The 72,089-nt window shown below is 40.5% G+C and overlaps 3 protein-coding genes across 4 annotated transcripts in view; all 3 read right to left on the bottom strand.

Moving 5' to 3' along the window:
* Nucleotides 1–9,302, bottom strand: part of ZGLP1 (zinc finger GATA like protein 1) — a 13,288-nt gene extending 3,986 nt beyond the window's left edge. Inside the window, exons 1-2 of the mRNA XM_039328347.1 lie at nucleotides 9,014–9,302; nucleotides 6,621–7,226 (exon numbers count right to left, since the gene is read on the bottom strand). Of these exons, the coding sequence (XP_039184281.1) occupies nucleotides 6,621–7,226; nucleotides 9,014–9,168 (761 nt within the window). The 5' untranslated portion in view covers nucleotides 9,169–9,302. The remainder of the gene's footprint in view (nucleotides 1–6,620; nucleotides 7,227–9,013) is intronic.
* A 14,578-nt stretch (nucleotides 9,303–23,880) lies between these two features.
* On the bottom strand, nucleotides 23,881–29,839 carry FDX2 (ferredoxin 2). The gene is made up of 5 exons (XM_039328344.1): nucleotides 29,684–29,839; nucleotides 29,025–29,064; nucleotides 27,767–27,873; nucleotides 26,405–26,492; nucleotides 23,881–24,675 (listed from the first exon to the last, which is right to left on the bottom strand). Exons 1-5 carry the CDS (start codon nucleotides 29,802–29,804, stop codon nucleotides 24,519–24,521), a joined length of 513 nt encoding a protein of 170 aa, XP_039184278.1. The 5' UTR covers nucleotides 29,805–29,839; the 3' UTR covers nucleotides 23,881–24,518.
* A 4,353-nt stretch (nucleotides 29,840–34,192) lies between these two features.
* On the bottom strand, nucleotides 34,193–69,703 carry RAVER1 (ribonucleoprotein, PTB binding 1). Of its 2 annotated transcripts, XM_039328294.1 has the most exons (15): nucleotides 69,450–69,703; nucleotides 49,816–49,882; nucleotides 47,497–47,966; nucleotides 45,606–45,797; nucleotides 44,989–45,118; nucleotides 43,609–43,709; nucleotides 43,028–43,114; nucleotides 41,393–41,507; nucleotides 40,355–40,584; nucleotides 39,771–39,864; nucleotides 37,353–37,495; nucleotides 37,089–37,166; nucleotides 36,508–36,633; nucleotides 35,865–35,948; nucleotides 34,193–35,748 (listed from the first exon to the last, which is right to left on the bottom strand). In XM_039328294.1, the coding sequence occupies exons 1-15, from the start codon at nucleotides 69,666–69,668 to the stop codon at nucleotides 35,602–35,604; spliced, it is 2,283 nt and encodes a 760-aa protein (XP_039184228.1). In that variant the 5' UTR covers nucleotides 69,669–69,703; the 3' UTR covers nucleotides 34,193–35,601. The 2 variants fall into 2 exon arrangements, with proteins under 2 accessions (XP_039184228.1, XP_039184229.1); XM_039328295.1 differs by lacking the exon at nucleotides 43,028–43,114 and having other exon boundaries at nucleotides 69,450–69,702.
* Nucleotides 69,704–72,089: the final 2,386 nt, after the last annotated feature.

Raw genomic sequence — 72,089 nt, 5'->3', positions numbered from 1 at the left:
CAACAAAAAAAAAGATTCTATGATTTGGAGTAATTGTTCCTGGATCAGTAAGAGTCAGGTTGAGCAGCTCAGCAAGTCTATATTTATCAAATTTCTATACCACCTATTACACTTGCATGCCTCTGGGTGGTTTACAAATAAAAATATTAATAACCTCTAACAAATAGTTCATAGGTACTGTAGTTTATGAATACAGTTCTGCAGGCATACCAAAAGAAAGTTGGGGCTTTAACAAGGTAGGAAAAGAATAAATGACAAAGTAAAAAAGTACAATTCCTCATATCTTATGTTCCTTGGGATTATCCTACTTCATCTAAATCACAGTGTGTTGCAAAACAAAAAGTATTAAAAAGTTGACAAAGGGAGAAAAGATTGCATTAGGAATAAAGAGTATAAGAGGGTTTTTCTTCTATAGAATTTACTCCCAAAATAAAATGTTCAATTGTGCTTCCCTTTATATATCAGGAACTACAGTATCTAAATTTCTAAAAGACACAAAGTCCTTTATCACTGAGACAAGTGTTCTGTTTCAGGAAAAGAGGCATTGAGACAAAGCAATGAGTTCCAACAGTCTCCTTTATTGCAACACCAACAGAACAGGTTTTAAAATGGTGCAGCCCCCTTTTATAGCCCCCTGCATAATACCTTGCTGGCCAATCATTGCAAAGGCTGGAAGCAGCCTTTCTTGTCCTGGGCATCCACATGGTCTGCCCGGGCCAATTGCTGCAGCCTGTGCCTGCCAGCCCAGGACATAACACCCCTCCCCCATTGGCTAAAATAATAAGGCGCACTTATTATTTTAAATACTCCAACACTCCATTACATTGCTTATGTTGCATCTATATATACACAACACTACAGTCTTGCTATCGCCATGCTCCCCACTCCCCTTGCGCAGCATTACTTAACCCAGACTACTAGGCCTGCCCATGAACTGACAAGGACCGTACATAGTCTTGTAAGTATTTGGGAGGACCTCTGGCCCGCCCTGATCTTCTCATGGCCGGTGTGTGTGCCTGTCCTGCCAGCTCGCCTGCCAGGCTAGGCAGACCAGGACTTTGTTGCCCCAAAGACCCAGGGGACCCACCCAGCTGCTGACTGGCTGGATCTGCTAAATCCAAGCCAGGGTTCCTGGGGGGGTAGAATTCCCCAAGTCCAGTGGTGGGGTGGAATTCCCCAAGTCCCCAATGGACTCCTTTTGGGAGCACTGTCCCTTCAGCCCCAGACCAGCAGCTGGCATGGCCTGAGTGCCAGAGGCCGGAGCTGCCTCCATAACGAACCCCCTTTCTGCGGACTCCCTGTTTGGAGCAATAGCTGAAGCCTGGGGATGTTGGAGAGACCGTGGTCCACAATCGTAATTGTGGTCCTCCTCCCTACCAAGAGCAGAGCTAGGAGCGGAAGAGTTGCTGGGAAGCCTCCAGCACAGTTGGTCAATGTGATGTCTGATCATACAACCATCATCCAAGGCCACTTTGTATGACAGCGTCCCAGAGACCTTGCATACCACTGCTGTGACCCAGAGATGTCCTGGTCCATAGTTCCTTGCCCAGACCAGATCTCCCACTTGTAGTCTCCTAGGTGCCCGTGGCTGTGACACCTGTGAAGCCACCCGGTCTGGGTGCAATCTGTCCAGTTTCGTGATGAGGCGGCAACCCCAGCAGAGTTCAGCTGGGCTCTTTCCAGTAGCTGTGCAAGGTGTGGTGTGGTGGCAAAGAAAAAAGTCCGCTAACCTGTGATGCCAGGTCCTGTGAGTGATCCTCTTTAAGGCATCCTTGGTTGTGCACACTATTCGTTCAGCCTGGCCGTTGGAAGCTGGATGGAATGGTGCAGATGTGGCATGCCGGATCATGTTGGCCTGGAGGAACGCTTTGAACTCAAAGCGTTGTGAATTGGGGCCTGTTGTCGGAGACAAGGACATCTGGAAGTCCATGTGCGGCGAAGATCCCTTTCAGCACCTGGATGGTCCTAGCAGTGGTAATGGAGGAGACTGGCATGACCTCTAGCCACTTGGAATGGCTGTCCACGAGAATTAAGAATTGCCCCTGAAAGGGCTCAGCGTAGCCGATATGGACCCTCGACCATGGGGTATGAGTCTCCTCCCACCTATGAACTGGGGCCTGGGGCATCTCCGGCCTTGACTGTTGATAAACAGTGCACCCGTGGACCTGGGCCTCGACATCTTTGTCGAGCCCAGGCCACCAAAGATGGCTGCACACTAACACCGTCATCCAGACTATTCCCGGATGTCCCTCATGCAGAGACTGCAGGACTCTAGTCCTCAATGAGGTTGGGATTACTACCCGGCTATCCCATAGGACACAGCCCTTGAAGATGGAAATCTTGTGCTTCCTCTGCCAGAAGCTCTGGAATTCTGAGCCTGGAGATGTGTCAGGCCATCCAGACAATGCCCAAGTCAGCACGCATGTTAGTGTGTGATCGGTGGCTGTTTCTGCAGCCACATCCCTAGCACTGAGGGGAGATTCAGGCAAGTCCTGAATAGACAGGATGAGATTGGCAGGTGCTGGATCTGCCTCTATCTGCTGTAATGGCAACCTGCTGAGACCATCTGCATTCTTTGCCTGGCTTGTGAACCAGTGTATGGTCATATGCAGACAGGAAGATAGACCACCTCAGCATTCATGGGGATATTATGTATGGGGTTTGTTTGTTTGTTGTGAACCCCTCAGCAGTGGCTTATGGTCTGTAAAGACCGTGAAGTGGCGGCCATATACGAAGTCATGGAACTTCTTTATGCCAGCCACTATGGCTAAGGCTTCCCTATCTATCTGTGCATAATTGCATTCAGCTGATGATAGGGTTCTACAGTAGTATGCTATTGGGACTTGTGTTCCATCAGCCTTCAAGTGACTTAATACAGCCCCAATCCCATAAGGGGACACATCACAGACGATGCACACTAGCAAGTTCTCACTGAAGTGCGCGAGGACTGCATTTGAAGAGAGCAAGGCCTTGACCTCTTTAAAGCTCTTTTCATGTGCTTGTGTCCACTGCCACGGGGACTGTTTGTCCAAGAGCCGATGTAACGGCTCAGCCATTGCAGCCTTGTGAGGAAGGAATGAGTGGTAAAAATTTAGCAGTCCCAGAAAGGCCTGAAGTTCGCCCTTGGATTTGGGACTTGGGGCCTGCTGAATTGCTTGCAGCTTGGATTCAGCAGGGTGGATGCCCTGAGCATCAATGCGGAATCCTAGAAACTCCATGGAGGTCACCCCAATCTTGCATTTGTCTTGCTTAAGCTTCAGCCACGCTTGGCGGAAACGTAGCAAAACAGCTCTCAGCCTTTTGGCTAAATTGTCAGCTGAGTCCCCAGCGATGAGGATATCGTCAAAGTACAGGCAAACGCAGGGATATTTCGGAGCGTTCGCTCCATTACACTCTGGAAGATGCCAGGGGTCACGTTTACTCCAAATTGCAATCTTTTTACCTTTAATGCCCCCCTGTGAGTCACTATAGTTTGGGCCTTGGCCATTTCCTCATCAACTGGCAATTGTTGATAGGCCTGAGCCAGGTCAAGCTTAGCAAAGATCTGGGCCCCCCTTGAGGGAGGCTAGAATGTGACTGACCACTGGTACTGGGTACGAATGCTGCTGCAGCGCTTTGTTAAGCATGCACTTGTAATCCGCACAGATTCGGACTTCACCATTGGCCTTCAGTGGCATAACTATGGGTGTTTCCCATGGACTACTGCCCACAGGCTCTAAGATACCCTGCTGAACCAGTTTATCCAGCTCTGCATCTATTTTACCCTTTAAGGCAAAGGGCACCCTGCATGGCTTGATTCTAATGGGGCTATGGCTGGGTCTAGCCTCAGAGAAATAGGAGGGCCTTTGTAGGAGCCAAGTTCTGAACTAAACACATCTGCAAACTCCTTGCAGACCCCAGCCAGGCCTGTTGTTTGCACTCTGTGTATTCCAATCACCTGAATTCCCAGGGCCTCAAACCAGTCGAGTCCAATGAGACTCGTACAGTCTCCCCCAACCACAACTATATCCAGTAGCCCCTCAAAATTCCTATGCTGCACCTTGAGTGTGGCCTCCCCCCTCAAGTTGACTCTGGAATTTTGGAAATCTGTGAGGATGAGGTTTGACGGCCTGAGTTTTACCCGTAGGCCGCTTCTGCTGCAGACCTTGTTAAATGTGTCTAAGGAGATGATCAATAAAGCATACCCAGTGTCCAGCTCCATTGACAAGGGGACCCCTTGCAACTTCACATTGATGTGAAGCTTCTTCCTAAGTGGCCTGTGGACCCCCATTCTAAAAACGCTCCTATGTGACACGCAGAAGCCCACCCTGTTCTGGCTGGGGACCTTGGTACCTTTCTGAGGCAATTCTTCTGGGTAACGTTCCTTCTGGCGACCCAAACAGATGAAGGCAATGTGGCCTTGCCTCCCACAGGACCTGCAGATGGCAGAACGAAAATGGCAGTCTGCGTGGCGATGGCAGCCTCCACACCTGATGCACTGGGGGATGATGCTGGCTGGGCCTTCCCTCCATGAGGCCTTCTCCCTGGAGTCTGATGCAGCCGGTCCACTTCCAATTCTGGATCCTGTTCGGATTCTTCGTGAGCAACCTCTTGATGGATGGTGGCTGGAACTTGAGGGGGCTTGGTGAGCCGCAAGGCCTTCACAGCTCTGCCTGCTGCTTCTTTGGCTGAAACTTCCCTCAGGGCATCTTGGAACATGAGGCCTTCCTTTGCGAAGAGCTTCTGCTGCAACTCCCGGCTTCGCAGGCCACAGACCAGCCCATCCCTCAGTCTCTCCTCCAAGTCTTTGAATTTGCAGGGCCTAGCTGCTTGTCACAAGGCCGCAACAAACTCTGCAGCAGACTCACCAGGCCTCTGGTCTCTCTGCTCAAACGCGTGTCACCAGGCAATCACTGAGAGCTTGGGTTCAAAATGCTCTCAAAGCAACCTCTTCAATTCTGTGTAGGTGATTGATTCCAGTGGTGCTGGGGTGACCAGATTCTCTGCAATCTTGAAGGTCTCTTACCCACACACACACAGCAGTGTGGCAGCTTTGAGGTCATCTTCACGAATTTGATTCATGTGGCGGTAGTTCTCTACCCGGGCCACGTACGAACTCCAGCGTTCTGGGTGAGCTGTGTCAATTCTGAAAGCCAGCCTATCTTTGCCATCGTTTCAGCCCAGGAACTTTGTCCATGCCTCTTGCTGCAAGGATTGAGAAGGGGCCCCCTTTTCTGAGCTCACCTCCAGCATCTCAGTGCTGGCAGGCTAAGTCAATCTCCACGAGCCACACTTCTCCGAGCTGCAAGCCCCCTTGTGGTGAGTCAGCTTGGCTTCTTAATCTGTTTGCCTTGCAGGCATCCCATCTTCGTCGCCAATGCTCTGTTTCAGGAAAAGAGGAATTGAGACAAAGCAACGAGTTCCAACAGTCTCCTTTATTGCAACACCAACAGAACAGGTTTTAAAATGGTGCGGCCCCCTTTTATAGCCCCCCTGCACAATACCTTGCTGGCCAATCATTGCAAAGGCTGGAAGCAGCCTTTCTTGTCCCGGGCATCCACATGGTCTGTCCGGGCCAATCGCTGCAGCCTGTGCCTGCTGGCCCAGGACATAACAATAAGAGTGACTACAAGCCAATAAAGCCTTTGGGTGGCTGGGAAGTAACTAACCTGAGTTTACAGCAGCAGTTTTGAGGTAGTTTCTCCACAGCAATACAGTATTAAACTTATATGCCACCCATAAGGCAAGTCTGGTTATAAATCTCTGAAAGTGCCATTCTGTATCTATTTCATAAATCATATGAAATGCTTGTCTAGCTGGAATTCCAGAAAGAAACTGCAGATTTTCATTTCCTGAATAATTTATAAGTGACCAAACTGACCTAACAAAAATAGAAAGGAACAGAAGGCAGACTGGCCAAGAGTTATAACTCTGTGGCAAAATTATCAACATGGTGCCTCACTATGTTAGGAATTGATATTGTCTCTTGTCATCTAGAAAACAAAACGCTATAGCTCATTCTACTGTGGGCAGCGTAGTGGGCACAATTTAATTCTGAAAACATATTAGGGACTCTCATAAAATGACTGCTATGGGAGGTGATAGAGGTAAGAACAAATTATATCCATAAAATGGCTTCCCTGGAAACATTGTCCCTGTAAACTATTTACCAGAATACTTCCATGCAACCCCTCTAGAATCCCCAGTTCTTGCATAATTTTTGATACTGCTGCTGCAGCTTACCTTGGTCCTTTTGTTAGGCAAGAAGTTACAGCCAATTATCATTTTTATTTTCCAAGAAAACTTATGAAATCCATGCATCATTTTTGAAAGTAAAAAATGATGCTGGAGACTGCACTGTGCCAGTGTTCCATTTATATTTATAGGTCTCCCTCTTGTAAGACAAAATGCAGCTTTTAGGAATTGAGACACTACACAAAAGAGGAAGTTTAAATCTTTGTGGAGTCTTTGACATTTTTTTCCAATCAGAACTGTTACTAATGGGACACAACATGCATATTACATGGTAGACAAGTTAATTAAAAGGAGAAATTAGTCCTAGGAACACCATAAAGTATTCCTGTAGCATATCTGGGAATTAGGAGCCACAGATTCACTGATATGTCGTACAGCAACTGTACCTGCTGAATTGGGGGTTAATGATAAGACGACAGCCCTCTGAAGAGCTTTGACACAGATACAATTTCATGTGGAGTGTCACCCCTTGGAAATTTGGGTCCAGAGCATCATAGCTCCTTCTGGGTTTAGGCTGTTTGCGGAAGACTCTCCTCCTGCCTCTTTGTGACTCAGAGAGTTGGGTCAGTCTGGTCTCTTCCACACAAGCTCGCCCCAGCAGGTGACTACTATGGTCTTTAGAGTGGGTAATGGGAGACCTCTTATGAGCAATTTCCCCAGCTTCTGGGGGCTTGACCTGATCTAGAGGTTCTGACTCAAGGCTGGAGCAATGGAGGCTGATGAGATTCAGAGCATCCGTGGGAGCAAAAGGCACTAGGGGAGAGGAGAAACAGTTGCACTGGAGTCCACGGACGCTGTGGAAACAGTTGCATTGGGGTCCACGGATGCTGTGGATGGAATGCATCCCTCGGCTTAGCTGCCATAGAGGCTTTCCTGGGTTACTGCTGATTGGCTCTGCTTGGGACAGCAGCTGGGTACTCTCCTGCAGGAAGCTGAGGGCTTTGCTATCTGGCATCTGAAGGCAACAAGCCATGTTGCTGAAAGGCTCAAACCTGCAGGTAAGAAGAGTAAGTAGAAAAGCATTGAGTGAACCAAGATGGTCATTTATGCTTATAAAAGGGTGGTGCACTTACTCCAAACTCTCCTTCTTCCACATGTATCAACTAAGGATTGCCCTACATAAATACTACCACTTTCACACTTATTTTGAAATTTACAGTTCTTTTTAAAACATTTTATTGAAGTTCCCATGAAAAAGTTATCTTAGGATAGTTTTTTAGAGGATTCTGTCCCAAATATTTCTGTAATAAGTCTCTATCACCACTGCATGCTAGTATAAATTCTATATGAGAGGCTCTCCTAGCATCCATCCAAATTTAGTTAAAAATAACATATCTAATTTCTTAAAGCTTTTTTTTAAAAAAAACCCTAAACCATGAATACATGTGAAAAAATTCACACTTTTTATTTGAAAAAATATCTGGAATTACCATGAGCATTTATCTATTTAATTATTTATTCTTTAGCCAGCATACACAACGAAAGGCCCTATAAATCTGTTGCAGCACTTAAACAATGCATTCAAACAACTGGCCAACAGTTTAATGTCAATGAGTTGAGTAGAAATATAGATGCTCTAAAATTTTATGATTTATGCCACTTATTTTTCAGACAAACATACTGCTCCAATGGATTTCAAAAGAAAAGACAATTAGTGATAATTAAATCTCAAGCATCCAAAAGCATGTTAGTGATCATGGCTTGTTAATAAGTTTGTTCAGCAATAAATTTCACAGACCGATTATAGGACTTTTTAGTCCACACGTTTGTGCCCTCTATCTTCAGAATACCACAGAACTGTTGTCTGCATATGAATTATTACAAAGATGATCCCTTTGGAAACAGCCCAAATAAATAAAGCTTTTTCCAAGTATCCTTTCATAATCCTTACTTTGTATATAATGATCCCATGATCATTCTAACCCTAATCGGTCGGTAGGTGGCGCACCTCCTGGCTCTCTCCTGCCCTGCGAACCCATCACTAGTAGCCTTGAAAATCGATGTACTGGACCAGGGATTGCTCTGCCTCAAGTATTCCGTCCTCTGAACAAGATTCCCCAAGTTTCCCTCGGCTCTCCAATCCCTAATACAGGACTTTTTCGGGACTGCTTTCCTGAAGCCCCTTTGCCATCTCAAGAGAGGCACCAATCATTGCCACGGCCCCTTTCCCCTCCACACGAAACTGAGGGGAGTTCCCCCTTTCCCCAACAGTCTTGCCCAGCAATTCCTCCTCCTGCTGTGGAGGCTGCCCTTTCCCATATCCAGGCCAGTTATTCCGAGGCGGCTGAACAAGAGCCGGGCCCACCTCCCCTCAAAGAAAACCCACCTAAAGTCTCCCGGCCCCTTCAGCTGCCCACACCTGCAAGGCCCCCGCGGGGAGTTCCCGCTTGCAAGTTCTTGACCAATAATAACCAACCCTGCCCGGGCTCGCGCCGCTTGCGGGGCTGGCCACCCAAGAGCTGATCCGGCTGGAGCGCGAAAGACGCAGCCCCTTTCTAGGCGGCACTGCGACCGTTTCGCTCTACAAGCCGAACCTAGACCGCCTCTTAATCGGCAATAAATCCCCACAGCCTTACGCCATAGAGTAAAGCCAATGAGCCGAGACCCTTTGCGCATTTACGCCTGAAGCGAGTCCCACTGCGTGTTAGCGAGGGTTACTCCTAAACTTCTCTTCCGTGGGCTTTAGTCCTAGGTCCAAAAAGCCAGTTCGATCTCGGATCTTCTTTGGGTGCGAACTGTGGCCCGGAGCAGGTTATGGATGTCAGTCAGAATGGCTCACCTGAATTCTCTAGCCGCGGCTGTTGCTGACCCGAAGTCCCCTGAAGCGGAGGCCGGATTGCAACTAGACTCGGACTCCAGGCAAGGTGGGCAGAGCAGTTCCTGCAGGACGGAAAAGTCCGGGGGTTGCCCTTCCAAGAAAAGCTCCCCCTCCATGACAGACAGTCCGGAGGGAGAACTTGACGCGGATCGCCTCCTTCAAAGGCGCAGGAGTCAACTTTTCAACGAAGGTGCTAAATTGGACACACCTGGGAGCACAGGGCCGGCAGCAGTAAAAGGAGATTCGGCTCGCCTCCCAACAACTACTTTTAGGCGACGTCGGTCAGAAGAGAAGAGCTCGAGATTGGAGCTTAGCTCAAAACGTTTACAAGGTCAAGTCTATCCACCAAATGTAGCCTGGACCCAAAATAGGATTTGTTACTGTATCTAAGTGCGGCCATCTTCTGTAGAGTAATAATATATTGGGTGCCTTGCTAGAGTCTGCCATGATTGATTTTCTTTTTTAAAAAACCGAGGAGGATGAATTTGAGAAGCTAATTAGGGTAAGAGGTTTCGTCTGGAGTTAAGTGGAACCTCCCTGTTCAGAGACTGTGTATCTTTGAAAAACAGAGAGACCTTCCTACTTGCTTTGATTTAGAGCTCAGCTTTGAAGAGCCACTCAACTGGTTATTATTGAAAATACTGTTCAACAAAGTGAGTTGGAACCAGTCACTTGAACCCAACTGCTTCTGTATGGCATTGTACATCCAGCCACCTAAAAATTATGAACAATTTGATTGAAATAAATCTCATTAAAAATATTCCTGTAAGCTGACCATAAGTAAATTGGGCAGCCATATAAATTTACTACATAAATAGGTGCATTACTTATTAAGCTTCTGGGGGGTGGTTAATGTGAAATTTTAGTAGGATAGCAGGGCTACAAAAAAGGTTGGGATAACACAGTTCAGATAACACATTTTGACAATCCTCAAACCTTAAACTGCTCATTTCGGGCAGGATTATTTAGCAGCAAAACTTTAGTTAACCTAATAACTATAATTGATAATTAACTAGTTAATTAGCCTAAAGGAAACTTTTCTGATTTTGACCTAACATAAATCCTTCCAAATCTAAGGATTATATGTCAGTTTTGAAAATTTCCAGAGACTGGGGTTATCAGTCATTTAGTCTAGTGTTTTGTTTTGTTTTTATTGAAAATTTTTATTTTTTAAAACATACAATCATTTATAAAAATACAATAAAATTTTAAAATAGAGAACCCTCCCTCCCCCCCACCCCCCCTCCCTTCACTTCCCAGAGCAGAATACAGGGTTAAGAAAAAAAAAGAAAAAGAAAAAAAATATCATAATTAACCTTTAACTCCATAACTTATAAAACAATTCTCTATAATATTTGATATTCATTCATAAAATAAATAAAACTTTTTAATTCCATATTTTTTCTGAATATAATCTATCCACCTTCCCCATACAGTAATATATCTTTCTTGTGTATGATCCTTTAAATAAGCAGAAATTTTTGCCATTTCTGCAAAACTAGATACTTTAAATATCCATTCTTCTAAAGTAGGCAAAGAATCTTTCTTCCAATATAGACCTACTAGTAACCTTGCTGCAGTTAATAAATTCAACATCAAAGTAGTTTCTTTTTCATTTAAGTCAACAAAAATACCAAGTAAAAATAGTTGAGGAGTAAACTTTATCTTCTTTCTAAAAATCTTTTGAATGTTCCACCAAATCATAATCCAAAAAGCCTTTACTTTTTTACAATTCCACCAAATATGAAAGTATGTCGCATCATTATTGCCACATCTCCAACATTTGGGCTGTATGTTGGAATACATACAAGATAATTTTTTAGGATCTAAATGCCATCTATAAAACATTTTATAAAAATTTTCTCTCAAATTTTGAGCTTGTGTAAATTTAACATTTCTTATCCAAATTATCTCCCATAAATCCAATGAGATCGGCTCCTGTATATTCTGAGCCCATTTAATCATACAATCTTTAACCAATTCTGTTTCCGAATCTAACTCTAATAAAACATTATATATTCTTTTTATATGAGCCGGACCTTGGTTTTTAATCTGAATAACCAATTGTCTATCTTCTAGTGTTATTCCCTCTTTCTTGTCTACAGTCCATCTATCCATTATTTGTAAATATTGAAACCATGACTGTAGAATATTTTGCTGCCTTAATACATCTAGGGATTTCAAATGCCAATTCGAACCAGAACAAATTAACAATTCTTTATATGAAATTTTATCAAAATTTGTCCCCTTAGAGGTTCCCTCAATTGCATGTCTGGGAATCCCCCAGATAGGTATTTTATAATTTAATCTATAATAATACTTCTTCCAAACACGAAGTAAGGCATTCCTCAAAATATGTGATTTAAAAGTCCGATCAACTTTCTTATTAAAAATTAAATATGCATGCCAACCATATATTAAATCCCAACCTTCCAAAAAAAGAATATCCATATTTGTTAAATTAAGCCAATCACTTAACCAAGTTAGGGCGGCTGCATCATAATATAATTTCAAATTGGGTGCCTTAAGTCCCCCTCTTTCTCGAGCATCCTGTAATATCTTAAATTTAACCCTTGGTTTCTTCCCGGCCCATATAAAATTATTGATACCCTTTTGCCATTCCTCCAAATTTGCCTCTTTTTTAAGAATAGGTATCATCTGAAACAAAAAAAGAAACTTTGGTAGAACATTCATTTTTACAGCTGAAATTCTCCCCAACAATGACAATTGCAATTTTTTCCAATCTATTAAATCCTTTTGGACTTTTGCCCATAGTGGTTCATAATTGTTCTTGTACAATTTTCCATTTGAAGCAGTTAGATATACTCCCAAGTATTTAACCTTTTTTACCATCTGAAAACCTGTGGCTTTAATCAAACTTTCCCTTTCTTTAACTGACATATTCTTAGATAATATCTTAGTCTTATAATTATTAACTTTAAAACCAGAAACATTCCCATACTGTGTTATAAGTTCTAATAAACCATCAATCGCCTGATTCGGCTGTTCCAAAATTAAAACCAAATCATCCGCAAATGCCCGCAATTTATACTCATTCTTCCTTATCTTTACACCCTTAATTAACTTCGATTCCCGAATCTGAATCAATAAAATTTCCAATGTTAAAACAAATAACAATGGGGATAATGGACATCCTTGTCTTGTCCCTTTTTGAATATTAAAATTCTCAGTCAATCCCCCATTTACAACAATTTGTGCAGATTGCTGCTGATATATAGCTTTAAGTGCATGTAAAAAATTATCCCCAAAATTCATTTTCTCTACCAAAGAAAATAAAAATTGCCAGTCCAATTGATCAAAAGCTTTTTCAGCGTCCAAAAAGATAAAAGCCACAGGAATCTGATTATTCTTATCCAAGTACTCAATTAAGTTAATAATTTGTCTAACATTATGTTTCATATATCTCCCTGTTATAAATCCTGCTTGATCACTATGAATCAAGTCTTTCATAACCTGCATTAATCTATTTGCCAAAATTTTTGTAAAGATCTTATAATCAACATTCAATAATAAAATTGGCCTATAATTCTTAGGCTCTGTAAGATCCTGATCTTCCTTCGGAATCAGTGATATAAAAGCTCTTTTCCAAGAAGGAGGAACTTGCATACCCAACAAAATACTATTAAAGAGTTCCTTTAGTGGCTCTATCATTTCTTCAGATAAAATCTTATAATACCTAGAAGTCAGTCCATCTGTTCCAGGAGACTTTCCAACCTTTAACTGCTTAATAGCTAAGCCAATTTCCTCCACAGTAATTAAACTATTCATCCCATTTTGTTGTTCCTCTGAAAGTCTAGGAAAATGTACTGATTGTAAATATTTATCTATATCCAAACCCCTTATATTATCACTTGAATATAATTTTGTGTAAAAGTCCAAAAAGCTTTTTTAATCAAATCTTGCTGAAAAACCTCAGTACCTTTATATTTTACTTTCTCTATAATTCTAGCTTTCTGTTTCTTTCGTAACTGATAAGCCAACCACCTCCCAGGCTTATTCGCATTGCAAAAAGTATTATGTCTCATATACGACAGATTGGTAGCCACCTGATCTGCCATCAACATGTTAAATTGTTCCTTAAGCATCTTTATAGATACCTTTAAATTATTATCAGTAGGGTTAAGAACCAACTCTTGTTCTTTTGATTTGATCTCTTCTTCTATTTCTCTACGTCTTTGTGACCCTTTTTCCCTAAAAACTTTATTCAATTGAATCAAAATTCCCCTCATATATGCTTTACTAGCGTCCCACACCATAGACATCGATGTTCCCTTATTCATATTTATAGTAAAAAAGTCCTTTAAATGTTCTTTACACTTTTGTACGAACTCCTCCCGATTAAATAAGTTCTCATTCAATCTCCAGGATCTTCTATTCCCGTCTTCCGAATATAACTCCATCCACACCGGACTATGATCTGACAATGTTCTAGGAAAAATTTTCACCTTCCTCACTCTAGGGAGGAAGTCACTAGTAATCAAAAAAAAATCAATCCTTGAAAATGACTGGTGTCTATCAGAATAAAAGGTAAAGTCTCTATCACTTGTATTCCTTTCTCGCCAAATATCAATAAGCTCCAATTCTTCCTTCAAATCAAAGAAAGTCATAGGTAATTTAGTTTGAATAAAAGTTTTAGAGGAACTTCTTTTGTCTATAGTTGGGTCTAAAACCCCATTCCAGTCACCCATCAAAATTACCGATTTATAATCCAACTGAGATATCTTGCCATGCAGCAACTTATAAAATTGTTTCTGTTGTTGATTGGGAGCATATAGTCCAACAATAAGAACCTTTCGGCCTTGTAATAATAATTCCACAAAAAGATATCTTCCTTCAGAATCAGCCTCAATTAGTTTAGCTGAAAAAGTTTTCTTCACATAAATTACCACTCCCCCTTTTTTCCCAGGGGCTGGAGCAGTAAAATGTGTGCCCAGACGGGAATTCATCAAGAATTTAGAATCCTTTAAAGTTATATGAGTCTCCTGCAAACATATCAAATCATTATTATGTTGTTTCAAATAATGGAAAATCTTTCTTCGTTTCTGGGGCACGTTTAAGCCATTAACATTCCAGGTCAGGAACCTGACCATCTCCACCGGCCTGGAGCCTCTGGAGCATGGCCTGCAGATCTGCTGTCGAAGATCTTTTTGGTCTTGCCCCTCCCACAGGCTCTGTAACAACCAAACTTTCACCACTCTTCTGCAACTGCTCTTTTTCTTTACGTTTATGGGCAGCTCGTGTCATCCTTTGCTCTTTTATGTCAGAATTCGGTGCAGCTTGTTCCATAACCATCATTGATGAGGCTCCTGCCATAAGAGACTCTTCCGTCATCCTTATTTGTGGAGGTGGTGACAATCTTGCTTTTAAGATAGACTGATAAAAATCTCTTGCTTTGGAAACAGTAGTTAATCTGTGACGTATCCCTTCATAATTTACTATTATTCCTCTTGGAATCTCCCATCTGAACTGAATTTGACGATGTTTCAACTCATCAGACAAGAAAGTAAAATCTTTTCTGGCTCTTAAAATTTTTGGAGGTATCTCTTTTAAAATTATCACGTCTTGATCAGCAATTTGAAACTTTTGTTTGTAAAAAGCCTGTATAATTTCATTACGGATAGATCTTCTAGAAAAATAAATAACCACATCTCTTGGTAGATTTCTCTGTCTAGCAACCCGTGAATTAACTCTAAAATTTTTTTCTATCTCATTCTCAATTATTTCAGGCCGCCAACCAATATTAGGAGCAATATCTTTCACAATAAGCATCTTTAAGTCTTCCTGAGGGTTCTCCCTCAGGCCTCTGATACGCAATGCGTGTTCCATCTCCCTATATTGTGAAATGATTTGTTCATCCTGTGTAATTTCTATCTTGTTCTCTACCTCCTGCATTCTAAATTCCATCCTTGATGCATTTTCAGTAATCTTTTCCATCTGGTCATCAATCCTTTCTATGTGCAGGGCTAGGCCCTGAAAGGCCAGAAGGATATGGTCTCTTACTTGTTTGTTCTTTTTCTCCAATAATTCTTCTGTATTAGCCCTCTCTGCAATTATAAGATCTTTTACCTCCTCCTTAATATCCAAGGCATGCTGTTTTAAAGCATCTTGTAAATCATTAAGAGAAATTGCAGGAGGAGGAGGAGAAGGTGGAGGTGATTTTGGTTTCTGAGATGCAGGCTGAGGCATTGGAGAAGAAATAGGAACCTTAGGGGCGGGAGGCAGACGTTTTGAAGCCATTTTCTTAAGTTCCAAGAAGAAAGATTCTTATTGAAAAAAAAAAAAGGGCACAGTTCTTTTAAGTGTTCTTAAAAAAAAGAGAAAAAAAAATAGAGAAAAAAAGAGGAAAGAATAAAAGCCAAATTCTTACTTCTGTATTTAAAGAGTTAATCTGTATCCAGGTTTTACTCTGTAATGCAAATCAGGCAAGAAAGACGATCGCCATTTTAGTTTTCACTTTCCCTTTCTTCTAAAGGGAAAGTGAACAAAAGAAAAGGAAGAGGAAACTTGCTGAAGTTAAAGGCACCATCAAACTTAAGCACAGTCTCTCCTGGTCTGCTCCGTCTGCTTTCAAATACTCACAAGCAGCTGGAAAAAAAAGCAGATGTGGAAGCGGCAACTTGCTTCATCCCAAAAACTTCGGAATGAAGTCTCCCTGGAACGCGGAGTTGCTCAGGCTCCGAGGGAGCTCTACCCTCCGATCCCCAAAATAACAGGAATCCAGGGGAGCTCTTACCTCTACCTGAGAGCTCTCCTCCTCCCTTTTTCCCAGGGAGGAGATTCAAGCCGCGGGACAGCTGATTGTCAAAGTCCCGCAGCTTTTACACGCACCAGGAACGGGCGGCTTTGTAAAATGCCACCACTCGTCGTCGCTGGAACCACCGGAAGTCATTTAGTCTAGTGGTTAATGCACCAGGATAGAGGGCAGGGAATCAGGAGTTCAAGTCCCACCTTAGCTATGAAAGCCAGCTGGGTCACACACACTCAGCCTAATCTACCTCACAGGGTTGTTATTGTAGAAAAAATAGGAAGGTGCATTGGATAAGTTCACCACCTTGAGTTATTTGTAAAAATAAAGGTGGGATACAAATTGCCCTGCCCAAAATTCTTTTTAAAGGGGTGGGTGGGAAAGAAAAGGTATTTGTGGTCTCAGATTTTACTTGGTAGTGAATCTCTTTGGATTACTGGATTCTCATAAAAACACCGATGGAAATTGATGATACAATTAACTTCCTTGAGTCCCAAAGAGTTTCCTTTGAAAAATATTTTTAGCATTGGCTTTCTCAAATGATCTTGATCAAAATGTCACTTTTAGATGAATTATAGTTGAACTATTAAATCTACTTATCATGAAGCACTTTCCTTATTCATTGTATTTGATGCCAACTAATTGTAGGGATTATGTATATAATATTTTGTGACTTTTTGGATTTATGGATACAGCTTCCTTTCCTATTTATCATCTGTATTGTTCAGCATCTGAAATAGCTGGAATTGTGTCCTTTTTAGTAAGAAAAAAAATGTCCTCTCACAAGTATAGGTACACCTGTCAATCACAGTTTCTCTGTCAAAAGTTGAAAAGTTTCTCAAATGTAGGGCTGATCCTGCTCTTTTGGAATAGGGCCAGCAACCTGTTTCAGGTGGCATAAGGAAAAGAAGTGGGAGTGAGAGCTGGCATCTGCACGGCGCAACATTTTTAAGCACAGTTCTGAAGGAGACAATAATTGGAAGTTATAACAACCACACAGGTATATTTGTAAAGTGCACAGGTGTGAATACATTCCACTCTTCTTGGGTTTTTGTGGACACACCACACACATTTACAGTGGAGCTTAAGTTTGTGAAGCCTTTTGAATTTTCATTATTTCTACATAAATATGACCCAAGACATAATCTGCTCTTTGATCCAAGTCTTAAAACTAGATACATATTTACAATCAATTGTTTAAGTGACTTTGAAATTACAGCTCCACTGAAAATGACTTATGACTGGTCCTCACACTTACAACTGTCACAGCATCCCCATAGTCACATGATCAAAATTCAGGCATTTGGCAACCAGCATGTATCTGATCTATCAATTAGAATAGAGCTGGAAAGGACTTTAGAGGTCTTCTAGTCCAGCAGTCCCCAACCTCTGGTCTGTGGACTGGTACCGGGCCGCAGCATGGCAGCAACTGGTCCACACAAACAAGCAAAGCCCCATCCATGGGATGCAGGCAGCACACAAAACCACACACCCTCCAGTCCACGGAAAAAATCTCTCCATGGAACCAGTCCCTGTGCCCAAAAGATTGGGGACCTCTGTTCTAGTCCAGCTCCCTGTTCAAGCAGGAGATCCTATATATAGCATCTCAGACAGTCTCTTCTTAAAAGCCTCCCAATGATGAAGCACCCACAACTTCTGAAGGCAAGCTGATATATGATGGCTACAGTGTTGCAAGGTCACCGATCACTATTTGTGACCTCCCCAGCTGCCTTCTGATGAAGTTAATGGGGGAAGCTGGATTTGCTTAATAATCATGCAATTCGCTTAACAATTGTGGCAAAAGTCATAAAATTGGAGGTAATTAACCACCTTGCTTTGCAATCCATATTCTGATCCCAATTGTGGTTGTAATTTAAAAAATATTTTATAAAGGGAACCCAGTTAAATGAATCAAAAACATTATACTTGTTCTTTAATTTATTGAGCAAAATAATTTGAAGTTACGTATGTTTGTGGATTATCAATTCATTTGAAGTGGAAATCAGAGCCAGGTGTTTCAATCAAAGAGATAATTGGGTATGAATGTGAGAAGTCCTACCTTATTTAAAGAAGAGAATTGTGGATCTTCATTAGCAAAGTCTAATCTTCACCACACTGGTATATGGAAATATGTCATAGCTCAAATAAAGATTTCTGAAGATCTCCAAGAAGAGATGCTCACCATTTTGGAAAAGGTTACAAAACAATTTCCAAAGATCTTGGATTCTACCACTCCATTGTCAGACAGATTGGTTACAGATGGAGGCAATTCAGTGCTGCTGTTAACCTCCCTAGGAGTGGTTAACCAATCAAGATCACACAAAAAGCAAGATGTGTAACACTGGGAGGTCTCAACGAATTCAGGAACTCAAAGAATCCTAGGAACTAAAGGCCTATCTTGCATTGGCAAATATCAGTGTTCATGAAACTAACATTAGGAGAACACTGAACAACGATGTATATGCCAGAGTTGCAAGGAAAAAGATTGTTGCCCATTTACAGTTGGTGAAAGACCATGCACATAAGTCAGAAACCTATTGAGATGTGCTCTGTGGGTAGATGAGACCAAAATAAAAATGAAAAAGCATTTTTTGGCAAAAGGTAAAAACTGTTCCAGCATAAGACCTTTGCCCCACTTGTGAAACCAATACCATGGTTTGGGTTTGCTTTGCTACCTCTGGACCAAGACAGCTTGTCATCACTGATGGAACTATGTATTCTGACTTATATCAGCAAATTCTGCAGACACGTGTCAGAATATCTATGAACTGAAGCTCAAGAGAAAGTGAGTCATGCAGCAAGACAATAACCCCAAAACGCAGAGCTCATAGTTTTGCCACGACAAATGTGTGGCTTTGGATAATTTTCCTCAATACATCAATGGCTAAGTATAATGTTTTGATTCATTTGTTTAATTAGGTTCTTTTTATGCATTTTTAGGACTTCTGTAAAGAGATCACATTTTAGGTCACACTTATGCAAAAATACTGAAAAATTCAAAAAGGTTCACAAATTTTCAAGCATCACTGTATACTCTTCATATTGTATACATATTTTCCTTTTTCTAGATATTTACTGTATGAACTTTTTAGCTGCATATCAAAGTGAAACCTAAATATGATCTATGAAGGTTCATAGATGGTGGATAAAATGGAAAAAAATGGTTTTGCTGAAAAAAGGTTCCATTTTATCAGAAAGAGCTACGACCGTCACTGAGCTGCTGAGACATTTGCTAAATGAATTTTGCCTTGTTTTATGACACTTCTTGTCACAGTTGTTAAGTCAATCACTGTAATACTTAAGTTAGTAATTTGGTTGTTAAGTGAATCTGGCTTTGCTTGTCAGAAGATGATCCCATGACCTTGGGACACTGCAGCTGTTATAAATGTGAGTCAGTTCCCAAGCGTTTGAATTCTGATCGTGTGACCATGGGGATGCTGCAATGGTCATGTGAAAAGCAGTCATAAGTCACTTTTCATGCTGTTGTAACTTTGAATGGTCATTAAATGAACTGTTGTAAGTAGAGGACTACCTGTAGTAAGATTGGGAAACATGTATCCTCTACTTGTTTAGTTCCAACCAATCTTAATCAGCATGGATACTGTTCAAAGATTAAAGGTGTTGTAATCAATGTTTGGAAGAGCATAGGTTGCTCAAACCAATTTAACAGTGTAAATCTTATCTGAATTACAGATTAAACTTCTTCCAACTAAATAAACAAAAGCAAACCCATCATTTATACTAATGCTGAGCCAATCTAGTGGTTGTGGGGAGAAAGTATTTTCACTGAAAGTAGTATCTTCTAGACATTATAATTATTATGGATCATCGCACAGTCAGCCAGATGTTCAGACTGGATTTGGCATTTTGTCTACCTATCGAATCCTTACCCAGGACCTGGGATAAGGAGATGTGGATGTTTGATGGTATTACAGATATCGTCACAGGATGGAAGCAGTTCCTAGTAAGGCCGTCTTTTGCAATTGACTAATAGCAAATTGAGTTCAAGTGGTGCTCCAGTTGTTTTGGGATTGCACCCAAGGAGCCTATCACTATTGGTACTACCCTTGCTTGCTTTTGCCACAGTCTTTCTATTTCTATTTGTAGGTCTTTGTATTTTGTTATCTTCTCCAGTTCTTTCTCTTCTATTCTGCTTTCTCCAGGCACTGCCACGTCCACTATCCAGACTTTTTTGTCTTTCTTATCGACAATTGTTAAGTCTGGGGTGTTATGTTGCAGGTGCTTGTCTGTTTGAATTCTGAAGTCCCAGAGCAGTTTAATTTTATCATTTTCTATGACTTTCTCTATTTTATGATCCCACCAGTTTTTGCTTACAGGCAAATGATATTTTTTGCAGATCTTCCAATGCACCATTGTTGCTACTTTGTCTGGCCGCTGCATGTAGTCAGTCTGTGCAATCTTCCTGCAACAGCTTACCAGGTGGTCCACTGTTTCTTCAGCTTCTTTGCATAGGCGGCACTTATTGTCTTTTTCTTGACTTCAGTGTGCTCGATGTTGTCAGCTTGAAGGATACCCAAGTATTTGTAGTAATCTTCCTCATCCAGACTCTTAATGTTATTTTTGTGGGGCATCTTGATTCCTTCCGTTTTCACTATTTTTCCTTGTTTGATAGTAAGTGTGGCACATTTGTCCAAGCCAAACTCCATAACAATATCTTGGCTGTATATACGGACAGTGTTGAGCAGCGATTCTATTTCAGATGATGTTTTTCCATACAGCTTCAGATCATCCATGTAAAGGAGATGGGATAGTCTGGCAGATGTTTTTGATGTTTGATAGCCATGTCCTGAGTTATTCAGTATTGTTGACAGAGGAAACAGTGCAATAACAAATAGTAATGGTGATAATGAATCTCCTTGAAATATTCCTCTCTTGATATTAACCTCTCCCAGTCTCTCACCATTGATCTGCAACTGTGTCTTCCATTGTGCCATCGATCTTTGCACAAATTTTCTGATGTTTCTACTGACTCCTGTTATTTCTAGGCACTTGATTATCCAGTCATGTGGCAGAGAGTCAAATGCCTTTTTGTAGTCAATCCATGCCACATTCAGGTTGGTCTTCCTTTTCTTGCAGTTTTCCAAGATCATTTTGTCTATTAGGAGTTGATCTTTTGTTCCTCTGCTATTGGGGCGGTTTCCTTTCTGCTCAGGTGGAATAATTATAATAATAATAATTATGGATCATCGCAGTCAGCCAGATGTTCAGACTGGATTTGGCATTTTGTCTACCAATCGAGTCCTTACCCAGGACCTGGGATAGGCAGATGTGGATGTTTGATGGTATTACAGGTATCGTCGCAGGATGGAAGCAGTTCCTACCAAGGCCGCCTTTTGCAATTCACTAACAGCAAATTTGTCAATGCCAATAGTGTTCAAGTGGTGCTCCAGCTGTTTGGGGATTGCACCCAAAGAGCCTATTACTATTGGTACTACCCTTGCTTGCTTTTGCCACAGTCTTTCTATTTCTATTTATAGGTCTTTGTATTTTGTTATCTTCTCCAGTTCTTTCTCGTCTATTCTGCTGTCTCCAGGCACTGCCACGTCCACTATCCAGACTTTTTTGTCTTTCTTATCGACAATTGTTAAGTCTGGGGTGTTATGTTGCAGGTGCTTGTCTGTTTGAATTCTGAAGTCCCAGAGCAGTTTAATTTTATCATTTTCTATGACTTTCTCTATTTCATGATCCCACCAGTTTTTGCTTACAGGCAAATGATATTTTTTGCAGATCTTCCAATGCACCATTGTTGCTACTTTGTCATGCCGCTGCATGTAGTCAGTCTGTGCAATCTTCTTGCAACAGCTTACCAGGTGGTCCACTGTTTCTTCAGCTTCTTTGCATAGGCGGCACTTACTGTCTATTGCTGTCTTCTCAATTTTGACTTTATATGCATTTGTCCTTAAAGCTTGGTCTTGTGCAGCCAGAATTAGTCCCTCGGTCTCTTTCTTCAATTATATATATAGCCAAGATATTGTTATGGAGTTTGGCTTGGACAAATGTGCCACACTTACTATCAAACAAGGAAAAATAGTGAAAACTGAAGGAATCAAAATGCCCCACAAAAATAACATTAAGAGTCTGGATGAGGAAGATTACTACAAATACTTGGGTATCCTTCAAGCTGACAACATCAAGCACACTGAAGTCAAGAAAAAGATTAGAGGTGAATACATCAAGAGAGTGAAGAAGATCTTAAAGTCCAAACTCAATGGAGGAAATACCATAAAGGCAATCAACACCTGGGCAATTCCAGTCATTAGGTACACAGCTGAAATAGTGGACTGGACTCAAGCAGAACTAAAAGCAATGGATAGGAAGACCAGAAAAATAATGACAATGAATCGTGCCCTTCATCCACGCAGTGACATTGACAGACTTTATCTACCAAGGGCGTGGATGCTACAAGTACATCAGAAGGTTGAAGAAGAAAAAATGGCTTTGGAAGAATATTTGAAGAACAATGATGAAGATGCACTGAAATTAGTATATCAGGAAGGCTTACTGACTACTGGAGAGACCAAAGTGGCCAAAAGAAAGACCAAATGAAGAACAGAATAGAGGCATGGGAAGACAAAGCACTACATGGCCAATACATTAAAAAAAATAGCTGGGAAAACAGATAATAACAAGACCTGGCAATGGCTAAGAGCAGGAAAATTGAAGAAGGAGACCGAGGGACTAATTCTGGCTGCACAAGACCAAGCCTTAAGGACAAATGCATATAAAGTCAAAATTGAGAAGACAGCAAACGATAAAATTATACTGCTCTGGGACTTCAGAATTCAAACAGACAAGCACCTGCAACATAACACCCCAGACTTAACAATTGTCAATAAGAAAGACAAAAAAGTCTGGATAGTGGACGTGGCAGTGCCTGGAGACAGCAGAATAGACAAGAAAGAACTGGAGAAGATAACAAAATACAAAGACCTACAAATAGAAATAGAAAGACTGTGGCAAAAGCAAGCAAGGGTAGTACCAATAGTAATAGGCTCCTTGGGTGCAATCCCAAAACAACTGGAGCACCACTTGAACACCATTGGCATTGACAAATTCGCTATTAGTCAATTGCAAAAGGCGGCCTTACTAGGAACTGCTTCCATCCTGCAACGATATCTGTAATACCATCAAACATCCACATCTCCCTATCCCAGGTCCTCGGTAAGGACTCGATAGGTAGACAAAATGCCAAATCCAGTCTGAACATCTGGCTGACTGTATGATGATCCTCAATAATAATAATGTTGGAAGGGACCTTGAAGGTCATTGAGTCTAACCCCCTGCTCAGGCAGGAATACAAAGACATTTCTACATACAAAAACTGATTTCTTTTTCTGAAAACATGTTTTTTTTTCCCCTAAATATAGTATGGTATGCTGCATGCCCTGTAATTATGCAAATGACACTACTTTGATAACTGAAAATGCCAAGGATCCACAAGCCCTAATAATAAAAGTCATAGAGCATAGTAAAAAATGGTAGTCAAATTAAAGGTAAAGAGAACCAAACTAATGGCAATAAGTACAACAGACAGCCTTATAACTGACAGTGAAAATACTGAAGTGATAGAAAGCTTTTACCTTTTACAATCAACTCTCAGCAGTAAAGGAACAAGCTGCAGAATAACTTACAGTACCACCATGAAAGCTTTGGAAAAACTATTCAGATCCTGTGATGTGTCTATAGTACCTACAAAGTTCGGAATAGCACAGAAAAGATATTCCCTGTGAAAGTCTATGGAAGCAAAAGTTGAATTTTGAAGAAATAGAAAGAATATTGACTCTTTTGAACTTTGGTACTGGAAAAGCATCCAAAAATCTGCTTCAAAGCTTTGTCTATAACACTTCTAAGTGGCTGTGCAATTCCAAGAAAAAAGATATAACCACTTAAAGGTATTGCAGGCAGATGCTACAGTTGAGCTCCTAAACTCTTCAAAACAGCTTTGAAAGCTGAATCTGAAATGCTGCCCAGCCCCTGCTTCACATACACACATCATTCCAAATATGTTTGTTCATGTGTACAGAGAATAAATTCAAAAACATTAGCAGAAGCCTTTTCTTTACTGGAAGAAGCCATTTTTTTTTGGGTTTTTTGGTTATACAGATAACCAAATATTCAATATAATGCTTGATGGTTAAACGCAGACAAAAGTGCCAATATAGATCCAAACAGTGCTGGAAGAACAAGAGAAAACAAATAAGCTATAAAGTGTATAAAGAATGTGCTTATGGGAATTATATTTTTTTCCTTCTTCAGGCAATTAACAATACATAAATCTTTGTTTTCCTCTGCTAAAACACAGTGGCTACTGCATAGGAACGCCTTGCCTCTCCCTGAAATGTTTTGGTTTTCTCCAGGATGTGAGGGAAGAACTGTCAGGTAAGAAACTATCCTTCTCCCAGCACCCCTCTGTGCTGGGATGAGTCATGGATGAGGCTTATCTTAATCCAGCTTTGGATTTCTGGAGGAAGTACAGACAGATTGAGATAGTTGCCAAATGCTTGAGCCTCACTCATTTCACTCAGTTCCTTCCATTGCCCCATCTTCTTACTCTTTGAGCCACTTCCTCCGTTTCCTTTTCTTTAAATGTTTCCAGCTTTGGCCACAACCCCACTGTGCTCTCTGCAGCCTTTATCAGCTTAACCATGGAGACAGATCCAGCCATGGACTCTGTACTTCTCAATGAGGTTTGGGGACATGCCCATCCACATAAAAGTTCCTGGTGATTTTGGGAAGGGTGAACACTGCTCCTTCCAGTTCTTTGCTAAGGATAATTTGGCAGCCCAGTCGAGAGTTCTCCTGAAGTAGCGGTGCCATATCCAACATATCCTCCTCCCTAGGTGGAGAAGAATGTCAGGAGTTATTTATAATAGCAATTAACATCCTGACTTTGCGCTTACAACATTCATGAGAGATACCTATTTTAAAAACCTGAAAAAGAAAGATGTAAAAGAAAAGTTAAGAAGATCAAAATATTAACAACATAAAAGCATGTCTTGTCAAGATTTCAGAAATGGTTTGCCATTGCCTTTTCCTAGGCTGAGAGAGGCTGGCTTGTGCCTGAGTTGGGACTAGAACTCCATGCTCTCCCAGTTTCTAGTCTGGTATCTTAACCACTACACCAAACTGACTTTCTCTGTATAAATATATACAGGTTTTAAATACTTATTCCAATGCATACATCATTGTAGACTTTTGTAAAAAAAATTTTTTAATTTCCTTATACCACACTTTTTTTTAGTATATTCAGCAACTTTTGGAGATTTTGAGATTCTAACACTCAATTGTTACCTGAAACTCAAATGCCTTTCTAACATTATCTGTGAATTATGTGTTAGCTAATTTATTGATCACTCGGTTGACCCTATCAAAACATCACACTGCATCAACCAAACAAAAGAAAATAAGTATAAATATACCAAAGTACAAAACAAAGTATATTCAAATTAGTGTATCACTGTTGCATGAGACCATTCCATGTAACTGTTCAGGTTTTCAGCTAAACAGCGCGGACTTTAAATTTAGCAGTTCTGCTAGTCAAGTATTTATTAGTGTCCAGAAGGAAATAAGAAAAGCTGTTGTGAGGTCTCAATAGGCTGTTCTGTCAAATCAAGGTTCTATATATCAGACGTATGCTGAGATGTACAGTATATACTTTGCAAACAAGCAACATGTGCTCTCTCCTGTATCTGGAGCACCACATGCTAAATTCCTTTTATATATATATGAGGTTTTCGCGGGTGTTTCTATGTAGGTCTTTGGTTATTCGGGTTTTCTCCGACGTAAAATTGGAAGTGTCTTGGCGACGTTTCGACGAAGTCTCATTTGTCATCTTCAGGCTGGTGCTTTCGGCTTCGTGCTTCTAGGCACGAAGCACGAAGCTGAAAACACTTCGAAGCACGAAGAGGCCTAGGGCACAGGTGTCAAACTCACCGTGTCATGTGACATCGTGACATATCATGACATTTTTCACATTGCTGGAGCTGGGGTGGGCGCAGCCTCCGCATGATGCAACCGGCCCCTGGGCCAGCAGTTTGACACCCCTGATCTAGGGAAATTTCTCTTGGTAAAGTTTCAACACATACTGCAAATTATCAGTGCAACTGATGAGAATTTTTCAATCTTGAATGAGGGTTATGTACTTAAATACTAAAATTGTCCTTCGTTACAGGTAAGAAGCAACCTTAAGAAAAAGAATAAGCCCTTCCTCGCTACGTATACTACATGTGCGTAGTGCTATTAGAATATAAGTACTTCCCCCCACACACTGAGATATTGCTTAGCTTTTAGTGATGGCTTTTACTATTATCCTACTCAGAAGCAGACAGAAAAACTACAGAGCTGTCATGGGGTCTTTCCAAAGTAAAAACAAAGGATGCATCTTTACAGTAGGTTAACTCCTCCCAAATTATTCATCCCAAAAGAGCTGGAACATAGCCAGTCACTTTGCTCCAAAGGGCTTGGAAAAAGCATCAGCATAAAGCCCAAATCAGGAAATGTTAGCCTACTGACAGTCTAAAGGTCAGCCACAGCTTCTATAAGAAGAAAGCTAAAGTAACCCTTACCGTTCATCAGGCATCGGAAGCTTATCCATAAAATCATGGCTTACATAAACATGACAGGTGGAGCAGGCTAAGGAGGCTTCACAAGCACCTGGAAAGGTAAAAGATAGATTTATTCAGTCCAGCTTCCCTGACCTCAAATTGTTCTTCTGCCAAGCAGCAGCACAACAGAAAACTATTGTCTAGGTTTAAATCTTGTCATTCAGAGATTTTTTTTTCCCAGGCATATACAACAGGCAGATCTTCCTAACCTTTTTCTTCCTGGAGAGGAAAAAGTTTTGTTCTGTTTTTTAAATGAAAGCAGATGTTAGTTACCAGAGCTAGATTACATAAAGCAGTATTGTCTCTGGGTCATGATTAAAGGTTAGAATCTATAAAAAAAAAACCTGGATAAATCCTGTTTGGCAACCTGAAGGCACTCAGGAACAGGTAAACAAATCTACCCCAGAAAATTAGGAATGTGGGGAAGGGGTGGTGTTGCTATTTAAGCTTTTACTTTCTCTGTACAAACCAAGCAATTGTAAGCTGAAACCTTTTTACTGAAGTTTAACATATTTTTATATGAGAGATCTTTTAAAGCCACAATCTGTCACTGAACAGCTTTAATTTTTAATCTTCTTTGAAAGATTGCTTCTATGCTGCTATCAGGCTGTAAATAGAACCTTCAATTTGGAGACAGTATATTACATACTAAGTGCTAAAAACCTATGCGGCAGGGCTATTGCAAGGCCCTAAAGACATGGTTTTTTGAGATCGAATTTGGGTCACTGGGATCACAGATTTACTCTTCCGAGCTTTCGGACTTATGCTGGAGCCCATCTTCAGGGAATTTCTCTCTACAGGAATACGCGCTTTGGGCTGTTCTGTGAGTCATGTTTATGTAGTGCCTTCCTATTGGCTGACTGGTGTGTTGATGGCTGGCGATTGGCTGTTGTTTCCTTGGGCTGCCAAGCCCTCAGCTCCTAAGTATTTGAAAAACTGGTGGTAAATCAGCACTCCTGTTAACTGAAAAGGGACCCATTTCCCAGGCTTCAATCATTTCCACATGGCTTTGTGCTTGGTTTAGGATCCCAGAACAGATAGTGCCCATCTCTTCACTTTGTTGATGATTATTTTATGTTGCTCAGCTGCTTTGCATTTTTACTTTATATTATATATTTTATTTGGTTTATTTATATTAATGTAAGCCACCAGAGTCACTTATGAGATGTGCAGATGTGTAAATCAAATAACTAAATTGTATTCATATCCTGCTTGTGGTGTGGGTTTCCCAGAGCATATGACCCAATGTTGGAAACAGGATACTGGCTTAAATTGGTCTCTGCTCTGATCCAGGAGAGCATTATATAGATATTTATGACATACCTTCTAGTTCAATGCCATTTCTCTGAGCCAAGTGCAGCACATCATCCCCAACTTTGCCTTGCACTGGGATTTTTTGCCCACAACGATCTATGAACACTACATTGACTCTGAGACAGAAGAAACAATATGGAAATGCTCTTAGTTCAGGGTTATCCAGTGTATATCATGTGTTCAAATGCTACAAGCACAACTGAATATTTTCTGGCAATTTCTGTTTTTATATAGAATTGCAAATATCTACAATAGTCTTGTCCATCCTCATTCACCCTATGCTGGATGAGAATTTTGAGTGCTACAATCCTAACAAATATGGGGAAGATATGCGGAAGGTTAATCTAATATCTGATACAGATTTTTAAGCTGAAACAAAAGACACAAATAATAAGAGTACTTTGCATGACATGCTAAGATTGATTACTTTTAGCTCTAGCATGAAACACTTACCTTGGATCAATCTATGATTAAAGCAAATATTTTAACCATAATTTTCATCCTAGGTTGATTTAGGTTACTATGAAATTTTATAGGGCCAAGTTAAAGCCCCTAATTCAAATAAATCTTCCTAGAGAAAACAAAGCACATAAAGGGTGATCCTTAGCTATATAGGGTCAAATTGGGAAACTACTTCATTCCAAAATGTCATTTAAGGAAAACTGCACTATCAGCTTAACCTTAGAACATTCAAAGGACATTAATCTGTGAAGATATTGGGAGGCGAGCAGAGCTCTGGGGAAGCAATAAAAAGTAACTCCCTAGAAAGAAACTATGTTCATAGAATGCCTTTGTTCATTCAAAACCCAAAATGTAGTCTTGGCCCATTACCTCAGTGTAAAGCTACACTTTAGTGGTCCCACTGATTTCACTAGGTACATAATGTGTTATACCAATGTATTAAACCTAAATATTATACAATGTGATACCTAATTGCAATCACATGTATATTTCATTTTCATAAGTCAAGGGGACTGTAACCCCACTGCTCAAGCCTATTTTTACTGCCACTGTTGTCATTAATCCAACTGATGCTTCAATGTAATGTGTTCTGATCTCTCCTTCAAATAAACTCCTAAAATATGCTACTACAGGTTAACTTTTCTGAACTTAGCTTCCACATCAGACTCAGAAGAGGGAGCTATTTGAAGTTATTTGTGCCTTCTAATACCAAGCAAAATGTCAAGACACTGGAGTAGCAACAAAATGTGCCTATTTCAGTTGAACCGCTTCTTCTAGTTTCATGCATCTACATCCTAATACTCACACTTCTGCCTCGCAGCTCTTATCTTCAGTTTGAAAAGTCACTGGAAAAGCAATAATAAAATGTCATTACTAATTAGGAAAGTACAAATCCTTTCAGGTATTTTGCCCTCTTTAATGATCTTCACCCGTTGCTTCTTGTCCCACCATGAGATGCTTTGGAGAGTGTATTGGACAAGGAGACTCAAAATCTCAAAAAGGGTTACGGGGACTTATTAATGACCTTGAATTATTGTCATTTTTGATGCTAAACTATCCCACAGAATCACAGAAACGAGCAAAGAGGGAGAATAATACCGGTGCAGGTTATCTCGGAAGCAATAAAGGGAATCGCGGGGGGGAGGAGGAGTGGGGAGAGTAGAAATGATACAAATTAACAGTTATCTACATTTTCGAACGGTAGAGAAGGTAAAGGTAAAGTAAAATAGAGACAACAAACATTTGGAAGGGAAGGCTGGAGCGGGGAAAAGTTTGGAAGGGAAGGCTGGAGCGGGGAAAAGGAAAAGATTATCGCGCTTCTCCTTCTTGATTCGCTGGGAGTCCGAATCTTCTCAAAACACAAAACAAGGAGAAAATGAACACCTGGCGGACAAAACCTCATCCTTCCCTCCTCTATTCTTTAAGGCCAGAGAAAAATGCTTCCAGCTGCAGACGCCACCCCACCTGTAGTACGAAAGCCCCGAAATGGAAATCGCCCAGCAGTTCCGAGAAGCAACTGGAGGCGACGCCACCCCCAGCCCAGGGTCACACTCACGCCGCCACCACCAGCCCAGGAGGCCGCCATTGTACGTTCCACGTGACTGCAAGGCGGGGTCAGAGGTCGGTTGCTAGGGCGACAAAACGCAGAGGGAGGAGCAAAGACGTCTTATTGGATTGCCTTGGAAGGGAATATGGTTTGTGAAGATCTGTTCCCACAACTGGTTTAATGGAGTCACCGAATTAATTTTCTGAGATTATATACCATAAACTCATCACAATAGGGGCTTAAACACTACACAATACACCGAACTTCTCATCCGCCCTCCAAATCAGGAAGAACGCCATCCTCCAAAATTAGCTATATACATATTGCATTCTTGTTGTATGCTGATGATATTGTACTTTTATCACAAATGCAAATTGAACTTAGACAAGCCCTGGACGCTCTGGCTAGTTACTGTTCTGAAGAAACTTTGAAATCAACTATGGTAAAAAAACCTAAGATATTTGAAAAAAGACCTAAATTGCATGCCTGTAAGATGAAGGACCAGAACATTGAGCTTGGTCAATCCTTTAAATATTTGGTCATGGTTTTTCACAGCTCTACTAAACGTAGTGCATATCAAAACTGTATCATTCAAAATGCTCAAAACAACAACAACAGCAAAACAAAACCAGTGGCAGCAATTCTTTTTATTTGTCCAGAGGAGCATAGTATATTCCAGCAGCACTGAAGTTAACATTCAGCTAAGGCTTGTGAACAGCTACTCTTTCTTGTGCAGTTGGGGTTTATATTCCTCTTTAACTCCTCTGGAAAGGATGCAGCCCAAATTCCTAAAAGCTATGTTTCAGGTAGCTCATTGTGTCTCAAATGTAGTACTAAGGAGAAAGATAATTTATCTAAAGTCAAAACAGGTGCCTGGATTTACATTGTAGCATATTTGTTAAAAATTACAGGTTTGAGTTCGTTCCTTACAGAGGACAGTATGGTTCAGGACCATTTCACAAAAATTTCAATATCTCGGCTTTCCAGGGAAGGGCTCTTAATGATGGGGTATGAATGTTCACTTAGTGCATTTAAATAGCATACCAAAGATCTGAAAATCCAACAAGATCAGTGTGCTTTTCTTAAGAATGCTTTTTGTGCAGTCAAATCCCTCTTTTTAAAGCGAGTATAACTGTCTCCCATCTCCAAAGTGCATTATTAGCATGCTGCAATGCACTTCCTACAGCATCTTTGGAGGGCTGATAAAAAAAATCCCATGACCTGACATTGGGATAAGGAGCTAACAAAACTACAACTCATGTCATACTATACTGTATCTTCTATAACAACTCATGGACCCACTTTATAACACTTCACCTGATAAAATAACTAGGGAATACTGATTTTTTAAAAATGTACAATTGATGTTTTCAGATCACTATGATGTACAGTAGTTTCTCTATGGCTACATTTTGTTATATTGCCTGCAAAATTAGGCAGATGTTGACTGCCCACTGATAATCCACCGCTAATTGTAATATATTGTCTTTTTTCCTATTATTTTTAATGCTTTTATCTTTAATGCTGGTCTGTGACTTTAATAAAATTATTTATCTAAATATTAGCACAGACCCAAGTGCCAATGCAAATGTTTATATCTAGCTAGTATGATGTATATTTTGAATACAGTTTGAGCATATTTGTGTGGGTGGAGAGATCCTGAAATAAAAACAAGCTACCATATGATCATTGGATTTTGTGGGTTGGAAGTATGGATGGCTATGATTTGCAAGTTGCCCCTAACAGTGGTATCATGGAGTGGGTTTGAGTTTGTCTTCAGGTCCATATTACAAAATATTTAGATTCTTGAAAAAGTCATAGTTTGTTATTAGTTAGATTATTGTATGAATCCATTGAATGTTTTCTTCCCCAGCTTGTCTATCAACTGATTTAATAGGGATGTTTTTGGAAAACAGAGCATCAATTCGGAGATCCTTCTGGCTGAAATGATAACTGTGAAATGGAAACTTCAGGGAAAGCAATGTGAGAAAGATTGAAATGATCCTAGCAGTCGGGTTTGAAAGCTCTATTCCATGTTGTAAAAAAGGAAAGTACCTTTTAATTGTCCAGCAGTTTTACAATACTTGCTTTTCCTCCATCATAATCGTATTAGAAATTGTATCAATATTTTCTATCAATACAATATTTTTGGAAGAAAAAATAGTTCTTATTACTGGTTTGAGGGATCTGTGTGTGTGTGTGTGTGTGTGTGTGTGTGTATGATACTCTTTCAATAGCCAGGATACTAACTGCATTGAGATGGCAAATGTGGCTAAGCCCAAGAACATTCAACCCGGGTTCAGTACTTTATTTGCTCACATATAACAGATTCTTGCCAAAGCAAACCCTTACCACCTCAGCCTAATGGATATATCCTGGGAGATTTCAGGGAATGGCTATCTGAGCTGTCTTTCTTTTCCTATCTACCTCTGGGTTTGTTGCTTCTTCTCTTACCCCACTTTCCGGAATGTGTTTCCATCTGGGGAAACTGCTGCCACACTGTAATCTTTCATACCAGCTCACCCTCCATGGTCCTCATCTCTCAAAAAATGGGACCCTACTAGAAAAGTAGGGAGTGGCAAGAGGTATCATTAGACAATGAATTTTCATGAATTATGGTTAGTGCAACCAAACAGAGCAACCCGGGTCATTCTGGCTGCTCCAGACCAGATTTTCTGGAACCTAGCAAACAACAGGGACAGCAAATGGGTGGGAAGGGCAGCCAGGATTTCAAAGTGAGAAAAGAAACATGGTAATAGGGGATTCTTGGAGAAGAAAAATAAAATTGACCTCTGGAATTCAGAAATAATCTAACCAGTTCAGGTTCCACCCACCAGTATAATGATTGCTCAGCTTGTGAATTATATTTAAACCATTAGTAGGCTAAAAATTTAAGACTTCTTAGTTAATATTCCTGGCATTTGTGGTTTAGAATCAGGAGATGGTGAAGAGTTGAAGAAATAAAATTTCCTCCCCAAAATGAGGTGATCGCTGACAAAACAGGTTTTTGTTAAAGCTACAATTCTGCTTAATTGCTAACTGATTGGTATAAAATTACAGTCAATTAACATTAGAGGAAAAGAGAGAGATTTGCCCTTTTTTCTGGGGAGAGTGGGCACTAAGAATAAAAAATTGTAAAATCAGTAGAAACTGCTGAAATTTTGCAGGTTCTGATCGGTATGTGATGCACTCTGATGTTCAATTGAACAAAATGAAATGTATGGAAACTGAACCTTATTTTAAAAGGACAAGAATAATCAGGCATGGCTGGAGACTCAGTCAATATAGAACTCATTCAAGGCATTGCCACTAGGATTTCTGTTATGTAGAGGGCAAAAAAGTCAGATGTATCTACCTCTACCTCTAATGCCTTATAATAAAATTCATTTGTTGGGAAAGATGCTAGCAGAGTCCTCCTGTTTATTTTCCTACTATAGATTTTTAACTACTTTCTTCTTACAAAGATTACATGGGAGGGGAATGATATCAGACAACATATTTTCTAGAATATATTCAATTCACTGCAGGAAAGAAATGCCAAGGTATCTTGTTTCCTGCAGCTTAAAAAGTCATTTTTCAGAAATATTTTACCTAAACAGAGAAACAGAATGACCTCAGACAAAAAAAAAAAAAAAAAGTGGGAAAGGGAATGATCTCCAACTTCCTGTCAGCTTCCCCATTGAATTTCCTTGTGGGAAACTAGCAGTGAGTATTGGAAATCTTCCTTACTCCCTCATTTTCTTTCCTTCCTTGTTCTTCTTTCCCTCCCTCCTTCCCTCTCTGCAGGGACATAAGTGGCTTCTGTGGGGGGGGAGGGGCAGGAACAAAGGATTGAGCTAGTGACCAGGAAAATGTTGGGGAATGCCAAAAATGAGGATCATGTGGCTACAGCAGTGCAGCAGCAGCTCAGAAGCAGCAACCTGGTAGTGCTGAAGCAACCACGATTTCCCCAAATTTCATTGCCTTGGGAATAAGGGGTGCTGGCATTCTGTAAATTAACCCATTTGAGATACCTTGCCTGAAAAAGTTTTGCTCTATGATGCAACATTTCACCCAGTTGAAGGTTACAGACATGAGTTTTATTAATATATGTAACTCAAAAGATACCCTAATAACAGAAATACTGTTATTGTTGAAAATTATGAAAGTCCATCCATCAGACAAGTTGCAAGGAAACAAACAAACAAACAAACAAAACCCACCAGTGATATTTAATATTCTTTTCAACCTCTGGAGTGTTAAAAAAAGGTCAACAATTCCTTTTTGATTTGTGTGTGTGTGTGCGCAAAAATTTGACAGAACGCTATTCATATGTATTATTTTTTCTTGTAAGGCAATTCTAGATCCAGATATACATATGGTGCACAAGTTTCTGTCAACCAAGCATTATTTTGTAGTACATTCTCAATGAATAATGCAACAGATGGTGAAGTTTGATATAAATATAGCTTTACTTTAGAAAGTTGGTATCCCGCTGATGATGGATTTCAAATCCAGCGACAAATACAGTAAACCAGCATCTATAGTAGAAATATTGTAGCATGTTTATGAAACAGAAATAGTTCATTATATCAAAGCAGAACTCTAAATCCCTTGGGGAGAAGGCCACAGACTCCCACTCTCTCAAAATGAACCCTATATAGGTCTCCTCTGAGAATGGACAATATTGTCTATCCTGAATCTAAACTAGCTTAAGGAACTGATTAAGCTCTTCTTTGTTAACAGTTTAAACCTGGATCTTGCCCAAACCACTCTGGTTGGAGGAGGTTGTGCTTTCTATCTATCCTCCCTTAACATAGCATAAAGATTCCAACTACCAATTCAGTAGTTGGGCAGTTCTGCCCATCTGCAGGCACCATATAAAAAGCTGGATTCTATCAAAAATTCAGATGTGTCACTAAGGAGTGTCATTGTAAGAAAACAAGTCACTCTAGAAAGAAATGCCCAAAGATTGTCCCAGCCACAAAAGTTTGGTTTAAAATATATCAGATCACAGGATTAGCATTAAGATAATAGTCAAAACAGAAAAAACACACTGAAGAAAATCATTTGTACCTCATAAAGAAATTGGTCTAGACTAAAAACTACTACACCTAAGAGGACAGTAACTTAAAAAAAAAAAGCATTATTCAAGATGACTTGGATGTAACTCCAAGATCCAATGTTTCTAAGCTAATATTAAAAAGAAGCAACTAAAAGCCCAGATTTTTTTTTTAAAAAAAGGGAATTTACAAATATTTACAAAAGCAAAATAGACGTATTCTTTAAAAAGAAACCAATGAAAAAAAGCTTGTAGAGAAAATAAAAGACTCAGTTCAACCTGAATACTCCAGGGGTATGAATGTGATAGTCTACAGTTATTTGGAACTCTGTTTCCCACTGGACAAAAAGCATCACCACCACCTTCATCACAATTCACTCCGCTGTATTGTGAAGCATCTAGAGGACACATGCCTTTGTTAGGAGTCTAAAGGGAGGAACTTGTATCTCTTTAGAAGGCATGGCTCTTTCAAGAAGAAGACCCTAATCTGAATTGTAGAGGAAGAAGCAATGTGGAAAAAACCCAATTTGATTTTGGTCCAGCTGAATAGAGTTGGCAAAGCTTCACATGATTGTTCATATAGCTTCACCTGGGAAAATGTAGTGCTCTTTGGGAGCAAACATCCAAGGCTCATCTTCACAGACTGTAGCTGGTCTTAGAAGCATAAAGGTATGTTTTTTTTAACACACAAGCATTTAAAAAAAAACACTAAAATAAAACAGTAAAAATATTTTCACAAACAATGTACACACTGGGGCTAGGGAGGATAAGAAGTGTGCTTCACTAAGAAATGGATTAAAATATCCTCTTTCGCTTTAAATAGGAGTCTGCATAGTGCCCTCCCAGGCCCTGAGAATGCTGGCCAACATAGCTGCCTTCTGGACTAGGCTCTGGAGAGGGTAGCAGGTGAGAAAAGGCTCGCTTCTGGCCTCCAATGGGAGTCTGCAAAAAAAAAGGACAAACAAAGTAAGGAAGGAAGGAGAGAAGCAGGGCAGGGGAATGACAAGTTCAGGAGGACCTCCAAGTTTCAGAATTCCTTTTCGATTGAATCATCTCACCTTTGAGTAGCTACTGTGGGAAGGGCTAGTTGGTCCTAATCCAAGGCTATTCTCTCCTGTGCCCATTGGTGGCATCCCAATAGCCTTGAAAGATAAGGAAAGAATCAAACCAACATTTGATTTCATTGAAAGGTTTCTGACACCTTGCTCAGGTATAGTATGTGTAAGTTGGGGAGAGAGGCATAGGTACTATTGGAGAAAGTCCCCTGAAGGAATCTTGGAGGCACACAAAAATAAGTAAATGTGTAGTCTGGATTCCAGCTGTCCCACACAATCTCACAATAGTCTGCCAAACTTTTCATTTAATTAAACAAATCTTAACATCAAATATTCCACTGTGTGAATACTTTCTTTTTACAGCAACTGTATCCCTTACTAGTTGTATCTGAAACTGTTTTTGTAAGACATCATGTCTTCAGGTGTAAACACAAAGACAAGCAGATTATTGTCAAGCCAGGCAACTGGTAGTCAAACATTGTGCTGTCCAGAGAAACAACTGCACAAGACAGAAACTCTGGGTGGGTGGTCCTGATGTTTTGAAGTAACCTTGGAGCAATGTGAAAACAACTGCAATATGATATTGAAAGCTATCCAAAGTTAATTTGTACATGAACTTCAAACTACTTTAATGATAAAAAATTACTTTGTTCAGATTGCTTTGTCTGAGTCCAGCTTGAAGGCCACTTGTGAAATATGAGGTTGGCGACCCTGCATAGAATGGGGGCAATGGAGCTCCTAGATGGTTTTGCTCAAACCCAGGAGATGAGACCTGAAAGAGAAATTGGGTTGTTTTAGCTGCTTGCACGCAAACCCTCATATTTCAATATTTAGGAATTACGCAAGTACAAACTGACTGAAATCAGAAACAGGCACTTAAAGTGGAACATTCTTGCCATCTGCTGTGTTCTCAATCAATACTTTTCCAGTGTACTCCTTACACTTTCCTTCTCACCCATTCCTCTGCTCCTTCTCCATTCTAGCTAATGATAGCTTCCTCTTAAATATTTCCTAATATATGTAATTATGCACATACTGGTGATAGATCTATGCACATCCCTGGCCAATACTGCTGCTATTTTCCCCTCATATACAGAATGGTGCCATTTGGCTACACAAGAACAGGTTAGTAGAAGAAACAGATACAGAAGTGGGCATCTTCTTAGGGGCGCCCTAAAATCTGGTCCAGTTTAACTAGTGGACAGTTTTCATTCAATTAATGTTTACCTTTTGCTTCTTATGTGCAAATGCACTTAGCTGGGATGCTGTCTCTCTGGCCTGGGGATATATTCGTGATACCAAGTCCTTTTGAAATAAGAAAGAGAACAGATCTTTTCAAGAAAATTTTGCCACCACTAAAGACAAGTATGGCCCTGAAACATTCACCTAATATTTTATATGCTCACTAATAAAAAGCAAAAACCTACGTATGCCTGCATGTCTTTCCCCTTTTCCAACTTAGATAATCACAAATAATTTACTAATACTCACAGGCTGATAGTCAAATGCAGAATTATCTTCTGATTGACTAGATGAGGACAGGAGAAGATCAGACATGGATGCCTGCTGCATTCTGGGATTGGAAGCATTGCCAAGTACACCAGTCTTCGGGCTGAATGTTTTATTATTTCCACCTGCAAGGAAAGTGAATATGCAATAATGAGACTACAATTCCTTTAAATTAAATGCAAGACTACATGGGGAATATTTGTACTATGTAAGCACAGATTTTCCATGAGTACTTGCACATACCAGGAATAGCCATAATTTCTCTTTGTATTATCATTTCATCTTTGAACATCCTATATTTGTAGCAGATTAAACTATGATACAAGCATGGGATCACAGGAAAGTTCTCTTGAATGAGACTAAAGAAGCAACTAGTCTAGCATTCTGTATCCAGAGCAGTCAACCAGATACCAAGAGAGAGCCCACAAGCAGAAATTGAATAGTGCCTTTTCATTTATTTTCCCCAGCAGTAGTATATATATAACCACAGGCTTGTTTATATTAAACAGGCTGGTTTATTATATCCTGGTGTTTGTTTTTTCTTTTATTTGTTAGTATAATGCCCAGGATTCACATTTTTAGTATTTTAAAAGACACACACACACACACACACACACACACACACGCAACAACCATGAACAATCTGTCTAATCCTCTTTGAGAGTTACCCAACATCTCTGCCTCTTTGGGAATGAATTCTACAGACTGAATATTTGTTAATCAGAATCAGCAACCAGATTAATAAAAGAAGTGAAATACCAAAACAGAAACATAATTTATGTCTCTCTATGTACTTTCAAGGGTTTGAGAATGCATCTTTTGGTAAAGCAAGGTATTTTGTATTGTACAAACAAAACTTAGCAAGATTTATGTATTTTGTTGCTTATTCTACTATTATCACTAGTCCCTGTTTAAACATTTAAACAAATTATTTGAATCTATTAATTTACATAATCCCTCTCTATTCATGCCGGATAGTCTTTCGAAAATAGCTAATGATGAATGATTATTATAATTAAAATAATTAAAATATGTACAGTTGTTCCAAGACCATCTGTATTATATGGATATTAAAGCCCCACATACAGAATTTTTATTGTTATCTCCCTTCCAGTATTGCTGTGCATAAGGAATCAAAAAGTGCTAGTGTTCTGTATATATTTGAACGGCTCTGTTCTAATATTCGGCTGAATCAACATTCTTTTAGTATCAACTGTGTGCCCAAACCTTACTTCTTGTCTTCAATTCCATAGATTAAATATGGCAGCCATTTTATCTATTCCTCCTAGGAATTGGCTTCAAGATCCTTTATCATCTTCGTAGCTCTCCCCAAACTCATTCCAACTACTTCACCCCTCTTGGTGGATGTGATGCCCACAGCTGGACGCAGTACTCCAAGAGCAGGCTAATCAGCACAGATTAAAATGGAACTACCTCATGAATGAGATCAGAGGTCCCCAACTTTTTGGGTACCAGGGAGAGAGGTTTTTCCGAGGACTGGAGGGTGCGTGGTTTTGTGTGCTGCCTGCATCCCACAGATGGGGCTTTGCTTGTTTGTGTTAACATGCCACGGCCCGGTACTGGTCCACGGACCGGGGGTTGGGGACCTCTGATCTAGATACAATGTTTCTGTTAAGGCAGCCTCAGATGGCATTGACTTTTTAGTCAATGCATTACAGGTAGTCTTTGACATGATGTCAAAAGTTACAACAGACCTTCGAAAAGCTATTTACGATTCGGTGTCGACGTTCCAATATCCATCCCCCCTCCAGTCACATGATCGCATTTTGTGCACACAGCAATCAGCCTGCATTTACTGCCATTTGCAATGCCCCATTGTAACTGTAAACTGAGAACTGCCTGTACAGTGAAGGAAAAGAATTATTTGATCCCCTGCTGATTTTGTACATTTGCCCACTGACAAAGAAATGATCAATCTATAATTTTAATGCTAGGTTTATTTTAACAGTGAGAAACAGACTAACAGACTGAAATCATTCCTCAGCATAAAAATGTTTAGTTTTTAATCATTTATGTTGTTTAACCTTGTTTATGTAGAGGAGCATAAGCCATTCAGAGTCAGTTGATGACCAGAAAGGCATACAAACCTAGTAAAACAAGTAAACTAAATAATTTATATAATCCCAAGCTTAGCAAAGAAAGCTACTTGCCAGGATGGGAGGACGACAGCTAAGGAATAAACAGAAAAATGAAGAATAAATGCAAATCCCTGTTGAAAGTATTATTTCAGAACAGTCTTTTCCCACTTGGCATCTTTCAAAAATTGGAACTGCCACATCCAAAATTCCTACCTATTTTTTTAAAATATTGGCTAAACATGATTTTAATTGGGGAGCAAATATTTTCTCTTTGTTATCCTTCCTGCCAATTGCTCCTTACCTCCAACTTTACTTCTTGGGAGAAGGCTGTGCAGATTTAGATATGGATTGAGAGGAATCTTGAAGTCTTTCGGAGGCTCTCCTAGGAGAGAAACCTGAAAGGAAAATTGCAACAATCACCATTTCCTGGACTGCTGAATGTAGTTTACTTCAATTAAGGCAAGTCACTTAAGTCTGGCCCTGGTTTAATTACCTAGGTAGCAACAAAATAAAATCTTCAAATTTTTAGCAGTTAAAAAAACTAGGCAGTTACCTTTAATTCCAGCTCTATAAATTATCGTATGAAAGCAGTTATTTTACATTCAGATTTTAATGCCTGCAAGTTATCATAACTATAAAAACAAAATAAAACAAAAAATCCTTAATGAAATTAGATCTGCAAGCATTGGGAATAAAAAGGAAAGGGGAGCATTAGCCAGTGCACTGGGCAAAAAGCTCTATCACAAAAAAGATAAAGAGTTTCTCATTTGTCATACTTCTAAATGACTACAGTAAATAACGATAAAATTATACCATTAAATAAATGCTCAGATTTTCACTAACATAAGACAGGTGCTGAATATTAAATTTGATGGCCCTACTTACATTAGCTAAATGAGGAACATTGTCTGATCTGTTATCAGAGGGTTTCTGAACCCCACTGATCATAGATCCCAAAATGGAGGTAGTGAGACCCTGTAGGCCAGGTGAAGTCAGCTGGGATGTCTGAGTTCCCATTGCAGCATTCTCCCTCTCCGCTGCCAATGGTCCCAGGAAAGATGGCAAGACAGTAGATTTCACAGGTCCTGGGGAAACATCAGCTGGCAAAGAACCACCTGGGAAAACATGAATCCAGAAAAGAGTATATCCAAATGCTAGCTATCAGAATTAGATGGTAGGGCTAAGACATCAGTTTATTTACTCAACAAATGATCACCATTTGATGGGCAGCATTTTAAGGAGCATTTAATAGCAAACCTTGATATCCTCCAGTCTTAATAAACATCTTTAGAAATAGAGGCTCCAAAAGGTTATTCAAGAATTCCTTGGCAGCTTGCCAATACAGATATATAAGCAATAGAAAAACCTCAGTTCTACATGGCCACAAATAGAAGCATATTTCTAGTCATAAACTATTCACCTCTTTTACTTTAAGGCTAAAAAAGTGCCATAAATTTTTGTTTGTATTCGTAGTCTATTACCTGTGCTCAGCACAATATTCTTTTCCAGACAGTCGGGAGACAGAAAGGGCAGGGATTTACAGAACTATAGCAGTTATAGAACTCCCACCAATAGAACTTCCACCAAGTTTCTGAGAAGAGCAGCAAAAACTATACTGAAATCCAGGGCAAAATCAAAACAAAAATATCCATTTCCATCTGAAGGACATCTTACCACTGTCTACTCAACTCAAATAAGTCTCCTTTCAGTTAAGCAAATGAAAAGTTAGCTGAGTGAGAAAATGAAGCATTCCAACAGCTTGCTATGAGACAATTGCTACGAGACTGCAGGAATCTTCTGCAATCTATATCTTTCTGTTTATCGAGAATCCAAGAAAACTTTCTCAACTTCTACTAGAAACCCCTGCTTAAAGCCTACAGATCGGAAGCTTTCTTAATAGGGCATCTATAACTAAGCACTTACCTGAGGACATCTCACTGAACAACTGATTTCCGGCCTGAGAAGCTGGAGGGTTTGACATCCCCATAGGATTGTGCTGCAAGGAACCATGAGGAGACTCTCCCAAGATTCCAGGTTTCTGCAAACAAGTCAGAGGCTTCAACAATTCAGATTAAAGGAAACATACATGCATAAAAAATCATGCAAGACCAAGCTATAAGCCTGCCACAAGCAGCTAATGTCAAGCAAGGTGAACTAAGCGAACTAAGCAGAAAGAAATATAGCCACATATACTTCAAGTGACCTGGGATGGTCTATGAGAGAGCCAGAAACGGGATCCTTAGATATCATGTAAAACATCTGGCAGAGGAGTGCTAATACGTCTCTACAAGTTTTGAAAAACAGAGTACTTGGAGGAAGTAAGTGTCCTGATGACTTTGATATATCCATTTAAATTTTAATCCCTTTGTAAAGTGAAAGACCTTGACTGACTTTAGCTGCCACAAACAGTCTAAATTACAGGATTTAAACAGGATCTAAGCAGACAAGATTCCACAGCACAAGTGGTTAGTTTAGTATCTCACTTTTTACTACTTTGAAAGGTTGAACTGCAGTACCAATCAATTTTTTGATAGGCATACAGACAAAGTTAGTTCCAAAAGTTCTGATTGCCATTTCCTTCCATTGCTATAATAGGTGTTTTCTATCTCAAAGCAAACTGAAAGCTGTATCTAGATCCTTGCAATCCTCTTGTAACTGAGGTACAATATCAAGAGTATTAGCCATGTGTAAAACCACAAGATGAAAGGCCAATTAACTTCCTTACAATTTCACCCCAAACTACTGCATATTTTATCAGGCATTTGTCCTGGTTTCTTTTATTTATAATTGTAGGCAAAATCTAGAAAGTCCAGTTCTGAAAACCCAAAGTGCTAAACACAGAATATGAGCTCACAAAGGCAGTTAATTTCTAGGGAAGCTAGAATATGAAGAAAAACACAGGAATGCATCTTAAATTCAATGAAATTGGATCAATCCCATTAAATGTAATACTACCAGAAGACTCTTGGAAATAGAAATGTATTAAACAGATCTGATATTTTTATGCCTGTAATTAAAAACAACCTCATCCCTTAATAAGAATGGGGAAAAATACTACATTTTTCTGAAACAACTGCCCATATATAGAAGTTAGATCTTATTTGTATATGATTTATAAAATACACAATGTCTCATTGGTTCAGCTAGCTGATAAGACAAAATCTATCATCTCAGGAATCCAAAAGTACCCAATTCTGAGTACACAAAGCTGCACTCAAAGAGATACACAGATAATAAAGTAAACCTACATACTGAATTAAGATCTCCTTAGCATCCTTTGCTTTCTGAGGATCCGTAGTGGGCTTGTATTAAAGACTTGCACAAGGTTATGGCAAGAAAACATGCTAGTTACTTAATCCTACTTTAAACAACTTCAGCCTAAGTTGCTAGGCTGAAATTAAAAGTTTAGTAGTACATTGTACATCTTCTGCATTGAGGCCACGGTATGAGAAAGGCTGGAAAATGGTCACTGCAGTGCACCTTTCACTGAGCACAAACACTGCACACATGTGCACACAATCAGCGTATTTCCACACAGAGACCAAGCCTTGCACTCACATGGAATATGGCCTGGTTTTCCTTGTTCTGCAGGAGTTGTGCCCAGACCTGGTTATGGACTAAGAGCAAGTTTCCAAGAAATGCCTTCTGGAGCAGAAAGCACAGAAAGACCAGAAATAAGAAATTTAGAAATAACTAAAAGCTAGGAAAGCTATTGAGAAAGAGATAGTTAGAAAGCAAAGCTTACACTGCACTTTTTCTATGCATATATGCAAGTGCCTACGGACATTTCTATCTCCAGATGCAATAATGCAAACTGCTGTATGTTACACTATCAGCAAAACTTAGTTGCAGTTGCTGAACATACAACTAGATTGCTTTGATTTGAAAGGCTAAATGACCAGTATAAAGTTTGATTTTATGCACACATATGCACACAATGTACTTCCAAGTACAAAAGTAACTCTGAGAAAGAACTGAGTCATACATTTGCATGAGCACTTTAGACAAAGAAGGGATATATTCTGTGCCTGATTTTGTTTTATGTGAATGGTGGGATAAGCAGCTATGTACAGCAATCATTCCTTGACAAAAAAAAAATAACACTCTTTTTCTATTTGTATCCTTGGAGAACAAGTCACCTGCTGTGCTTGTGTTTGATTCTGGAGTGCCAGCTGAAGTTGAGCTGTGAACAGAGCTGGGTTGGTTAGAAGAGATACTGCTGGTGGTGCTCCAAGGATTCCTGAAAGAGAATTAATATAGTTTAATTCATCCCATTAGGAAAAATGGCAGGGCAGCCTACTAATATTGCAAAAAGTATGAGATAAAACAAATTTTGAAATTCTTAGTCATTGGAGGCTCATATTTTATTGAATTTGGCTTTTGATGACTGAATTTTAAGGGCTTTTCCCCCCCAAAATGTTTCTGTTAATGTTATTGCCTAATAGCATTGGCACATGGATTGATTGGCACAAACACACTGGGTAGCCTAATAAAGAGTTTTAGTAATATTTTGGCTTTGTATAAAAAAATGAAAAATGTATACATTAGAGCAGTGGTGGCGAACCTATGGCACGCGTGCCAGAGGCGGCACTCAGAGCCCTCTCGTGGACACGCGTGCCATGCCCCAGAGATGGCAACCATCCCTCTTCAACCAGCCACCCGCTAACTGGCCGAGGTCCTACATGGCCGGATGCATCCCAGCACCCATGCGCTTGCTGGTCTTTGTGTGCAGGGGCCAATGGTGTCAGGCAGCAGCTGCCCCGGCCCTTGCCTCACCTTTCCCTGTGACAATGACACCCCCACCCTGCCTTGCCTTACCTCGCCCCGCAGGACGAGCCTCCTGCCCACCGCTCCACCTGCCAGAGACCCCCTGGATCTCCCCCAACCCTGCCCGCCCCCACAGACGTCCCTCTCCACGAGCAACATCAAGGTCATCACACCCACATTGACCACACCCACCCAATCTGCCATGACCACCACAGCCACATCCATCCAGTGGGCCACACCCACCTGGCACCCGGCAATAAAAAAGTGGGTTTTGGGTTGCAGTTTGGGCACTCAGTCTCTAAAACGTTTGCCATTACTGTATTAGAAGAAAAAATGGCTTAACCTACTAAGTCTAGGAAGGACTGAAATGCTTCATAAAAGTGCTGTATGGCATAACCCATGCTTCACGTTTCTAAGCTATATTACTGGTTAGTTTAGAAAACGGGTGTCAAATTGGCCGCGTCACATGATGTATTGCAACGCATCGCAACTTTTTTTGCATTGCAGGAGCTGAGGTGAGCATGGCCTCTGCATGATGTAACCGGACAGCAGTTTGACACCCCTGGGTTAGAACATCAGAAACCAAGCCTAGCTTCTAAGCACAAAGTATTTATACCATACTGCTTTTCTAATGCAGATATTAAGAGGAAATCAAGTATTATCAATGTGCTTGTAGGCTGGAAGCTTTTAAATATCACTTTGGTCAAGCCCAGAAGTAGCTTTCAGACTCAGAATTCTTTATCTGAGCTTACCTTGCTTTCCTCCAATGGCTCCATGAAGTAGGGGGTTGAGTAAGAGTTGGAGAGATGAAGGATTCCCCAGGCTGTTCAGAATCTGAAGAAGATTGGGTTCAGGTAGAAGCCCTTTCCCACGGTTAAATGCCTGACAAAGATAACAACAGAATCAAAAAGGTATCTGGATTCTTTGACAGAGAAAGAGATGTAGCATTCGTGGCTCTTATATGCAGGAAGAGGGCGTCTATGTACAAGTTGAGGATTTAATGATTACAGCAATGTGAAGCAGTAGTCCATTTTGGGGGGGTTATTTTAACCAATGGAAAAAACTTCTAGTTCCTGCAAGATATACTGGTATTTTGTGTTACCTCTTGAGGGGTGACTGGAAATACGGTTATCAAAATATTGGATAATACAGATGACATCTATAAAGCGTAGATCATGACTAAAAGACAACTGATGAAAAGGAGTGTTAGTTAAACTACAATGAAAGTAAAGAGGCCTGTGTCATTCACCGAGATGCATAGCTTGCTCCAGGCCAAAATGAAATTATTAAAATAACAATGCATGACATATGGCATTGATTACCAAGAGGCAAATTATAAACAGAATCAGTACTGCAAGCTGAGACTTACTGTTGCTTGGGCAGCTATCAGAGCAGCTAGCATACTTCGTCCAGGAGGGCCCGGAGCACAGAAAGAGACTCTGATATGGTTCCCAGCAAGTAGAAAGCCATTGGTAGCCTGCTGAACCATCTCTGCTATCTCAGTTGACTCATATTCCAGGACTGCAAAGCCTTTCAGCTGCCCATCTTGACCACATGCCAGCTGTGTGAAAGGGGAGGGGGGAAACAGCGCTATGAAAATGACCTAGTTACTTCATGCTTTAAATGGAAGCAGCAAGTCTTCCTGAATTAGTTGGGAGATATAAACAGGCTGACTTTACATATCTCATTAAGCTATAATATTGTTTATATTACTTTGTTTTTGGCTGAGCACACTATTTGCACCCAGCCAGAGGATCAGACAGTTGAATATAAATAAAATTAATATAAATATAAAAAACATATGTTCTGAAAAATGGAGGCTAGAGAGATGTCAGACTTTCCTGACTTAATGTCTCTTTTTGTCTTTTGCAACTGACTTCCTCCTCACTGCAAAAATCTCTAGTGCAATCAAAACATTCCCCAGAAAACATGTATTTTAAATAAAATATTAAGCAAAACATTGTAAAAAAATGAAATTGCATCTGAACTACAGTACTGTGTCGTTCAACTTTTTCAACTTTGTTTTTTTTTTAATTTGCTACTGAAATTACACAAGGCTATAACTAATTTAAGTGCTGTGTCAATAGAAGCATTATGCACATAAAAAAATGCTTGTCTTTTTATATGTAAGTGCCTAAGCAAAACCTTCAATAGTTTCTTATTGAACATTCATACCAACAATAATGCAACCAACATGTTTTGTACCAGTCTTCCAAATAAATAGTGTGGCTTCTTTCATTCTGGCTCATGTTATGTGACTTGTAAACCATGGTTTATGACATAACATGTAAGTTCATCCCTAGTCAGGTTATTTATGTAGCAGATTTTGTCCGTATTGTTATTATTAGGTGACCATAAAGGTAACATTATCCGTTCAAAAGTTGTTTGGCAAATATAAACCAATTAAAGGGAAACAAAACTGCAGAATCCATGGCATCCTTCAAAAATGAATCTGTTTAAGGATTCATTTCTAACTACTGTTTGGTAAAATCCTTAAAAAGGGGAGGCAAAGGCTAAGAACTGGAAGGTCTAAGGAATTATAATTTCCACAGTCACTCAACTAGGCTATGAAATACCATCATCCATTAACATGTGCCTCTCCTGCCCATATACCAATATGCTCTGTTGGACTTCAGAGACATGTGATTTTTGGGCTCCTCTTAACATTGAAAAACATATCAGGGCTGACATATAGAAGGTGGTTTTGGGGTGGGGATCTTTAAATTATATCAGGCCCTTTTTAGTGTTATTCTATAAATGTGCATTTAATTAAATTATGTGCCAACAAGCCATTGCCAACTCTTGGTGACCGAACAGATATTCTCCATGAAAATTACGTATATTTCTTTGTTGATTCTTGAACAAACTGTTGCCAAAATCTGATAAAGCAATGGAAGTTTCCGCAAATTGCATGACAAAAGTTTGTAAACTGAATGTTCTCACCAAACTTACAGTAGAAAGACTTTCAATTATTAATATTGAGAAATATGCATTTTCTTTAAGCTTAGAAAATTCCAGATGTTTAAGAAATTGGGACAAGGAGAAGAAGTTAGTTTCCTTGCTGCACAGGGTGTACATTCTGGTGCATTCGTAAGAGCAATCCATATTTAATTACAGCTTGACAAGGGATAAGCAACACAACCTAGCATCTTGGGTAAAGGAAATCTACATAGTGGAGAGTCAGCTAGTCATGTGCAGTTGTTGCAATAATAAACACCAGAAAAGCAGCCTATTTCCCCCCCCGGGACTAAGATCCTTACCTGACAGAATGTTGGAGGACAAATGGCAGAGAAGGTTTGCCTCAGTTCTTCAAGATCATTATAACTGTGGGGCAATTTATCTACACATAAGCATTTTGAGTGAATAAGGTCTAGAGTCAATTGGTTGACATCTGTCCAATGAACATACAGTGTCCGTGTTCCCAGCTGTTTGCCCAATAGGTCAGACTTTGCTCTGGCTGCTGAATCCTTTTTCATGTATTCCACAAAACCATAACCTTTCGAGTGTCCCCTTTTCTCACTGTATACCAAGAAGCAACGCTCTAAGTTCCCAAATGGTCGGACCAGGTCTTCAAACTGCTGCTGTGTGTAAAGGTGGGGCAGATTGGCAATGCATAAGAGGGCATCTGTGGGTTGTAATTGTACTGTAATCTCCTTGTCTCGTAGCTTGCTCAAGTGAAATTTCTTAATGGCTGATTCTGCCTGTTCCCCATTCAATAAGGTGACGAAAGCTACAAGAAAAGAGGATATAAAGGCAATTGGCAAAATGCTCCATAGCAAACATATAAGCACAGTTCTCTTTAACGATTTCTGACAGAACATTTACACAATTATTTAAAAAATGGTCTTGGTCAACTAGTCAGAAAAAAATCACTTTGTCTTTCTATACTGGCTGGACAATAAATAGCTGTAGAAAGTTGTCAAGCATGGCTGCTGCTTTTTTTTTTTCCTTTCCTCCCCCTAGTTCTTGATTTACACTTATATTCTCTTCTCCATGATTATGAAAGTCAGGGTAGTGTAAAGGATCCAGATACTAATCAGGTCAGATTCATTTCAAGAAGACAATTGTGTTAGAGAACTTTCATCTGCCGCCTCTATTTTATCACTTCAGACTGTAGCCTTCTTCTTGTAAAGACTTGTCCTTATACATGTTATTTTGTAAAATAAACACCAAAAACATATATCAACTGTCAGCATTGTACTAAACTAGGCATGGATTTTTAAAGATTGTTTTCTCTCCTTCTCTCCTAGCACTTTACGGTTCCCTAATTTTCAAAGGAGAAGAATGCCAATGTATAAGAGGATCTGTTTTTTTAATTCACAGATGTCAAATTCTTCACTTCCTACAAGTTATTCTATCAAAGACCTTTCTAATTTAAGCAAAAATGCATGTTTTTCCTCTATTGTTTATCTTTATACTGGATTTTAAAAGCACTTCAAAACAAAAAAAATTAGGATCATGAAAATGCACTGAGACAAGGCTCTGCTCATCTTCCTGTGCACCTTTCAGTAATGTATTTGCCATATTAAACATATCTGAAGCACATTTCTAGTACAACATTTTGTTTTTGATTGATACAGAATTATGGAGACCATAGGAATCTTAATCTGAAGTCTTTCTTAGAGCTAGATATATATTTTGTTATTTTGAGAAGAAAATATTCATCAAGCAGTTTTAAATCTATCTATAGAAAGGCAAAAGACAGGCTCTTTTAGAATACTAACCTCAGAAACTGCATCCCAATGCAATGCAAGTAGATAAAAAAAGCAGCTGCCGTGCGCTACTGATAGCTTGTTCCTACCTTGAATCTCAATAAAGCATTAATCACAATTAATGCTCGTCACAACCAAGTAATTTTTTTATCAGAAAATGCATGCATTCATGCTTTACACTGATCTAACTAATATATTAATGTATTAAAGTAACTCAGCTTCAGAGAGGGAGAACAGGGTATTCTGCTTTAGGGTGGTAAGATCCAAGTATACTATCCATGACATTCAATCCAGTGTTAGAATGGAACGAATGGCCCAATATTGGAACAAATTTTTGAGTTGGCCACAAGCCTTGTTTTTGAAAATATTCTAATGCATACAAATACTAGACTCTGAAATGATATAGCAAATATATTTTCCATACTGAGCGTACAAGACCTCAAAGTATTTTGGCTCCTAATTTTCCAAGTGCCACCTCAAACAAGCTTCAATGTTCAAAACTGAAGAATAGAATAGAATAGAATAGAATAGAACCGAACCGAATCTGGATGGGACCTTGGAGGTCTTCTAGTCCAGCTCCCCACTCAAGCAGGAGAACCTATACCATCTCAGACAAATCACACTCAGACAATAAGACTAAAACACACCACCACAAGATGATCACATTAGTATAAGCAAGCAAGAAAAATGAAATATTAGACAAGCCTTTCCCCATTAATATTGGGCTTTAGTCCTGAAATTACTTTTTAAATTTCAGGAAGTAGGAAAGAGTCCATCAAGTAGTAGACTGTTACATCTCCATCAAGAGTTAAACAAAGCCCACCCTCAATTCATAGCAAAGCACTTTATAAATGCAATTTTACTCACCAGTTCCTTTGTATTTGTCGACAAAACAGTACTTAAGTTCATAATCACTCAAAAGATCATGAATTTCCTGCATAAAATTAACAAAATAAATCACAGAGGCAAAAACATGAAAGAATTGCTTATTTTCAATTAAATGACTTCCTGACATCACTCCACTCCCTTTTCAAAAATCTACAGAACAATGCCAAGTCAGAGCACTATTGAGAACATATTTATAGTAAATGTCAGAAAATGATATCCACAATTTTAACAGAAATTATGTGAAAGCATAATTAGTGCTTTGAACAATGATTATTTCCAAATACATACAGATTTGGATAAACGATGATTAACCGAGCACAATGATTCAAATAGTCATAAATGTGTTAATAGTCTCTTATTAAAGAGAGCATTACACCTGAGGAAAATTATATTTTTATCAATTTGGATCAAAATTGAAATTATGACTGCATTTTACTACTGACTCAGCCATCACATATATATTTGTTTTCAGGATTCTCAATGTCTAAAGCAAATAAATGTGCTATTAAAGAAGTTGTTTTAATCATTATATTTTAAGATAATATAAGTAAATATTAAATTCAAATGCTATTTCCAATTGACCAATATTTTGTTAATGATTTGACATTAAATACTAAACAAATAAAATGAACTGATCACAAATCAAACTACAAGGGTCAATTGTTTCAAGTTTATTTTTACTGTGGAGGTATAAAAGAAAATCACAAACCATTTCTGTATCATCATGAAACTGGAATTTACTTATGTCAGACAAATCAAAATTTATTAGCTCCTAGAACAGATACAGACACACAGTTCTATTTTTTATATACTATTAAAACTATCATTGTGTTTGTCTGTTTATCCCCTTAGGTTAGTCCAAACAGTGGATTATATTGCAGCAATTTTTGAATCAAGGTATCTAAAATCCACTAATTTAAAGAATGCATAATAAATCTTGGACTCATTATTCTTGTGGAATTCAAATTTCCATGATGTTCAGATCAGTTTTATTTACTGTGACTACTGCAGTGTCCCTGTGGTTATGTGACTGTGATTTTTGACATTCCCTGCCACCTTCCCACAAGAAAAGTCAATAATGAATCTGACAGGAAGTTGGAAGTCTTTTCCGTTCCCACTATTTTTTTGCCTGTCTATGGTCATCCTCTTTATCTGTTTAGGTAAGTAAATACTGACTTATTATAGAAGTTTGTTTGCCATTAGAACTACTGGTATTTTTTCTATTTATGATATGTACTGTTCTTAGATGATTGTGTACATCACTGGGCAAAAAAAATAAAGGCTAAAATACAATGTTCATTCTGGTCACAGACTGTACTACCTTTTTCTCCAAGGATCACTGAATGGGTTACAGGATTGTCTAGTACCAAATAAAATGAGGAAAACTTAAGGAAGATAAGCAATACCATGCATGAATTCCTTACAAAAAGTATAAACTCAGTTTGATCATGAACAAGGACATCACAAGGTAGTACCTACACCAGGGGTATCAAACTCGCAACATCACTTGATGTGTTGTGATTTATCGCGACTTTTTTTTCCATTGCCGGCAATGGGGTGGGCACGGTTTCGGCATGACACATCTGGCCTGCAGGCCAGCAGTTTAACACCCCTGACCTACACACAATCACTATACATTTCTTCACCCTTCAGGGCACTGAGTTTTTTTTAATCAGTAGAATAACTGTTATAATTCAGGAATAAAAATTGGTAACTGTAGTTAGCGTATACCTTTGTATACAGTACTCTAGTATTACAGAAATTCAGCTACTGCTAGCAAATAGTTGTTGTTTCCTATATCTCTTTGCTGTCATGTTTTCTTCCAGCCCAGATCTGATAAACCATTTATAGATGAAATGGCACTGCAAATGTAAATATTTCATTTTCCACTATTAACCACAAAATCCTATATCCTTAAAGTTGGTGATTTGGGGATTATTGAGGGGGGGAGGAGTTTACTATAGTCCAGTATTAGAAACTATAATTCAGTTTTTGTTGAAAAAAATAAGCAAACATACAAGCCACCAATTGTGACATATTAATTGAGACATGAATATTGTCAGAACTAAGTATTCATCTGCAGATGATATTACAACCTGCATTTATTTACTAAATTATACAATCAGCAGGTGTTTTGCCGTTTCTTCAGTTGCTATACTTTTCTGCTCAAATAGTTTATGAACTTTAAACTGTACAATTCAAGCACATACCAAATGGGACTCACTGAAGATCATATTCCCCATATTTCTGCAAAAGTTGATTCTTCTCCATATCCCAAACACAGGAAAAAAATGCTTCAAAGGGAAGTCTACTCCATAAATGGACATTTGAGAAACCTGATTGAAATATGCCTCCTACAGAAAATTTGAAACAATACAACAGTACATTCCTCTAGCGTAAAATTAACATGACCCTATGAGACACAATGTTATTTGTGCTTTTGGAAAAACAAATACAATTAAAGGCAATTCTAGAAGCAACTTTATGACACTACAGAAGAAAGCAACAAAACTTAGAAATTAAGAGATCCCAACCAAATATTAAAAATCTATCACAGGGTCAAATTTTACCAACTAGTTGTTGAAATGGAATATTGGATAATTTATAAAATTTCCCATAAAATTTGATTCTATTTTTTGACGAGAACCACTATATCAGTGATGGCGAACCTATGGCATGGGTGCCAGAGCCGGCACTTGGAGCCCTCTCTGTGGGCACACGTGCCATTACCCCAGCCTTGCCTCCCCCTGCGACCCCCTCCTCTCCAGCAGCCTCTCTGAAGGAGAGTCACCCCTGAGCATGGCCCACATGGAGCAGGGCAGCCAAGGACATGCCAGCCAGGCAGCATAGACAAGACTCTGCCCTCACACCCTGTCGTGCACAGTTGATGCTGCAGGGTGCGGGCAGAGGGCGTAACCGCCATAGCGCTGCTGGGCTGCTTGGGTGATCTGCGGCGGGCCCTGGAGGCAGTGAGTGGCCCTGTGGGCAGGCGGGGGATGGGAGGGCAAAACGGGGGCAGGGCAGGGGGTGGAGCAGGGGCAGGGGGTGGAGCAGGGGCGGGGCCAGTTTTTGGGCACTCGGTCTCTAAAAGGTTCGCCATCACTGCACTATATTATACAGATACAAATATGATCCTCAAGACTGGGCAGAAATTAAAATAGGATGTTTTATCACAGAGATTTTTTTTATCCTTTAAATTAAAAATATCTAAATGTTTTTGGTTTAAATTAGAAATTGTTATAGAATAGCAGACAATTCTAATTTCACCTATTTTCAATTTGTTTACTTTAATCCTATTCTGAAGAATTAGTTTTAGTTCAGCTTTAATTTCAAACTTACAGGCAAATCTCTTCATCTCAAATCAAGCCTAGTCATTAATACTAATAAATGTTCAGCATATGTGATTAATATTGTATTTTTTTCTTATTATTAGTTAATACATTTATATGGCATGTAGAATAACATCAATATAAATCAAATAGTGGAACTGTAAGTTAATATTTCCCCTCCCTCATCTCTTGGGATCTGTTTTAAAATCAAAAGTTGCTTTGCTGCATTGTCTAGAACAGAGGTCCCCAACCTTTTGGTAACCAAGGACCAGATGGTGCGTGGTTTTCTGTGCTGCCTGCATCCCATGGATGGGGCTTTGGTTGTTTGTGCGGACCGGTTGCTGGCATGCCACAGCCCGGTACTGGTCTGTGGACCAGGGGTTGGGGACCCCTGGTCTAGAATCTGTAAATATCTCTACTTTAGTATGACTATTATAGAAAAGCTGCTTTTAACTTATTTGGTTAAGGTTCAAAGAAATACTGTGATTCAGAAATACTTTAAACAGCTACAAAAGCCACCTAAAGAGGAGCCAAAGGACAGAACTTTTACAATGTGCAGAAATGCTGTAGCTTCTCCCACTGAGCTGGTTCCTGTATGAATTTCAAATTTCAATCTTGAAACAGAAAGCCATTAGCCAATTCAAAAGCAGAAAGTACAATTTCCCCACTTTAATGTACATCTAATCTTTGGTCATAATTAAGCAGTTCCCATTCACAATTGTATAATATCAATTCCTAAAAGACAAACAAGCACATTTGAATAATATACAAAGATTAGATTTCAAACAGCATAGTTATTGTTAAATCTCTTAATTTTGAAACAGAATGGTCTGTGCTTGTATCTTGTGCACTTATTGTACACTAAAATATTTAGAAGCTTTTACAATAGAGGAAAATTCTAGGTATTTGGCAATAACTGACAGAAGTGTGTTTTATGCAAGCTTCAAATGAGAGGTATCAAGAATCCCTACAAAGCTTTGAGTGAAGACTATTAAGGCAACTGAGAAGGGGCGTTGTCTTACCTGAACGCCTTTTCTCAGCAGGATGATGTAGAGTCCAATGGATGGGTTCTATGACAGCCTTCCTGCCCGGCAGACTGGGTAAAAACTTTGGCCACACCCCTTCCTTTGGGCGTGACCCCAGTTTTGACTTAGGCGAGAAACTTTGTTGGAATTGATATTGCAGCTCTTTCTTATATACCTGCCTAGACCTAACCCCTGGGTGGGCTTGGACTCTACATCATCCTGCTGAGAAAAGGCGTTCAGGTAAGACAACGCCCCTTCTCCAGCAGGATGGCTGTAGAGTCCAATGGATGGGACATACCAAAGCCCTCATGTCCCCTTGGGAGGGAATGTCTAGGCTACCGAATTCTGAGCAGACACAACTTGCTGTAGCACTCTTCTACCAAAAGCAGCATCTGCTGCGGCAAGGGAGTCTAAACGGTAATGCCGAATGAAGACGGACGGTGAAGACCAAGTTGCTGCCTTGCAAATTTCTTCCACCGGCGCTTGTGTTAGCCATGCCGCAGATGTGGCTGCGCTCCGTGTTGAATGCGCAGTCACATGTGCGGGTACTGGCAGTCCCTGCGAAACGTAGGCTTGGGCTATGCAGGCCCTGATCCACCTACCTATGGTGGAAGAAGACACCTTCTTTCCCATAGTTGATGGTTGAAAGGAAACAAATAATGCTTCCGTCTTGCGGAAGGCCGAAGTGCGTTTCACGTAGAAACACAGCGCTCTACGCACGTCCAGCTTGTGCCATCTATGCTCTAGCCTATGTTTGGGTTTTGGGCAGAAATCAGGAAGGGTCAGTTCCTGAGATCTGTGAAAGACGCTGTTTACTTTCGGAATGAAGGCCGGATCTGGCCTAAGAACGACCTTGTCCTTGAAGAAGGTACACAGATCCTTTCTTACTGACAGTGCCGCTAGTTCTGAAATTCTCCTTGCTGAAGTAATTGCCACAAGGAAGGCTACCTTCAGCGATAGGTGATGAAGGGAACATGATTCAAGAGGCTCAAAAGGGGCTGATGTCAAGGCTAGAAGGACTTTAGGCAAGTTCCAAGACGGGTACCTGTGTATGACTGGAGGCTTTGTGTTGGTCGCCCCTTTTTAAAAGGCGCTAATCGCTGGATGTTGCGCTAGGGATGTTAAGTTGTCGCAGGAGAGTACAGTTGAGAGAGCCAATATCTGTCTGCGAATAGTGTTGACTGATAGGCCCTTATTAAGACCCTCCAGGAGATAATCTAGAATGTTGGGGATAGATGCTGCAGCTGGATCTAGGTGCAGAGAAATGCACCACCTACAAAAGCCTTTCCATGTAGCATCGTAAATCCTGTTTGTGGACGCTCGTCGTGAAGCTTGTATGATCGATATCACCCCTGCCGAGTAAGATTGCTTGGCTAAACTTTGCCGCTCAAATGCCAGGCGGCTAGTTGTAGCCACTGGGGGTCTGGGTGTACGAACTTGCCCTGGCTGAGTGTTACTCTGTCCGGGGGAATCCTCCACGGGGGTGATATCGAAAGGTCCACGAGGTCGGCAAACCACGGGCGCCGTGGCCAATGCGGGGCAACGCAGACTATCTCTGCGCTTTCCAGGATCAGCTTGCGTATGGTCGCCGGTATCAAGGGCAACGGTGGAAAGGCGTACAGGAGATGCGCCGGCCACCGACACCTGAGGGCATCCGTTCCCTCCGACCCCGGAGACGGGAATCTGGAGAAGAACCTGGGAAGTTGAGTGTTCTTGTGATTGGCAAATAGGTCCAGATGCGGTTGTCCGAATCTCCGGGAGATCTCCTCGAACAGAGCCGGATCCAGGCGCCATTCCGACTGATCCACCTTGGCTCTGCTCAGGGAGTCTGCCTGGGTGTTTGCCTCCCCCGAGATGTGTTCTGCTCTGATAGAACTCACATTGGTTTCTGCCCACCGAGCCAGAGCTAATGCCTCCTTCATTAGTTCCACTGATCGCGTTCCCCCTTCCTTGTTTACATGGGCCTTGGCTGCTACATTGTCTGTTAACACGAGGACGTGCCTCCTTGTTACTAGGTATGAGAAATGACGTAGAGCCAGGTGGATGGCCCGGAGCTCTAGCCAATTGATACTGTGTGAAAGGTCCTTCTGGTCCCACTGGCCCTGTGCTATCTGGGTTCCTAAGTGGGCTCCCCATCCGAACAGGCTCGCGTCTGTCGTGAGCGTGACCCTGTCCGGCTCTTTGAATACGCTCCCCTTGAGTATCTTGGGAGATATCCACCATTTCAGTGATCTCATCACCTGTACTGGTACCAAGACCTTCCTGTTGGAGGTGCTGAGATTCCTCCTCTGGTAGGGTAGGAGGAACCACTGCAACTCCCTCGAGTGGAGTCTTGCCCATGGTATAATGCCCATGCAAGATATCATCTTTCCCAGGAGTTTCGAGAGCTGTATCAAGGGCACTCTCCTGATTCTCTGAGTTTGGTGAATTAGCTTGGATATGCTGATTCGTCGTTCCTGGGAAAGGTATACCCTGCACTGTGACGAGTCTATTACTGCGCCTAGGTGTTGCAGTCTCCTTGAGGGAGTGAGATGACTCTTGGCCAGATTGACCGAGAATCCATGCCCCTGTAGGGTTCGGATTGTGGTCTTGAGATCTGCCTTTGCTTGTTCCTGAGATCTGGACTGGATCAAGATGTCGTCCAGATAAAACTGTACGCGAACCGGCATCATCCTGAGATGGGCCACTATTACAGCTAGGATCTTGGTAAATACCCTTGGCGCTGAGGATAGCCCGAAGGGTAGGGCCCTGTATTGGTAATGTCGGCCCGCGTAGGTAAATCTGAGGAATTTCCGGTAACTGGGATGAATGGGAATGTGTAGGTACGCCTCTGTCAGGTCTATTGAGGATAGTAGATCGTCTTCCCTGACGCTGGCTAGGATGGATTTCAAGGAGTGCATCTTTAACCTCCTGTATTTTATGTAATAATTCAGGCCCTTTAGGTCCAATATTGCTCTCCATCCTCCTGATGACTTCGGGATAACGAAGAGGATGGAATAAAATCCTCTTCCTTCCTCTCCCTTTGGTACCCTCTCTATGGCTTGAATTGACAGGAGGTGAGCTATGGCCAAAGTTAACAACCTTGCCTTGTGTACCTTTCTGGAGATGGGACATCTGATGAACCGGTTTGGTGGGGGAGAACAAAAGTCTAAGGTCAGACCATGTCTGATCGTCTCCAAGACCCAGGCGTCGGTAGTGGTCTGCTCCCAGACCTCGATGAAATTTCCTAACCGACCCCCGATGGGAGTGTCCCGTTTGGCGTCACTTGGTGCGCTTAAAGGATCTGCCTCCCGATCCCCTATATGGACGTCTGGACTGGAACTGGCCTCTGGCTCCTGTGCTTTGGCGATCCTGGGGTCGATCCTGTCTCGGGTAGAAGGATCGCGAGCCTCTGGGCCAGTCCCAGGATTGCCCTGACCGAAAGGGCTGCCTCCATTCCCAGGGGCTCCCTGGACGGGATCCCTGTCTCCGGAAGTCTTGGCTGCTTCTCCTATCAAACTTCTTTGATGGGTGCACTAAGATCTTCCTCTTGTCTCTGCCTTCACTGACATGCGGGTCCAGAATGGACCCAAATAGGGATGCCCCGCTGTATTTGGACGTCGAGAGACGCCACTTGGACCTCAGGTCTGTCTTCCAATTTTTGAGCCACAGTAGTCTACGTGAGGCCACTGTGGCCGCAATGGATCTTGCCGCGTACTTTGTTGCGTACAGCGAAGCGTCAGCCATGAACTGAGAGGCCGCGAGGAGCTTGGCCAATGTCTGGTGTACTCTGACCTGATCTGGAGGCACCGTGCTTTGCAGTTCCCTCAACCACATGATGCAGGCCCTCGCGAAGAATGATGATGAAGTGGCTGCTTTGGCCGCCCAGGCTGCAGCCATGTGGGAACGACGGAGGGAGTGTTCAAATTTCTTTTCTTCAGGTTTCAAGGCCTCCGCCATGTCCCCTGGAATTGCGGAGGTAGAAAATAATGAGATCAAGGGGTTATCTACCGTGGGGACCTCTAACATGTTTGAGAAGGAGGGAGAGAGGTTGAAAAGCTTTCTTTCCACGTTATTGGGTACCGGTGGGCTTGCAAGTGAGGACCATTGTTCCTCTACCGTGGTCATGAAGACCTCCGGACATGGAATGTACTTATCCTGTGGAACCTTTTTGGCAAATAGAGGAATGGCCTCCTTGCTTGTAGAGGGCTTCTCTTCCTGTACTGATGTGAGGCTGACCGTGGAGACTGCCTTTATCAGGAGTGATTTTAGGAGTGCTGGGTTAAAGAGGCCAGAGCTTGCCGCCTGCTCAGGTGCGGTCTCCTCATCCTCCGAAAGGGGCATGTCTGACATATCGAGGTCTAATGAGTCACCCTCTCCTATTTGAGAGGAAGTCTCAGAAATGTTGGTAGGGGGCGGCCTAGTTCGTCCCTTATGGGGTGTATGAAAAGCCACTTGCCCCTTAGAAGCCATGAACTGGGAAAAGGCATCCTGCATGAATGCCTGAAATTGTGCCGACCATATGTTCTCCTGCGCTTTGTCGCTGGAGTGGCACACTGGAGTGTGGTCGGGTGAAGAAGCTGGTGAGGAGGGATTGGAGGAATCTAACTGTTCAGTTTCCCCAGGAGGAGACCAAGTTTTGAGAACCTCCTGGGCAGTAGGTTCCGAGCTGGGCGCCACCACTGGGACAGGGGAAACCACGCTTGTCCCATTGGAATTGGTTCTCTGCGCCCTGCTAATTTGTCGTTCTAAAGCCAAATGTCTCCTCAAAGCCTCTCGCTCAGCCGTTTTAGATTGTCCCTTCTGAGTAAGGTGCTTTGTTTTAGCCTTCTTCTCCCCCCCCCCACCTCTGGTTCAGAAGATCTGTGTTTTTGTTGCTGCTGTGGGGGGGACAATTGAGGGACCTCAGTGACTGAATACGAGACATTGTCTGCCATTGCGCCAGGCACCCCGAGTAGGCAATGCCTAGAGTGGGGGAATAAGATACGCAGATCAGATGCAGATGCTTGGGGCTGTTGCCCTCTTCTGCCTATACAAACAATGGCCGGACAGACAGGATTCTTTGGACAGGAGATCCTGCAAGGCAGTGACTAAAGGTCACTATAGGAACAGTTAGAGAAATTATTCCTCCTCACCTAAGTCCAGACACAATGCATTTAATATCTCCCTCTCCCCCAGTCTGTGGCTGTGGCAGCAGACCACGATCAGAACTGATGGTAGTTCTCTTTCTTTTTCCTCTTCCTTCCTCTTGCCCCAATGTGTTGAGGTAACCTCAGGCAATTGCATAAAGGATCCCTTCTTTATCTGCAGGGGAAAGGAGCCCGGATGGTAGCCCCACCCACAAAGGAAAACAGCGGGTTGATCCGCTCGTTCAAAATGGCGAATGGGAGGAAGCCATGCCTCCCAATAGTAGCCCGGGAAGCCACGAGGCTCAAACAATGGCGGATCTTTAAATTCAGCAATAAGGTAATTCCTTTGGCCTTAAGGGGGCTGCGCCTCTCCGCTGAGGAGAAAGAACGGCGCTAGAGCTCTGCTCTGTTCAGGGCGTGCTTCTCGCGCCGCTCAGCTGATCGATGCCGAGCGGCGCCGCGGTTTGCTGCTTCCCGCGCCGCTCAGCTGTTTAGCGCCGAGCGGCGCCTCTGCTCCGTCGGCCGAGCGGAGTCGGCTACTCAGCTGTTTGGCGGGCCGGAGAGCGGCGAGCAATCTGGTGTGAGGTCCCCGCGCCAAACAGCTGCTCGGCGGGCCGGATATCGGCGAGCAATCCGGCCCCAGTCCAAGCCTCCCCGGCTAGCCGCCCTGAAGCCCCTCTCACCACTCCGACGATCCTGGCTGCACCCGTCAAAGATTCTATCAGCTGCCAGAAAACCTTGCTTTCAAATTGGAAGGAAGAGGGGATGATTTCTCTTTTTTGGAGTGAAATTCCTTTTTTGTTTTCTGAGAGCTGCTTCTCGCACTTCTACCAGGCTTCGAGACTGAGTCAAAACTGGGGTCACGCCCAAAGGAAGGGGTGTGGCCAAAGTTTTTACCCAGTCTGCCGGGCAGGAAGGCTGTCATAGAACCCATCCATTGGACTCTACAGCCATCCTGCTGGAGAACAAAGATAATTTAACAGATGTACAAAAAGAGGAACATAGAATGCTCCATAGAATTCAGTCAGATTACTAATCTTTTGAACACAACAAAGTTAACATGGCAGTAGCTTTCCACAGCTTTCAACTGCTTTTTTTCCTCCACAGCTTTTCCTGGGAAAAAAATATGGTCAGAGCTGCAACCACTGGTATGCAAAGAATAGGACCTAATGCAATTACACTGCAGCAATCTATATTCAGAAAATTATACTTGACATTATTTATGTTATCACAAAATCTGAACACTGGTAACTTAGCAAGAAAGTGGTTTTTATATTCCAACATTAGAAAACATGAGTCTAAGGAATGCTTCAGACAAAAAGAGCTAAATCAGGACTCTAAATGAGAAGTTCGAGTTTCAAGAAAGCCTTTCCTCTTTCACACTATCAGGATATATATTTTATTTACCTCATAGCTCAAGTTTAATTTCAAAGTAGAGAAATATTATTTTACAACTTTGTTATTTTTCTGAAAACTATACATTTTCTACCTGGCTGCAACATTTAAAAAAGTTCATTTTTCAATTTAAATTTTCTTTTTAGGAAGGATCATTTCACAATAGTATCAATGCACAAAATGCATAGAAAATAATGTAGCAAATAGTGGATACTGTATTTTAAGAGAGTTACATATGAAAATTAATATGAATCTTATAAAAGATTCTTATTAAACTTAGGAAGGCGGATAAAGGATAGCATTCAAAAAGTATGTAGAACTACCACATCCTTTGAGATACAGTCTTATGCAGCAATAATTAATGGTGGAGAAAATGGAATAACTGCAGTTTTATTAAGGCATAATAAGATGCACATTTCATGAAAGCTTTCACCAAAAGAAAACCAAACTGTTAAGTCTTTTCACGTATCGCAAGTTTGTTTTTTTAAATTGCAATGAATTCATAGAGCTTTCCATAGAAAGCTTGCCTATGGTAGACCTTCAATTATTACTTTCTTAAAAAATAAAAGTCCTTCTGATATACAAGGAAAAACAATCTGACAGATGCCAGCAGAACCTCCAGATATCCTTTATGGAGGGCCAAGGTTCATGTCTACTTCCATCCTCCCTTTGGCCATAGATTGTCACTTAATTAAACCCTTGGATTTTTATTTATTTATATCCTGCTTCTATTAACTTTATCAACAACTCAGGGCATCAAACATATCTAATACTCCTTCCTCTTTCTTATTTTCCCCACAACAACTCTGTGAAGTGAGTTGGTTGAGAAAGTGCAGATTGTTCCAAGGTCACCCAGCCAGTATTCATGCCTAAGGCTGGACTAGAAATCACAATCTCCTGGTTTCTAGGCCAGAGAATGTAGAAGAATTAAAGCCACTGTGGAAAGTAATACATTAGCACACTTTCCATTTAAAGACTGACTTGCCAGCTTTAAGTAGACAAAAAATTCCAGCATTCTGAGCCAAGGTAATCTATATTTTGCACCTAAGAGGAATACTTTCTAAAAAGCCTTACCTCGCTACAAATTAAGTTTGTACAGTATTCCCAATGTTTTCTCTTGAATTTTCCCCCAAAGGTTCACTAGTCATTATCAACATAGTTTGGTTTACTTGCCCTTTTACAACATCTCAAGGCAGACACGTACAGAATTCTGCATTTCATAAGATAAACTACAGAATATATTCCTCACAATAAAAATTCTTATCAAATTATGTTCCCTTCATCTTTTCAATATCTTTTCTCCAAACCAATATTTGGGAGTTTAAATAAATTATTTTGGCTTTAACCAAATATATAGGGGAGGTACCTGTTTCACATCACATCTATTCTGTTTTTCTCAATTTTTGAATGTTGCTACTTCCTTATTTAGCAATATGGCTTTGACCAGGCATTCATTTTTCACTTTCTTTTAGACCTAGTTCCTAAAAGTTGTCTATTAGATTGTTATATAAGCACTCATGTACACATAGCCACTTCTTAACAAACCTAAACCTGCCTAGGTAAGATTTTCTCACCTGTTTTACTTTGTTTCCTCATCAATTTAATCAACACATCCCACAATGTTTACTAATATATTATCTTAGATTAAAACAGTTAATAGTCTGTTCTTGATAAAAGCCAAAGAGTTTGCATTGTTTTCTAATATTCTCCAGAGCAATATGGTTTCCTCAAACTTTCCAATATTTCTGCTAAAATTATGGAGATTTCCTTAAAAAGAGAGAGAGAGAGAGAGAGAGAGAGAGAGAGAGAGAGAGAGAGAGAGAGACAATTCATAAGCATGCCTATGATGACACACAAACTGAAGTACCATGAGCAATACCAACACAAAATTTGCTGTATAAACTGCAGATTTTTACTAGTGGTACACAAACTCAAAATAAAGATATGGTAGCATTAAATAGCTATCATGTCACAATTTCTCATCTTTCTGGTGATTGAATGTAGCTTGGAACTTTGGAAAACTGACCCTATTTTTAATTTTTCAATGAGTAAACCTAGAATCCAAATATTACATTCCTACCTGTAGCTATAACCCTCAAATATTGAAATCCAGGAAGTCTGTTCAGTCCTACAGCAGTATCTGGACTAATAACAGACAGCCTGAACTAGTAACAGACTGGATGAAAGAAAATTAATGCTTTATTTAGAAGAGAAAGACATGCTTTCAATTAATCAAATACAAATTAAACAATGGTAGCTAGTTTAAGTGCCATTCTGAAGGAAAGGATAAATATAATAAATTAGCACTTTTCCTAGTTCCCTACAACTGATCTAGTATGCAATCTACTTCAGGCTTTATTAAGTACATAGGAGAAAAATACTAGTGTCCGGGCAGCCACATATTATTTTCAGCATGAAGGCCTCTATAAGAGAGGGAAACAGAATTCATACAATGCTAAACTATGTGAATATACCACAGGCCAATCCAATCATTGATAAACTGCATTTCAATAGCAATCAACTGCAAACCCCCTCTTCACTAAAGAAAAAGATTCAAATATTAGGAGATTAAGCAACAACGCTGGAAGTATTCTGCAAGGTTATACCAGTCCTTCAAATAAACATAACAGCCATGGGTTATTTTGCAGAATGATAAACTTTACTGTTTCTCAGCCAACTTGGCTTGTTTTTTGCAATATGCATGTATTAATGTGAGCCTTGCTGGCATTTACAGTATAACTTATTAAAACATCTGGATCTGATTGATCCAATTTCAGAATAATAGAAATTCCTGTCTTTTTCTTCTTTTACTTTTTGTTTTTCAGTACATAATAGCTTTATACAAAACCTGGATTTCTGGAATTTATAAAGTAGCAGTAATGTCATGCTAAAGAAAAATAAAACAAAAACAAAAAGAATTCTGGAAATTTTCTTCCATACACAATGTGTATATTAATGATTACAGGTAGTCCTCAATTTATAGCCATTTGTTTAGTGATCATTGGAAGTTACAATGGTCACTGAAAAAAGTGACTTATAGCTGTTTGTCACATTTACAACCACTGCAACATCCCTTTAGTCATTTGATCAAATTTCAGGGCAATTGACATGTTTTTATGATGGCTGCAATGTTCCAAGGTTATGTGATCCCCTTTTGCGACCTCACAATAAGCAGTGTCAATGGGGAAGCCAGATTCATTTAACAGCCATATTACTAATTTAACACCTGCAGTGATTCACTTAACAGCTGTGGCAAAAAGATCATAAAATGAGGCAAAACTCACAACTGTCTTGTTTAGCAACAAAACTTTGGGGCTCAATTGTGGTCATAAATCAAGGACTACCGTAAATGCCGGCGTACAAGGCGACCCGACGTATAAGACGACCCCTGTCTTTATAGCCGGGCTGCATTCCTAGAACGTCGTCTTATACGCCGGAAACTACCAGTATTTCCGGCGTATAAGACGACTCGGCGTATAAGATGACCCCCGTCTTTGGCGCCGATTTCAGCGCTCGCGGAAGTCGCCTTATACGCCGGCATTTACGGTACTTGTACTAGGATTACATGTTGACTAAAGATACTGAAAACTAAACTTTTCTTATGATTTGCCTTGAATCTCAGGGCAAAATCCTGGAAATGTGGGGAGTATTTTTTGGGGTGAGGGGAATTGACTCCATGGGGAGGCAATGACAACTTTGTCAGATTGTAATCAGGAGGCACACATTTGCTGTAATCCTGTTCTTCCTGTGGTAACAAGGTTTTTTAAAAAATGCTAAAGGAGAACATTAGAGAATTGCTATCGTTAGGATCTAATCGCTCACTGCTGTCCTTTATGCTATTCAGTATCAACATGAAACCACTGGAAATTACCTATGTTTGTAATACTCCACTCAGTATCAAGGATGCAGCTGTAGAAGTAGTCAATGGTATTAAGTATCTGGGGGTGCAGATAACTAATAATCTGAATTGGTCACTCCACACATCATCCTTAACGAAGCGTGCAAACCAGTGCCTGCATTTCCTGTGTCGGATGAGGAAAGCACATCTTTCTCCTTCTGTCCTGGCCACTTTTTACAGAGGCACGATTGAGAGCATTTTAACAAACTGCATCACTGTCTGGTTTGGTGGCAGCAGTGCCTCAGATAGAAACTCCATATAGAAAATGGTAAGGACAGCCGAGAAGATCATAGGAAGCTCGCTCCCTAGTATTCTGGTAAACTCGCAAGATTTGTTTTTCTCACCATGCACATCTACATAACCTGAACTAGACTGTTGTTTCTCTATGTCCTATAATATATGTGGGCATATGCATAATTCTGTATTTATTTATTTTTGACATATTTGTTTAATGTATAATAATAATAATAATAATAACAATAATACCAACAACTTTCAAATTACTAACTGGTGTGGTAGCTGATGCAGTGCAACAGCATCTAGTTGAAAACAATCTTTTTCCACCTGAGCAGAAAGGAAACCGCCCCAATAGCAGAGGAACAAAAGATCAACTCCTAATAGACAAAATGATCTTGGAAAACTGCAAGAGAAGGAAGACCAACCTGAATGTGGCATGGATTGACTACAAAAAGGCATTTGACTCTCTGCCACATGATTGGATAATAAAGTGCCTAGAAATAACAGGAGTCAGTAGAAACATCAGAAAATTTGTGCAAAGATCGATGGCACAATGGAAGACACAGTTGCAGATCAATGGTGAGAGGCTGGGAGAGGTTAATATCAAGAGAGGAATATTTCAAGGAGATTCATTATCACCATTACTATTTGTTATTGCACTGTTTCCTCTGTCAACAATACTGAATAACTCAGGACATGGCTATCAAACATCAAAAACATCTGCCAGACTATCCCACCTCCTTTATATGGATGATCTGAAGCTGTATGGAAAAACATCATCTGAAATAGAATCGCTGCTCAACACTGTCCGTATATATAGCCAAGATATTGTAATGGAGTTTGGCTTGGACAAATGTGCCACACTTACTATCAAACAAGGAAAAATAATGAAAACTGAAGGAATCAAGATGCCCCACGAAAATAACATTAAGAGTCTGGATGAGGAAGAGTACTACAAATACTTGGGTATCCTTCAAGCTGACAACATCAAGCACACTGAAGTCAAGAAAAAGATTAGAGGTGAATACATCAAGAGAGTGAAGAAGATCTTAAAATCCAAACTCAATGGAGGAAATACCATAAAGGCAATCAACACCTGGGCAATCCCAGTCATTAGGTACACAGCTGGAATAGTGGACTGGACTCAAGCAGAACTAAAAGCAATGGATAGGCAGACCAGAAAAATAATGACAATGAATCATGCCCTTCATCCACGCAGTGACATTGATAGACTTTATCTACCAAGGCAAATAGGTGGGCGTGGAATGCTACAAGTACATCAGATTGTTGAAGAAGAAAAAGTGGCTTTGGAAGAATATCTGAAGAACAATGATGAAGATGCACTGAAATTAGTATATCAGGAAGGCTTACTAACTACTGGAGAGACCAAACTGGCCTACAAGAAAGACCAAATGAAGAACAGAATAGAGGCATGGGAAGACAAAGCACTACATGGCCAATACATGAAAAAAATAGCTGGGAAAGCAGATAATAATAAAACCTGGCAATGGCTAAGAGCAGGAAAATTGAAGAAAGAGACCGAGGGACTAATTCTGGCTGCACAAGACCAAGCCTTAAGGACAAATGCATACAAAGTCAAAATTGAGAAGACAGCAACAGACAGTAAGTGCCGCCTATGCAAAGAAGCTGAAGAAACAGTGGACCACTTGGTAAGCTGTTGCAAGAAGATTGCACAGACTGATTACAAGCAGCGGCATGACAAAGTAGCAACAATGGTGCATTGGAAGATCTGCAAAAAATATCATTTGCCTGTAAGCAAAAACTGGTGGGATCATAAAATAGAGAAAGTCATAGAAAATGATAAAATTAAACTGCTCTGGGACTTCAGAATTCAAACAGACAAGCACCTGCAACATAACACCCCAGACTTAACAATTGTCGATAAGAAAGACAAAAAAGTCTGGATAGTGGACATAGTGGACGTGGCAGTGCCAGCAGAATAGAAGAGAAAGAACTGGAGAAGATAACAAAATACAAAGACCTACAAATAGAAATAGAAAGACTGTGGCAAAAGCAAGCAAGGGTAGTACCAATAGTAATAGGCTCCTTGGGTGCAATCCCAAAACAACTGGAGCACCACTTGAACACCATTGGCATTGACAAATTCGCTATTAGTCAATTGCAAAAGGCGGCCTTATTAGGAACTGCTTCCATCCTGCGACGATATCTGTAATACCATCAAACATCCACATCTGCCTATCCCAGGTCCTGGGTAAGGACTCGATAGGTAGACAAAATGCCAAATCCAGTCTGAACATCTGGCTGACTGTGCGATGATCGATAATAATAATAATAAAGTTGGAAAGGACCTTGGAGGTCATCTAGTCCAACCCCCTGCTCAGGCAGGAAACCCTATACCATTTCTGACAAATGGCTGTCCAGTTTCTTCTTAAAAACTTCCAGTGTTGGCGCATTCACCACTTCTGGAGGCAGGTTGTTCCACTGGTTAATTGTTCTAACTGTCAGGAAGTTTCTCCTTAATTCTAGGTTGCTTCTCTGTTTCGTTAGTTTCCACCTGTTGCTTCTTGTCCTGCCTTCAGGTGTTTTGGAAAATAGCTTGACTCCCTCTTCTTTGTGGCAGCCCCTGAGATATTGGAACACTGCTATATCAGAGGTGTATATCAGAGGTAGTGACCCTTTGAGAGCTGCATGCAACAAAATTTAATTTTAATGTATGCTGATTAGTGTACATTCAAAGTGACAATAAAATTATTATTCTATTCTATTCTAAACATGATGCACCATCTTCCTGCAAGCTGTGATCTCTTCTAAGAAGGGAAATTCTATGACTGGGTTTGCTCATCTTAAGCCAGTTTGCCTAACCATATTTTGACTAAATTAGAGTTGATAAATTCTTAATATTCTCTAAGTCATAAACTATAAATCACTGTCTGGTTCACATATATTCTAAGCCCAATCCAAACAAGCCATATTACTGATTATCACAATACGTAAAAAGGGGCTATAAATTTCCTCTTGCTTGACAAGGATTGGGCCACCCTCTTGTTTTCAGCTGGTCCCAATAGTCCGAAATAGATGATATCCTAGTATATGACATTACAATTTCAGTTCAATGAAAGGACTAGGAATCTTCTGACACGATTGTGTAGAATCTCAAGAGTCTTTTTATTTATTTCTCAATCAGTCGATTTCTTAAAATTCTAAGCCATACAGTATTTGGTTTTGGCTGTCCTTATATAAGTTTTAAGATGTTCTATCTCCTTAGCTGAAAAGGGGAAAAATTTATTACAGAGTAAAATTTTAAATGGCTGCTTGTGAGAATTTCACATAAATTGTATACAAATGTATAACCAAATATAAGTTATTAAAAGAGCGTATTTGCTTTATTTCTTGGCCACTGAAGCACCATTTAAATTCTCTGGTTCTTTGTCAAAATGACCTGCTATAAATATACTGCTTCCTTCTACAGTATTCTATTTTCCTCATTCCCTGTATGATTTTCTATTACTGTATAGCAAGTACTTTCATGTTTCATATCTTTTGTTAAGATTGTCGCAACTGGTTTAATTGTACATACAGAAAAGCCTTCAGCAACATATAATATAGTGTGTTGCATAAGCATTTGTCTAGTAAATTCTTTACTTCCTTTTGTTTCTGATTTAACGTCACTGTGTGATCTCAGCTCATTCAAGTATCTATGAAAAGCAATGCAGTACATTTCTCTACCACTCTCTGGACTGCAGCAGTTAAACAGGTATGTATCAGTTTGTCTGCTGCCAAAACTATAGTCTATTGTTACCCTAAAAGCCAGCAGATTTATTATTACAGAGTTATATGGGCAAAAGGTCACACAGAAGATACATCACATGTTATTTAATTAGAAGATAGAGAGCCATAGAAAAGAGAACTGGAAAAAAAATATACTAAGTATAATGGGTGTGAGTGGGTGTGTCACAGTTCATTTACAGAGTCCAACTAGATATAAAAGTGAGCTATTCATAGTTGCAATCACTGATTATTAGTAACTATAACTGTAATCAAGTTTTGATTAATTCATATATTTGGACTCTCAAATGCCATAACCAAATACATTTTGCACTGCACCTTTTATAAGTTTTTTTTTAGATATGTTTGCATGTATGCAGTAACTCAGACATGATTTGCAAACAGACTATAATATTGGCAAGAACTAAGAATTGCTGGATTATAGATCACTGATTTTATCATTTACACGTCAATTACATGAAACACAAAATAGCTTTTATTAAAGCCAAACTGAAAAGAAAGCAGCACACATGCGCACATACATCCACCGCCAAGCCTAAATAAACCCGTATAATAAAAGCAACACACACATTTGCAGCATGTTAAAAAGTCACACATTTATTGCGGCTTATCACAAGCTGTAAGTTAAGTAAAGTGAGTTCAGAATTCACAACTGCTCCCGAGAAATAAGGAAAAAACGCGAAAAAGAAAAAAAAAATATGTCTATTTTGTTTTCCGTCCATGTCAGGACAGTACGTATCATCAGGAATCAGTGCGGGCAGCAGCTGTTCTTCCTTACCTTCTCACCTGCTGGTTGGCTCGGATTCCCCTCAGACTTCCCCCCCACGGCCCAATTCACTTTCCCTTCGGTTACCTGGTTGGCGACATCGGCAGGCAGCCCGCGAATGAGCACCTTGCGTCGGTTACGGAACTGTCGGGCGCTTCTTTCCAGGCGACTCTCTATTTCGGTCGGTTCCAAGGGCGGCAATACCTCTTCAGGGGCGTTGGCCGAGCCTGGATCTGGACCTGGAAGCGACCCAGAAGAGGCGGCTGCCCCATCACCTACCCCACCAAAAGCCGCTACTGCCGCCATCTTGGGAAGCAATTGCCCCCTTCCTCCTCCTCCTCCTCCTCCTCCACCACCACCACCACCTCCACCTCACAAGCTAACACCACCGGCAGAGGGAGGTGGGAAAGAATGGCGTCAGTATCATGCCAGGCCCCCATTGGTCCTGGAGTTCCCCGCCCACCTCCCGGACAGCCGTTAGATGGGTTGTCCAATGAGAGGCTTGAGTGTGAATTAACTCTTCACAGTACTGAATAAAGAGTTCCGCGCTCGATCCCGCCCAGTCCGGAGGCGTGTTCGGTGCTTAAGCAGATTTGATTGAAATCTGGGCAGCAGCGAAAGAGGTCAGAGAAATAAAAGTGAGGGAGGATTGGGCGGAAGTGAAAAGGAGAACAGCCATTCGTGTTAGGACAATTTTGTGCATCATCTAAGTTGCTTGGAAAGTCAGCCGTTTTCTTTTTTACAGAAAAAACATCGAGGCTCGTGATACTTCAATGCTGTAATACGCAACAAGACTATTAATTATGGAAAGGAAATAATAACATCACATCTTCGGCATATTAAGATGTAGGGCTATTTCGAGGAAGCCTGCCTTGAGGTATGATATTTAATAGGTCGAATTATATAGAGTGGCAAAAAAAAAAAACTGGCAGCAAAGAAAAAACATCTAGTGGTCTCTCGATTTTTGTTAAAATTATAGTAGATACCTCTCATCCCTTTCTCCTTATAAAATCACTAAGAATCCTGTTAGATTCGGAGAATGTAATTTACCTCAACTTTGTTTCATTTTTTGCGGGCCATAATTTACGTTCAACATTGCTTAATGACTATAGTTTTCAGGGTCTTTTTTAACCATCTTGGGATGCAGAGAAGAGCAACAAAGATGATCGTGGGACTGGAGGCTAAAACTATATATAAAGAATGGTTGCTGGAATTGGATACGTCTAGTTTAATGAAGAGAAGGACTAGGGGTGATAGCAGTGTTTCAACATCTTGGGTTACCACAACGAAGAAGAAGCTATTCTCCTAATTCTTGAAGGCAGGATAAGAAACAATGGATGGAAACTAATCAAGGAGAGAAGCAACCTAAAACTAAGAAGAAATTTCTTGACAGTTAGAATAATTAATCAGTGGAACAATTTTCCTCCAGAAGTTGCGAATGCTCCAACACTGGAAGTTTTTAAGAAGATATTGGACAACCATTTGTCTGAAATGGCAGGTTCCTGCCTGAGCAGAGGGTTGGACTAGAAGACTACTATTCCATTCTATTCCTATTCTATTTCTATTCTATTCCTGTTCTATTCTATTCTATTCCATTCTATTCTTAAAGAGGAATGGTGGTACTGAAAGTTAAATAGATATGGCCATACATTATCATATGTGTGTCATATTGTATCAAATATATATTGTAAAAAAATAAATATCAGTTTGGGTTGATATAAAATACTCTGAGCTAATTAAGTCACCTGGAGATCTAGTCATAATGAATTCAGAAACAAATTGTTCAACCCTCTTCAAATTATTTTGTTCTCTGGTGGTATTACATTTCAGTTGATGATCTAGATTGGGCAAACATCTAATATGCTGTGGGGATCACTCCCCAGATGTTTTCCCAGATACCTCTCCAGATATCAGCTTGGAGGAGGATGAACCAGTTCTGGGCATGTCAGGAGGGGAGTTGGTCAATGGTTCCAAGCAGCTACCTGAGAGTGATTTGGCTGAAACATAGCTGCAGCAGGAAGCCCTGAGGCTTCAAGTGGGGAAGGCTTCAGCCATGAGGAACTGCCTTCTGCACCTGATCCAAGAACATGTAGGGCAGAGAAGGGGCGTTGTCTTACCTGAATGCCTTTTCTCAGCATGAGGAATGTAGACTCCACGCATGGGTTGATTTAGTCTTCTAGCCCAATCAGACCAAACAATCAAAGTTGCCACGCCTCTGCAGGGTCTGACCATGCCCCAGTTTTCGAAAGGGCGAAGCGAATGATTGTATGACGAGATGGCTCCGAACTGCTGACACTAACCTAGCTGCTAGTAATAATCAGGGAGGGGGTGGAGTCTACATTCCTCATGCTGAGAAAAGGCGTTCAGGTAAGACAACGCCCCTTCTCCAGCATGTAGAGGAATGTAGACTCCACGCATGGGACATACCAAAGCCCCTATGATCCCACGGGTGGGAAGCAGGTTGGTTAAGTGTCGGTGCTGAAATGGACCACTTGTTGTAAAACCCGGTGGCCAAACGCAGCCTCCGCGGAAGCAAACTTGTCGAGTTTGTAGTGGTGAATGAATGGTGAAGGGGACGACCACGTAGCCGCCTTACAGATGTCCTCTATGGACGCCTGAGTCTGCCACGCCGCCGATGTGGAAGCGCTACGAGTAGAGTGTGCTGTCAGGCGGCTTGGGACAGGTAAAGAGGAAGCCTGGTAAGATTGAGCGATACAGGCCTTGATC

Source organism: Crotalus tigris, unplaced genomic scaffold, assembly GCF_016545835.1.
Source record: "Crotalus tigris isolate CLP2741 ecotype Arizona unplaced genomic scaffold, ASM1654583v1 scf7180000024375.2447938, whole genome shotgun sequence".
NCBI classification, from domain to species: domain Eukaryota; kingdom Metazoa; phylum Chordata; class Lepidosauria; order Squamata; family Viperidae; genus Crotalus; species Crotalus tigris.
The sequence above is the reverse complement of the archived record's forward strand: the minus strand, read 5'-3'. Positions and strand labels throughout refer to the sequence as shown.

Coding starts and splice junctions, on each gene's coding strand:
- FDX2 (XM_039328344.1), bottom strand. CDS start 29,804: ATGGCGGCCTCCTGGGCTGGTGGTGGCGGCGTGAGTGTGACCCTGGGC. Junction 26,493..27,766: donor AAATGGCATTGAACTAGAAG/GTATGTCATAAA, acceptor TTACCTTTCCAG/GTGCTTGTGAAGCCTCCTTA. Junction 24,676..26,404: donor CTTCCGATGCCTGATGAACG/GTAAGGGTTACT, acceptor TTCTCCACCTAG/GGAGGAGGATATGTTGGATA.
- RAVER1 (XM_039328294.1), bottom strand. CDS start 69,668: ATGGCGGCAGTAGCGGCTTTTGGTGGGGTAGGTGATGGGGCAGCCGCC. Junction 45,798..47,496: donor GTCCTCCAACATTCTGTCAG/GTAAGGATCTTA, acceptor CCTTTCACACAG/CTGGCATGTGGTCAAGATGG. Junction 39,865..40,354: donor ATGTTCCTCATTTAGCTAAT/GTAAGTAGGGCC, acceptor TTTTCCTTTCAG/GTTTCTCTCCTAGGAGAGCC.